The 71,291-nt window shown below is 44.8% G+C and overlaps 2 protein-coding genes and 1 long non-coding RNA gene across 3 annotated transcripts in view; all 3 read right to left on the bottom strand.

Moving 5' to 3' along the window:
* Positions 1 to 241, bottom strand: part of SEC63 (SEC63 homolog, protein translocation regulator) — a 61,553-nt gene extending 61,312 nt beyond the window's left edge. The window contains exon 1 of the mRNA XM_027693820.1: positions 70 to 241. Within this exon, the coding sequence (XP_027549621.1) occupies positions 70 to 193 (124 nt within the window). The 5' untranslated portion in view covers positions 194 to 241. The remainder of the gene's footprint in view (positions 1 to 69) is intronic.
* Positions 242 to 27,795: 27,554 nt separating this feature from the next.
* Positions 27,796 to 37,851, bottom strand: OSTM1 (osteoclastogenesis associated transmembrane protein 1). Its single transcript, XM_027693806.1, has 6 exons — positions 37,499 to 37,851; positions 34,525 to 34,639; positions 32,941 to 33,038; positions 31,763 to 31,927; positions 30,781 to 30,946; positions 27,796 to 30,472 (listed from the first exon to the last, which is right to left on the bottom strand). Exons 1-6 carry the CDS (start codon positions 37,829 to 37,831, stop codon positions 30,417 to 30,419), a joined length of 933 nt encoding a protein of 310 aa, XP_027549607.1. The 5' UTR covers positions 37,832 to 37,851; the 3' UTR covers positions 27,796 to 30,416.
* Positions 37,852 to 62,015: 24,164 nt separating this feature from the next.
* On the bottom strand, positions 62,016 to 65,401 carry LOC113967583. Its single transcript, XR_003534226.1, has 2 exons — positions 65,279 to 65,401; positions 62,016 to 62,326 (listed from the first exon to the last, which is right to left on the bottom strand). It is a non-coding gene; the product is annotated as an uncharacterized LOC113967583 (long non-coding RNA).
* Positions 65,402 to 71,291: the final 5,890 nt, after the last annotated feature.

Below are 71,291 nucleotides of genomic sequence, written 5' to 3'. Positions count from 1 at the left end.
ACGGCGGGCGGGCGGGCGGGCGGAGCGGGCGAGGAGGAGCCCGGCCGTGCCCGGGGCCCGGCCGCTCACCGGCGTGCTGGTCCCGTGGCCACAGGTAGTAGGTGGCGGGGATGACGATGAGCCCCACGAAGCTGGTGAGGAAGTAGAAGAACGTGTTGCCGCTGTCGTCGTACTGGAACTGCTGCCCCGCCATGGCCGCGCCGGCCGCCCGTCCCCGCCGCCGCTGCTGCCGCCGGCGGCCCCCCGGTGTCGCCGCCCCGGGGCCGATCCAGCCGCTCCGGGATCCCGCGAGATCCCACGCTCCCGCTCCCCCGCCCCTTCCCGGGCCAGAAGGAGACGTGTCACTGCTCAGCCACCATAGCTGAGACTGTGGCGTCACGGGCCCGCCCGCCCAAAGCCCCCCCGGCCGCTGGTTGGCTCGTCGAAAAGCCCCTCCCGTCAGGATCGGGGAATCCATCGCGGAATCCCACGGTGGGGAAGATTGTGAGGGAGGGCAGTGGGGCACCTGGTCCGGCCGCCCTGCTCAAACAGGGCCGACCTGGAGCACATGTCACAGAATCACAGAATCGTTCGGGTTGGAAGGGACCTCTGGAGATCATTCAGTCCAACCCCCTGCCAAGGCAGGGTCGCCTAGAACAGGTGACACAGGAACTCATCCAGGTGGGTTTGGAATGTCTCCAGAGAGGGAGACTCCACGACCTCCCTGAGCAGCCTGTTCCAGTGCTCTGCCACTTTCAGTGTAGAGAAGTTCTTTCTTATTTTGAGGTGAAACTTCCTGTTTATGGCTGTTCCTCCTTGTCCTGTCGCTGAGCATCATCCTCTTGGCACCCGCCTTTGAGATATTTACATGCATTAATGAGATCCCTTCTCAGTCTTCTCTAGACTAAACAGGCCCAGCTCCTTCAATCTCTCCTCACAAGAAAGATGCTCCACACCACTCATCGTCTTTGTGGCCCTCTGCTGGACCCTCTCCAGTAGCTCCTTGTCTTTTTTTCTACTGAGGAGCCCAGAACTGGACACAGCACTCCAGATATGACCTCACCAGGGCTCAGTAGAGGGGGAGGATCACCTCCCCCTTCCCAATGCACCCCAGGACACCATTGGCGCTCCTGGTTGGAAGGGCACTCTGCTGGCTCATGGTGAACTTGTCATCCACTAAGACTCCCAGGTCCTTCTCCACAAAGCTACTCTCTAGTAGGTCAGCCTCCAACCTGTACTGGTATTTGAGGTTGTTCCTGCCCAGGTGCAGTACCTTACACTTGCCCTTGTTGAACCTCATTAGGTTTCTCTCTACCCAGTTCTCCAGCCTATCAAGGTCCCACTGAATCTATTCAGCGGTACAGGATTGCATCCAGATGGTTCTTGAATATCTCCAGTGAGGGAGACTCCACAGCCTTTCTGAGCAGTCTGTTCCAGTGTACAATCACTCACACAGTAAATAAGTTCTTCCTCGTGTTCAAGTGGAACTTCCTGTGCATCAGTTTCTTCCTGTTGACTCTTGTCCTATTGCTTGGCACAACTGAGTAGAGCCTGGGGTAAAGAAAGTATTTCAAACATGATAAAGTTCTCAGGATTTGGAGGGTGGATCCTCAGCAGCCATGTGAGAGCAAACATTTAAAATGTGTCTAATTCTGAATTCAGTTGCAGGAATGATCATACTTTACAAGGGGCTGTGACCTTAAAGGTGTGAAATCAAAAGGCAGGTACTGTGACTCATCACACCGTTAATGGCAAGTCACCTCTTTGAGGTAGACAAGGTTGATAATCAGGCCAAGTCTCCAAACCTTACCACCCATTCATGAGAATATGCCCATGATCTCATACAGATCTCACAGCTTTAGTACTTGTAAGTTCAGGATATGGGAAAATGTGACACAGAAGTCATGGCATCATGTGCAAGGGGAGCATTAGGCATTCCTTAGAAAGAAGTTCTGTCCCAACATTAACAAAGACTGCTGTGGGAAGTGGAGATAAAGGTAACACAATGCCACAACCAGTGAGTGGCACCAAATGTCCTGATGCCATGCTATGGTAATCCGTGAATGGAAGAAATCCCTAATTGTTTTCTGGGAAAGGATTTTGTGTTAATTAAAATGTTTTAAAATAAAAGATCCAATTTTTTTTCATTGATACTCTTTGTAATTGCTTCCAGTTAGATCCTTTTAAGGTTCACAGGCAAAATTTAAGATATTTCCTTCTATGATCTTTGCTACATCCACTGAATATTGCACACACTCTGCAGTGATGGCAACTCTTGCAGTAGTTGTTTTGGAAGATACCTGAGTGCATGAAACTCACCTCCATCTGGGTTTCTAGTCCTTAATGTTTTACAGTGAGGCAGTGAAAAGCTTCTGTACAGTAAATAAGAAGACAGGTAAAAACCTACACATATAGTCAGCCCAATTTTGTAAGCAGAGGAGATGTTCTTTCTCCAGCTGTGCTCATCTGCTGAGTTTGCTACTTCAGTCAGATAAAGGGACAAAGCTCTCAAAGATGATTACATTCCTACAGGTTTTGTGAAAGCAGCCTGTTAGATGAGGAAGGCTTGTGAGTGCACCAGCCTGAAGGACCAGCAGTAAGGACCAGCTAAGATCTTACTAGACACGGTAAAATCCACATGGGAGCAGTCTGAGTAAGTACCCTATAGAAAATCCCTGGTCCATGCGTTCAGCCGATCACAGGAGCCCAAGCAGGAGGAAAGCAGGCATCACTCATGTTGCAGATAATCAGATGGTTTCTTAATGCCATTGTTTCAGAACCCAGCTACAGATTTTCTAACCATTGTTGGCAACATCACTCCTTTGTCCCATTGTCGTGTGAGGGGGTTGGTTGCCTGTGGCATTAACTAACCTAGAAGGGGAATCCTAAGGGTCTGCTTTCAGACTCATCCTGTCTCTGCTTTCTCCCTGCCAGCCTGTTCTAGCCATTAGGCAGGAGCCACGGGAAAGAAGGGCCTGAAGAAATAATTCCTACTGTCAGGTCCAGTATGCAGGTTTCCCCAGCCAAAAGAGGGGATGCCCCATGATTGAATAGTAGTGAAGAGAGACCATTCTAGCCTAAACCCCAACAGTTTATTTGAGTGCTGTTCATTATGTACTCGTTTCCCTATAAAAAGTGATGGTGATCTCTTGCGTCCCAGAAAAAAGAAGCGATGTTGCTTTTTCCACTCATGGCCTGTCTGGAAGGTCACCCAGGTAAAATAAACCCCGGTTGCCTGGACTTGAGGAGCAACTTGGTTTAATGAGAAGATGCAAAAAAGGAGCTCCAGAGTCAAAGACACTTCCTGATGGAGGTATAGTCAGTGCTCCAATTTTCCAGAGTCAAAGACACATCCTCATAGAGGTAAAGTCAATGCTCCGTTTATTGCAAAAATCACACACAGTATATAGGGTCCTACAGGGTTCACACGCTCTATCCTAACTCTCTATTGATTACATCCGTTTTCACACACTATAGCTATAACTTTATTGGTTCACCTATTCAAGGCACACACTCTGACATTTCCAGGCCCTCCCATCCTCTGGTTTCTAACACCCTGGATAACATTCTTTCTTCTTGTTTACCTCTAGCAGCTTTCTCATATCTGCTGCTCAAGGACACACATCTGCTCAAGGCACACGGTTCTCATCATCCTGCATCAGGCATGGATTGTGCAGGCAGGTCTGAAGCAATATGTTATGTCCTGTATTGTCTAAAATATTCTCAACAACTTGGTCCACTGGAGGTGAAAATAGCATTATGGCATGTCCTAAGTAGATAATAATTTCTAACCTGGAGGAATTTGATTTTCCCCAAATGCTCTGAAAATTCTTTAAGGACCTGTTTTGTCAACTCACAGAAGTGCCCTTTTTTGCAACACAGCTCTGCCATGCTATTAGCTGTCGTAGTGGGCTTTTCTACTTGGGCAGGGTCTGCAGGGATGGGTTCTGCAGCTGTGTGAGCTGCCCTCAGCATCTCATGGCACACTTGGCCATCCACCTGGCTTCCCTTCAGCACCCTGCACCAGGTTCAAACTACTCGTTGTTACACACATGGTCATTTGCTCAGTGGTTTCACAGTTACCAGTGCCTCTCCTGCACATCCACTGGTGACTTTTCTGATCTCATGAGAGGTTGTTGGTCGCTGACCACCTCTGCTGAGTGTGCACCTTCAGGCTTTTATCAGGCTTAGTTACGAAAATGCAGCTGACTGAGTTCAATCCCACCTTAATTCCTAACCACGGTAGGGTGATCCATCTGTGAATAAAACAAGATTTGAGTTCTGTCTGCAAGATCTGCTTGTGCCTTACTAATAGTCTGGATTAGCATGTCACATTGCTGATGCTTTTCCCCTTCTCCAGGTATTGGTAGTAGTGTTGCCAGGTTCAATGTGTTGCACCTGTTTAGAGTCACATTATCTGCATTTAGAATAGTTCACATTTATGTGCTCATTGGGGAGACAAGGCTTGTGTTGCACAGTGTTTGTGAAGTAATTCAACTTCATTGGCACATAGAACATAATTGGGTGAAGTGGCCTAATAGTAAAGATTGACTTTTTTTCTACTATTCCAGATGCCACTGCCACTGATCTAGTGCATGTTGGAGCTTCAGATGCCACTGGATCCAGTTGGACAGAACACTACTCCACAGATCTTTGATGGGGTCCTAATTTCTGCATTAAAACGCCACTAGCTTCTTTTTTTCTCATATGTATATACAGATCAAAACGCTTTGTGTAGTCTGGAAGTCCTAAAGCTGGAGCCAAAGCCAAAGCTTCCATGTAATGGGTTCTATTTCTTAATTTTTTTGTTGCTTCTGTCAGAGATTACGTTAGTTCCCCTAATCCTGGTGTCCATGGTCAGCAAAACCCAGCTGCACCTCAAAACCCTCATAGCTATGGAGTTTTCTGTAACTGGCAGAGGAATTTCATTCATAGCTTTTATTCTTTCTGTATCTGTTACCTGCTGTCCTTCCTTTGAAATGAATCCCAAATATTATACTTCCATTTGACCCAGCTAGAGCTTGGATGGAGGTACACCCTTGGTTGCTAAAGCGGTGCCTAAATGTATAGTGTCTTTTAAACAGTCATAACAATTTCTACTACCTATTAGTAAATAAATCATCTACATATTGCACTAAAACTAATCCACCAGGTAACTCAATATCCTTGAAATCTTTTAATATCTGAGAAAATATGGTGGGAAACCAAATAAACTCCTAGAGAAGACAAGTTTATGTCAACTGTTGTCTCTTCCAAGTGAATGCAAACAAGGGATGGCTTTCTCCATCTGTGGGAATACTGAAGAACACTGCAGTCAAATCAGTCACAGTAAAACACGTATCCCAGTGCAGGATTTGCAAGAGTACAGGAGTGGGATCTGGCACTGCAGGGTGTGAGACGATATACTGGTTAGTTGCTCTCAAATTTGGAACAAATCAAAAGTCAGGATCTTCTCCTTTTTCCAGTCTGTTTTCTCTTGCTGGTAACACTGGGGTTTTATATGGGAATTCAGACACTTCCAAGATTCCTCGGGCAGGGTACTGAGCTACTTGTTTTTGAATACTTTTCCCTGCTTCCCGGGGATCGGCTGCTGTTCCACAGCAGAGGGCGCGCCTCCCTTTGTTTTCAGGCGTTTCAGCAGTTCCACTTCGTTTCCCGATAGACTGCAATTCCGTGGGCAACAGCTTCCTGGGATTTAGGTATCTCCAGGTCGGGATCCTGAGCTTCAGATATTACGAATATGCCTGCGATTGTCAAATTGGTAACCCTGGGTGATAGATGTAAATATACATGCAGAGTTTGGAGGAGTTCTCTTTCTAATAGACAAGATGGGAACACTTCTGGTATTACACATCTTCCCTGCACCCCTTTATTTCCTATGTGGATAGTAATGGTTTACTTAAAACATGTTCTGCTTTTCCTGTTACCCCTTGAATTAACACCTTGTCCTGTGATAGAGTTCCCTTTGGTAAAAAATTTAAGTTGGTTCTTGTGTCAACTAAAAATTCAACTTCCTCTGTTTTCCTAATTATATGCCCCTCTTGATTCAGCTGAGCTTTCTACATGCCATAGACTTCAACTTCTACTGTCTTCTGAGTTCCCTGCCTTCAGTCATTGCATATTACTTCATGATTCCTGTCTTACATCTTCCACATCCAGTTCCCTTTGAAGTCCCCTTGGATGAAGCGGGCATTTTCTTTGCCAGTTACCAAGTTTCCCACAGTAATGATCCTTTTCCTTCCATGTAATTCCATGTCTTCTCATTCCTCTTTCAAATCTCTGATCTGACCTGCCTCTGCCCTGTTTTGTTCTCTCCAAGGGGGAAATCCCCTCACTCACTTGTTTAGTTGTAAACTCTGTGACAGTGCTGCCACTAAAAGACTAGCTTCTTGCTTTTCCTGTTTCTTTTCCTTTGCAAGTTCAGCTCTATGTGTTTCCTCCCGTACATCAAACAAAAACACCACATAAACATAAGCATAAAACTTAGGGTCTTTTGTAATGTCTCCCCTTGCCACCCAGCCATATGTTCTTCAAAATATTTCTGTATATCTGGAGCAACTTGATCAACAAATACTCTTGCCACTAGCTCATTGTTAAAGTTCTGTGTGCTCATTCCTTCATGTTTTAGTAAAGCCCACCATAATTCTCCCCAGTAGTCACTATGGTGTTCCTCTAGCATCTGCCTACATTCCTGTACTTTCATCCAGTTCACTCTTGATTCTCCGCAAGCTCTAACAGCTTCCACTAAGTTCCACATTGCTGTCTGACAGTTGCCTCTGTCTCCTGTATTATGATAATGCCAATCATTTGTTGCCCAAGGGTTCCTATTTCCCCCAGCTTGTTGCATCAATTTTGCATCCTTTTCAATTATTTTATCTTTTTCATCAGATCAAAATAGCTTCTTCAATAATATTTGAGTATCCCCCCATAGTGCATTATATTCACTACAAATGTTTGAAAATAACTGGGGACACCAATTCACATATTCCTTCAGTCTAGGTATTTTACTCCCCCACACAACTGTGAAAAGATTTCAAAAGTTTCCAACTCTGGAGAAGAGAAGACATAGGATAGGGGGACCTCATCACAGTAATTCCAGTATTTATAGGGCTGCCACAAAGAGGGCAGAGGCTCTGCCTGCACATGGAGAAGGCAAGGGGCAATGGGTACAATAGCACTGGGAGAGGTTTCATCATGATGTAAGAAAGACATTTTTTACAGTGAGAACAATCACCTACTGGAACAACCTCTCCAGGGACATGTAGAGTCCCCATCGCTGGAGGTTTGCAAGATGTGACTGGGCAGGGTTCTAGCTAATTTCTTCTAGGCTCTCTTTCCCATGAAATGCTGCACCAGATGAACTTTCAAGGCCCCTTCCAGCCTGGACTGTTCTATGATTCTGTGATCTCCAGGATTCCAGGACTGATTAGTGCGTACATGCAATACTAGAGGAGGAGTGTTAGTTTTCCCCGCTACAGACTGCTTGGCAGCTGGATTTGGAAGAATATTAGCATAAGCATTAGATGGAGGAGTGGCAGAAGCAGTAATAAAACATGGGTTAGAAAAAGCAGAGAGGGGAGTGCAGAGGTGGAGCAGATTCCACAAGCATATCTGTTGGAGCACTTACGCCTGCTGCAGCTAGATTCGTAACCCAGGTTCTCTGTGGGCTTTTGCAACCACCTCCTTTATGGCAGTCATAGGCCCAGTTGTCCCATACATGCCAAAAATCCATTTGATAGGGTTTTGAATATGTCATAGTAAAGTTAATTTCTTTTGGTCAAAGAATCCTTCATAGGGCCACACCAACACACACACACTCTTGCTTCCTGTCATTGTCAGCTATTCATCCTGGCCCAATGCTGCTGCTCAGGTTTTTGATAGACTTGCAGTGCCATCTATTTTCCTCCAATTTTCTAGTACCTCAATTAAGGGCATCCCCTTCTCTACTCTGGGTCTGTTCCCCATACCTATATGCCAAATTTGTGTGCCTTACTCTGATCAGGCCATGCACACCTCTCCTAGCATGCTTCTGAACTGGAACTTGAACCCACTAGAAGCCAGAATATCCAGAATTTAGTAGCGGAATTTTGGCAACAATCAGTCAGTGCCTCCTGTCTCCAAAGTTCCCAGGTGAACTCACCTGATGCCAGCAGCTGGACATTTGGAGATGAGAGCATCCAACATCCAGTGGTGGTTGCCTAGAGTCCCATCTGGGCTGGCAAACTGCTTTCGAAATTACAGATACCAGCCACCATAACAGAGTTTGACTTGGCTTCCACTGAATCAATAAACTAAAATTCTTCTATAAGGTCCTTTTTATTAATAGCACTGCAGCTAGAGCTGGGCAATTCCAAAGAGGGACCCTGAACAAAGAGATCTGTGGGCAATTATTCCCTTACAATCTAAGCTCCCCACGCCTCATGCAACAGTTCAGGCCAATGGTAATATTGGGGTCTGAGGTCTTCTTGCTTTGTATTGGCTTGATTTTCTTGCTGTTTTGTTTTTAAGTGGTTGTCTTGTACAGTACACAGTGGTTCTATATCCTATTTTACATCCTCTTGGGTAATTTTATCCAATTCTGTAGTTAGTTACTTGGCATGTTGTAATATGATTGTTATAATTCATATACCAAATTCTATAGGCTTTGTGTACTCTAGCTGTTAATATTTAAGCTGCTAGTGCTAGATTTCTACTAAGTCTTTCTGCAACAACGGCAATCCAACACAGTGCTGGGATGTTCTCCAGCTCACCCTGTTGCCAAAAAATTCTGATAAGAAGGTGATAGATTTCCAGTGATTTGCCACTTTTATAGGTTGTCATGGTTTGAAAAGGCTCAAAATCCAATTCTGATTCCTAGCCCCCCTCCCACATCTCAACCCCATGTGAGATGGGTTTTCCAGACAAAAACACGAGACTCAATATGGGGGAAGGAATATATTACAAAAGACTATACACATAAATAAATACTATAATACATTGCATACAATCTTAACTCTATATCTATCTCTACCATGACAATAATATTTACAATGGGCCAAATCTCTTCTCTCTCCAAATAAAAGTCCAGGAGAGAAGAAGAAGAAAAGACCCCTTCCAGTTTCTGAGCAGCAGGTCTCTCTCTAGGTAGCAGGCTTTCTTCTTCTCTTCCAGGCAGCAGTAGTAGTTGCTGGCTCTCTGCCAGCACACACGAGGGGGTCTCCAAGCCCCTCGGCCCTCCGTCTTCAAAACGGGGGTCTTTCCATGGGCTGCGTAACCCCAGACACGGCCGCTACACCATGGTCATATCACGAAGCACCGGGGTCTTCGTGACGGTCTGGTATCCTCAGGGGAAATCAAGCCCCTTCTCAGAGCTCCCATGCTCTGACTCAAAGATGGCTGCCAGCTTCTCTGAAGCTGGAGCCGGGGGGAAAGCCCAAGGTCACCCCCTCCACACACATTCCTTTTGCCGTCCTGCCTTATCTCTCAGGAGGCCGGAGCTTCTTCGCTCCTCTCAGCAGTGCATACTGCACTTTAGGACTCCTCTCAGTCCACCACCCCCTCCTCTTTCTCGGAGGGGTCTCTAGCGAGTTTGGGGGTTTTGGTTTGTCCAGTTTTTACCCCGCGAAACTCTGTTCCTGCTGCTGGCTCAGTCCTCTTTCAGGTGCTACCTTTCTGCTTTCCTTTCTCCTCAGACATCTCTGTGTCTTCCATGCAGCATACTGGCTTATGTTCCTCCTTCTGGTCCTTATCAGTTGGCTCTTTGCCACTGCTCTTCAGACGCTGCTGTCCCTGCTGCTCCGTCACCCACTCGCAGTGGAGAAAACTCCTTCGGCATCTCAGACACAGGCACTTAGTTCAGTTCTGAGTCCCTGCAACCCCCCCAACCGGGGGCTGGGGGGGGCAGAGCCCCCTAAGGGGCCGGAGCCCCAGCTCCTCGTGGCTCACCACAACATGACCACCTCTTTTTCCAACAACAAGTACCACTGCTTCTCTTCCGGTGGGGAGATATGTTTATATTTTGCAGGAGCACTGATTGGGTCAGACCCCAAGGGTCACCACCCCCTGGGGGTTACCACTTTTCTAGTTTCAGGGGGAAAACCTGGTTCAAACCACTACATAGGTGTATTAGTTCCTAATAAAATGATGTCTGGCATTACCTAAGCCGAGTATATCTGGGTCATAAAAGCAACAAAAGAAGAAGGCTCTTAGTGTGTGTAGGTGAGAAAGAGAGAAGATAACAGGTTTGCATGGCATATTTCGTTGAAATGGGCATTGCTAACAAAATAGCTCTTTGTAAGAGCTTCAAAAGAACCTGTCACCGTGGAAAAGCTACAGACATGAGAAAGGCAGCAGGATCTGCACTGTGTGTGTGGCTGGGATCCACCTCAGGCTGCCAGGCCCTGTTGGGTGGCCACGCAGATCCCTACTTTTGTTCTGCTCCTGGTCCACTCTGCAAGCAGTATCACACTGGAGCCTTTGTGCTTGGCCCAGCTATTTTAGAAATGTTCTTTCTCTGTATCTGTCCTGTGACACAAGATGGTCAATTCTTCCAATTACTTCCAGTCAACAAAAGTTTAGCGTGGCCAACCTGAAGAGCCATGAACCACAATTAAACTTTGATGAAGGGAAATACGCTATGGGAGGGAAGAAGCCTGCAGCTAGTTCCACAAAGGCGAGTGCCTGCACCCACTTCCATGCAAACACCGCTTCCCTTCTCACTGGGACTTTTTATTCCTGCTATTTTTTTATTTCCCATGGAGTAGTCAGATTAAAACTGATGGCCCAGTGATCCACCTCAGGACCCCAGCGGACCTGTCCTCTTTGGATTTGCCCTTTGGTTTTGATGGAGATAAAACTAGCTGTTTCTGCTGAGAGGTGACAAATTCAGGAGAAAGGTCCTAGAGCAAGTTGCTGACAGCTTGTATCTCAAGACTGTAGAGGTTAGTGGCAGTCCAAAAACCCCACAGTGCTCCTGAATGAAGTCCTGCCAAAAGAGCCAGGAAAGTGGGAAAATAAGAGCTTACGTACCTCATAAGTTCATCGTGAAGTTTGGGCTGTGATTGCCTGGACTCTTACCCTTAGCAGAAATCCAATGGTTGAGTTACATCAGGAATCAAACTGGTTGGCACTTTGGACTACTTTGTTCTTTCCTGTTGCATGCTAGGGAGTAACTGTGGGGATGCAATACTGAAGCTGAGCAGTGCTTTAAAGATTGAGGGTTTCCACTGACCTAGGTCCAAAATGCTGCCCTTTCTCCTCTTTCTTCACACAGGGAGTGGACATGAGGGTTTTGCCCTTGAGGAGGTGCAGGCTTTGCTGCAGGGCTTCACAGGGCGCTAATGCCAGGAATATTAGCAATGAAAGCCAGAGCACAGCTGCTGCTTCTCTGGAAATTGGTGTTACGGTTAAATCCAGCAACTGGGACTCAGGGGTATTATAAGGATAGGCACAACAAAGATGCAGTAAGTGGATTATCTGAAAAGTCCTCCCCCAGCTTTTTCCCTCTGAATTTCCCATTTTTTGTTTAAATTAACTATTTATGCCTTATTGTTAAACATGGCTCCAAAATGATGCAATAGCACTGCCTCTAGAAATGGAAAATCATTTGTAAATTATGCTTAACAATTGTCATTCAGAGCTCTCCAAACACTATCTGTTTTGATGGTTGACCTTGCAAACTGGGGAAGACAGAAGTAAGTCACAAAGATTCCTGCAAGTTAAACTATTTTCCAAGCTGATTATGAAGCTTAGAGCTCAAAAGGTCTTTGTGCAGAAACTCACAAAATACCTTTTCTTTTTCAAGGGTTATCACCACCTAATTCATTTTACCTCTGATTTCGCATTAGGGGTATTGTTTACTCCTCTACTGTTCTGAAAATGCTCAGGAAGTGTGATATTATGGTCCTTCCCACAAGCCTTTTCCAATACACAGCAGCTATCTGTTCACCATGTCTAGGCTTTGTTAATGAATGTTGTTTGAATGTTTAAGAGGGGCTTTCCTTGACATTTTATTTATTCCTTAATAATCTCAATCATGCTGCCAATGATCAGGCAAAATTCACATCGATACCATTGCCTGGCTGCTACCAGTGCAAGATTTGTTGAAGAAATGGTTAAAAAACCATCAATGCAATGAATCATAGAATACAACCATAGAATACCCTGAGTTGGAGGGGACCCGTAAGGATCATAGCGTCCAACTCCTGGCCCTGTACAAGACAGTCACGAGAGTCACACCATGTGCCTGAGAGCATTGTCCAAACACTTCTTGAACTCTGTCAGGCTTGGTGCTGTGACCACTTCCCTGGGGACCCTGTTCCAGAGCCCGATCACCCTTTGAGTGAAAAACCTTTTCCTGATATTTAACCTAAACCTCCCCTGACACAGCTTTTTGTCATTCCCTCAGGTCTAGTTACTCTTAACCAATGTTATGCACAGAGGCTTTTGCTGGCTTCCAGAGAGTTTCTATCAGCTTTCATTAACCATTTATAATTAATTACAGTTCCCTGATTTACTTTGTTTATTTTTAAGGGGCAAGAGTGTCTGGGTTTAGATGAACATGTCAGAATGCAAAGGATAAAAAACATTTTTCATTAAGATTAAAAAGCAGTTAATCCCTAATGGAAGTCATGGCAAGAATAAAAGGTTCTTTGAAATTTGTACCTTCTGGCTAAACTGATCTACACCTACCATTGGTGGCTAGAGCGAACACCTGTTGATATATACTCTGGACAGAAAGCAGAACTAGAGGAGTCACAGTGTTATGGGGAAGCACAACTGAAATGATCAAGGAGATCATCTGAAGATCATTTTACAGGGAGCAAGGAAGCAGGCTGAGACTCTGCACAGGGCATGGCTTAGAAAGGACATGTTGTCAGCAAGTTGATAAAGGAATTAGATGGACAATAGATCCATGGATGGATACTAAAAGGACTAGGCCGGGACATAGCCCTGAATATCCCTTGCACAGGACCACCAGATGCAGCAGAGAAAGGGGGCAATGGACTATAGAAGATGGCAAAGCTCGTGTGCTTTCTCCCGTTAGTCTCTGCCCAGTGAAAACAAACATGTGCTTGTATCCATGTGTACCCACTGACTTCAGCCCACTTCTGGTAGAGAGGTTTCTTTGCTTCAAAAAATTACCTTTTTTTTTCCTGAACAACCTTCTTGTCTGCTGTGTAATCAATAATCTCTTGTAAACACTTTGACTTCTCTGTTTCTGCACCAGGAATGCCCAGCCCAAATCCATCTTATTCAGCTACCGTGATTTTCACTTGGTCCCAAACATTCCAGATGAGCTCTTTCATGCAACAGGAATTGGCTGTGAGATCAGTCTGGTTATACAGTTCTGTGATGTGTATTTCTGTGATGCCCCTGGTAAAAGATGGGAAGTCTGTAATAAATGAAGAAGGGGGTGGAGCCTCTTTTCTAAGCAGTGGCCCCAGGGAGTGCTCTAAAACTGTCCTGGTGCACCAGAGCAGCAGAGCAGACTGTGACTCTCCCAGTATGGGGCAGCTGCAGCAGTAATTTACCGGTGACGAGGTGGGACAACACGTGATAGAACAGAACATGAGCAGCTTATAGCTGCTCACCTCTGGGCACACAGAGTGCCTGCCTGACTCACATACCCAGGGAGTCAGGAGTAAGATGGCCTCCCGTGCCAGACTCTGGTCTTCTGCTTGCTGAGCTAAAATAATGGTCATGGGCATTTTAGGCTCAGAGGGTGGGGAGTCCAGGTAAATATTTTAATCAGAGGGATTTTGCCCAGCCTAGCAAGGATGGGGTAGTGCATATCTTTGCTATGAATAGTACCAGGCCACCAATCCAGGCAATCCTGACCACACAGGGATTCACACCAGGCCAATAAATACACAGTAGCTCCAGCCCAGCCAAACATAACTCTCGCAGCTGCAATGGGGAAGGCAGGCCCAGACAGTGGGCAGCCTTGCTGCGTAATGGGGGTGCATTTTAAAGCTTTTTGGTTTTTTTACCATGATGTCTATCAATGTATATGAAGTAAAGATCTGCTTTCATATTTATTTTTCCTTCTCTGATTTTAATTTTTTTCCTTTTTTTTTCAGCTGTAGCTATCAATCTGAGAAATCCAGAGCTGTTTTCTACTCTCCTTCTTATATGTCAGGAACCAGATGATAAAGATCTGTAAACCAAATGCAGAGGCTGTGCAACCATAATGAAAGGAGTAATGCGATTCTGTAGATCTTTTATTATCATTCCTCATGAAAGCACTGGACTTCGTGACAAAAATCTGCTACCTCAACCTTTTCAGACTGGGGCTACTATAGAGTTATTACTTTGGTGAGGTGAGGATGTAAGATACCGTGATGACATTAATTCCATTACCGCTATTTATTTTCTAAGCTTTTCCTTTTACAGGTCATTTACCTTTTTAAACTACCATAGGAAATGGAAGGGCCGTGTTCAGCGCCACAACCACAGCTGTACTTGGGCTCCCCCTCTCACTGGCATGACACACACCCCCTGCCCAAACTGCACCAAGTGTTTCACATTATTCTTTCAGATGTGTAATGCTCTGCATTTTGCTGCAAGATAATTCTCTGATGCAGTGAGGAAAAAGGATAATATACTAACATATGTTTTTTATGCCCCTAAAACTACTTTAAATTGATTGAGCAGATTTTTAAAGGTCAATGCAAGGGCCTTTAGTGCTCTTCTCCAACACTGACAAAGGATTAACAGAGACCAACACCAGGCTGAGACTTGTGTGTTGTTATGTTGACTTTTTTTTCACAGCTGAGCTATATATCTCCAAACACCAGGGTTTCTAATGCAAATGCTACAGCCCTTCACTGTAGCAACTTAGAGGAGCAATGCTATGATTTTAATAAAGCTGTCAGATTAAGTGACTGCATGGTTACACCATGATATTAATACGTGTTCTTAACTGTCAATTAGTTAACTGGCTAATAAAAAGAGCCTAGCTTATAGGATTTTACTAATGAATATAATGCTTTGTTTCTGGGCAAAACATATGCTTTGGATATATAATTAGGAAAAGGCTCCCCTCTCTCTCCCCCATCGAGAGAGCATGTGCAGCTGAATAAAGGAGCTCATTATACCTGTGAGGGGTCAAAGTCTGTGGATCTGTAGCTTATGGTATTATGACAGATTACAAAATCACTCTATTATGTTAGTCAATCTGTTTCCAAGCACAAGCTAGCAGGGAGCAGGGCACTAGAACCTCCCAAGCGGGGCACCCGTTGGCTGTTCCCGGCGGTCTTATGATGGGTCAGCTGGCAGTGACACCACCTCTGACAGCTCACATGTCAGACCTTCCCTGCCTGACTTCTGCCTTTGTTATCACAGAGCCTCTTCACAGACAATCAATCCCTGCTTCAGGTTGCAAAGAGCTCCCAGTAAGAGCTGAAACAAATTTGAAATCCATGTGTAGCCATCACTTCTGCTAATTAAAGGGAAAAGCAGAGCACTTGCGCTCCAGCTAACCTCTCTCAGGCTCTCACCTTAAAAAAATGAACTAAAAATTTTCTAAGTGGAGAGGGGAGTAGCTAAACAGCAACAGCTGGGAGGGAAAACATTGGGTTCAGCTTTGGTGCGTGCATCAGTTTAAAAGGAAAAAAGTACTTCATATGCGGGATAAAGAGATTTCAGACGTGATAGAGATCTTAAGAAATATTTGACTTTCCTATTCTTTAAGGGAAATTATTCTGCTGAAAAGTCTTATTCAGTCAACTCAGCATAGAACTCCTTGGTACCAAGGGGAAAGAAAATCCTCTTGTATTTGAGAAACACAGTAGTAGTCAGCACTGTGGGCACATACACTTCTGACAGACTGCAACTTCCTGAGATCCTACCAAAGACAGGTGGTTCCACCACTACCTTGGGCTGGTTATTTTGCCCTCTCACCAGTCTGGCAGCTGCACCAAAGCCAGGAGGGTCCCAGGGCTGCCAGCGTGGCACAGAAAGACTTGGGGGTAAACCAGAACAGGTAAGCTGGCTTAGGTAGCCCTGAAGGACTGAAACTAACAAAACCACATTTCTGCCCTGTGGTCAATTGATTGTGGTGCCCAGGAAGATGCAAAATCTGACTGTAGCTTTTCCTGCAGCTGGGGCTTTTACAGGCTCCATCATGTGGGATTTTGTCATAGCTAACCAATGGAGAGGTCAGGCTGCTGCCTTTCTGTGGGGTAATTTCTTTCCTCAGCAGCCCTTATCATCAAACTTGTGAGAATTCCTATGGCATGTTCTCCCTTGAGTCCAGTTTGATTAAGATTCGCCAAGAGATTCAAAATGTAGGAGATCATAATCTTCGTTCAAATCCCATAAGACACAAGCTTGCTTTCCTCAGGAAGCCAAGCTCAGAATGTGCTTGCCCTGCCATTCATTGAGAGCTTTTTTTTCCTTGAAATACCATGTAAAGAGCACAATTTTAACCATCCCATGTTTACAATAGGCACTGTGTTGCTCAGCAGCAATAGCAGCAGCAGCTTTTCTCTCATGGTGAGGAAGGGACCCGAGTCAGGGTTGGCCCCAAAATGAAGGAATGCCGTCATGCAGGTGCCCTCATGCTCACCCGGGAGTCGGGTTAACAAGCATTTAAGGAGCTGTTTGGCCATCCCAGGAGCAGACACAGGGCTGCTGGCTCTTGCACAGTGGACTGCCCAGACATCCAGAGATCAGAGCAGGAGCTTCAACACCAAACCCACACAGTGTCCTTCCTGGAGACACCTATGTTTGGAGCCAAGTGCCACCAGAAATACAGTGCAGCCACAGCATCAGGAGAAGCCACAGTTCCTGGAGGACACAGGGTGGCTCAGAAGAGATTTTTGTAGGATTATGTTGGACACCATACTACCCCAGCAAGGAGCTGGGCGTGGGGTCTGACCTCCAGCAGTTCTTTCTCAGCACCTTCCTGGAGCCACTGACCTCACTTTCAGAGGTGCCCCTGTAAAAGCAGGTAACTAAGAAGGTCAGCATAGACTTACCTTGGGGCAACGATCTCTGCATGACCCAGCTTGAGCGGGGGGGTTGGACCAGGTGACCTGCAGAGGTCCCTTCCATCATCAAGGATTCTGTGATTCTGTGAGGAGGACCAGTGTATATTTGATGTGTATAACAATAGTGAGCTGTGGATTTATTTCATAGCCTGCATGAAGTAAGGACTGTGATTCCAGAATCAAACCACCATATGAGTGATGATGGATGAATCTTCAAAGCCACCCTGGGTGCTCACAAATGAAGGGCTGCTCACAGACTTGGCTGAAATGCTGCAAGGAAGCACTAGGGGGAAGAACCAAGGACTTATTTGAAAAGCAAGCAGAGGAAGCTGCTTATAGGACACAGTGAAGAGTTTTTCCCACCCTACAGACTCCAGGAGCTATGCCGGCTGTCCTGCCCTAAGTGGAACACTGCTGGGACACCCAATCCTGAGTGACCTGTGCACCTCTCAGAGCTTCTGCTTCCCCTCTGTGTGCCTGCCCATTTCTGCAGTGATTTCCTTGGCATTACAGCTCGCTGGGCTCCCCATTGGTTGCTGGTCAGAGACCCTGGGTTGGCAGCACGTGACCATGGTGACTGTGGTTGTTCTGGGACCTTTAAAACCATCAATGTTAATCTCTCCCACCAACTTCTTCTGGCTGCACTCCGGAGATTCCTTGGATTGCTTGATGTTTACCAAGTGATTATGCCATTACCTGCTCGTGGTAATAAACTTCATTGTAGTTGCAAAGCACCCCCATAATTTTAACTTTGTCCTTTGCAGTAACCCTCCAAATTAGCTGGAAAAGCACTGAAGTAAAATACAGGGTGAAAAATTAAAGTAGGAAATCTTTTCCTTTCTGTTTGAAACATCAGCCTAGGCAAAGAGAAGGAGAATTTCCCATAAATTTGTTTTACTGTTATTATAAGAAGACTGGAAGGGAACTTCTCCTTTACTGGGTAGCAGCCTTTCCTGGCAAACACCATGACATGAAAATTGTAGAATTTGGAACAAAGCCTGGTTTTTCAATAAAAACTCTCAGTGTTTTTTTTTTTAAAAAGTGTGGTTTCTTTTCTTATTAATCACCTCAAAGATAGTCTGTCAATCTATGTCTCTTGGAGATAATATCTGTTGTACTTCAGGAGCTAGCTTGTCTTCTCAAATACATTCACAGGTTTTCATACATATTTATCCCATTTCATTGCAGAACATACAGCACCGTCGGTCATACAAACACCTTGTTAATCCCCAGAGGCTGAATCTGGGCATGGCAAGAGTCAGTTCATGTCCTTGGAGATCAACAGAGCAACATTAGTTTACACCAGGCAATGTTCTGATGCATTGGCTAGCAGCCAAGGAGTTCATGACTTTTATATGTTTCAACAAAAGGCGTATAAAAGAGCTTTTGATATGGTTATTTGGTGAAAGAGATCAAACGCTTCCCCTTTGCATTAATCCTTTTCATGTTTTCAGTATATAAACTAATTTTTAAAAATCTCATCTTGCAGGTGTTCAAGCACATGGTTTGAGAAACAGTTATTTGGGGCATATGTGCTACTGAAAAGAAATGGCAAAGGTTTAGAAAATCCCAGCCAGCATAGAGAGCAAGAACAAAAAATGATAAGTCCTACCCCATCGTACCAGGATTGGCAAGCACAGTGGAGACAGCCTCCTGGACTAGAGATGATCCACTACAGCAGCTCTTACGTTCTTCAGTGGGCATTGTCCTTATGCCATTATCACCCCAAAGCCCATCGCTGGAAGTTACAGATGGCCGGGGCATGTTTCAATGACACAAGAAACATATCACAGAGGTCCCACTGTGCTTACACACGGTATGAGCAGTGCTGGGCTGCTCCAGCAGCCATGATCCTGCCTGGCTGCTCCCGGGCTCATGCCAGGTACATGCCAGTGCGATTTTGCCACTGTGGGCAAGGAGCCAACAGCTTTCTCCTCCCTGAGTGGGGCAAGGGCAGAAAGGCTCCTGCTTCCATGGGGGGTGAATCTTGTGTGGGTCCCTCTCTCAAAGTGGTAGGTGCTGTAAGGTTTGCCTGAGGGTCGGTAGAGGCTGAATTCATTTACCAATGACTCAGCACTTGTTTTCTGACCTCTGCAGCCCCTTTGTGAGCCCCGGACCACACTTGTTTGTATGAGCTTGGCTATTGTACATGTGCTGGGCTTAACTGCTGTTCCTGAAAGCTGCCCACAAAATGAGATTTACTTCTAAGAATTAACAAAACCCAGGCAGGCAGTCATACTCTCTTCATCCTTCCTGGATTTTTGATTTCTCTTTAAATGACCTCTAAACTATTTTCCCATTAAAGCAAGGTCTATTTTTAGGCTATCGATGTCATTTAATTAGTCATTTTGCACAAGAAGCACATCTGACTGGAATTTATGTTCTTTTTATCCTCTTTTAACAGCATACGCATTTTTTTCTACCAGTGAGTAAGATGGGGTCTCTTAGTCTTAGGTCTAACAGTCTCTGCTTTTTTTTCCCCTTTTACCTCATCTTCCCTCTCAGATGCTGGAAGCAAGTACAGTAGACAGTCTGTGCACCCCCATTTCACAGACTGACTCATGGCATAGGAGCTATGAAGCAATGTGCTCTGAAATCAAGAAGGTGCACTTAACAGGAAAAAGAAATAGATTCTAAATATTTATATATGTATTTTAGACATTTTCATCTGTTACTTCAATACTTGTCCAGGTTGTCTTATGCTTACTGTCCCCTTGGAATGAGTTTCCAGGGTCAAAATATGAGAGTTTCATAATGTCAGACCATAAAGATAACTTACAACTTGATTTCTGCCCCAACCACATAAAGGATAGTGCTATTCCCTTACTGAGCTCTCACAGCTGGGTAAATATAAATTTTCAGGGGAAAAAAAGAAGCGCAGATCTTGAATCAAAACGTTCAGAAATAGAAACCATAGTTTTGCCCAGCTTAAGTGCCTTCAAGATCTTATAGCTGATTGAGAAGAGTTAGTTCAAGCACAGAGCACATGGGTCACATCTGGCATCCTTGTGCTCAACAGCCATGTATCCAAATCCCTGTGGTGTGGCCATTTTGCTTACAGACCTCTAGACATAGCAGCAGCAAAAACCTTGAGAAGGTGAGAGATCAGATAGAGCACAACTGTATATGCTTTGCTTTTTTCTTGAGGTTACCTACCTGTATGGAAGACTGCTGACTGCTGTACAGCAAGATGTGCACTGCAGGGCAGTTATCCCACCTGGGAATAAACCCCCAAGCCTGAGGGAGAAGCCTGCTCCCTGTCCTAGAGCTGTAGTCCCTCTGCATCATTGTCAGAAAGTGCAGAACATGTGGTTTTACTTCCAACCTCTTATTACAGAGGGTTGCTTTCACTTGAACTAAAGTAAGTAGACATCTGTATGCATAAGCAGCAGAAATCTGCCCCTGCTACCAGTCACTGGGGATCAGCTTTTGCACACAATCTGCCAAGGAAAGCGAGAGAGAAGCCGTATAAAGAAACTAGGCATGGGAAGCCCCTTCACCTCGTCCACTTTTGGAGTGGTTCCTTGCTAGCCAGCTGTTTTGTGAGACAGCCACACACTCCCCAACCAGGCTGACACACAGGGGGTGCTGGGTCAAAGCAGCCTCTGCTGTATGGCTCTTAGAGGATGAAGATAAACACACACAGTGATGGCACAGCTTCTCAGGACTCTCTAAGCCTCTACTCAAATGTAAAGCCAACAATTACCATTACCATTAGTGACCTGGACATCTGCTTACATATCAGAATCTCATGATACGTTCTGCACAGTGCACAATGAACCTCTGGTGCCTGTGACCCTCCTTCATGTATGGGCAGTGGGATCATTGCTAGAGCCCTGGCAGCAGCCATACAGGGAAAGGAACCTTCAGCTGAGCAAACTGCAAAGAGAGGCCAGGTGCTTCTGCAGAGAAAATGAAATCTGTCAGTACTGCTTCTGGCTCTGAACCAATAACAGGCAGGAGAGGAGAGCCTCCCTACTCTCCGCTCAGGAAGAGCCATGTTGAAGTTTGCTTACTAGCTTTGTGGGCAGCTTTTCTTTCAGCCCTGTGCCCTGTGGGTGCATGGGAACAGCCTCTGCTCACTAAGGGCTCCAGCACTCTGCAGCCCACTGCAAAGCTTGAGGATTTGTAGCATTCAGCAGCTGTGAACTTGTGCTACTGGGAAGAAAATCTCCATGTTCAGGTGTAAAGCTCTTTTTGAAGTATTTTAATACCAGACAGAGATAAACAACACTTCTTAATAAAACACCATCTGCTTGTGCTGCAAAACATCAAGTGTTAAAGGGATTCTGCTCTAAGATGGTCTTTTGGAGACAGTCTGTGTAAAGTTGCTTTCATCTCCAATAGTCTTTCTTGTCCTTTAAGGTCATGGACTTCTCTTTTCTTTCCAACACTAGTGACCGTGAATCTCTGCTGTCCCTCACAGTCAGCTGGATAACATCCACAGGGAATGCTGCCATAGTTATTTGCAGTATTGTGAGAACCCAGCTCCCATCTGGTGAAACTGCAGTAAGCTGCACCCACCCTGCTTGAATCAGGATTGCAGATATTAAAGATAGAGCAGCAATCACAGGGTGCAGAAACCCTTTCTGAGATGGCAGAGGGTACTCCATCACAGTGCAGTAGTATAAAGGCCACTAGACATCATGGATTTCAGAGCTAGGAGATGTGACACCAAGTTCTGGGAGAACAGAATACCTGAAAGGTGTTGATTGTAGATTTTACAGTCAGAAGAAACAGTCAGAGAAGGATGGTCTGGTACGGAGCACCAGTCAGGGATGGCACGATGCTTCCCCTTGCATTGACCCTAACAGCCTGTGATTGATTTAGAGCTGTGGTTTTCAGCCTCAGCAGTGCCACACATTGCACTGAAGGTCTCCAGGGAGGTGACCAGGAAAAGCAAGTTCACATACCTGTACAGCATACTTTGAATAAAGCAAGGTCAAAGCCCCACTAATGAAAAAACAGGAGACTATCAATTGAAATAAAGTTGACAAACAGGAACTAAAGACCATTTGAATGCTGAACTTGACCCAGCATTTTCAAAAATACCTTACAGCTGAAAAAGAAGGAATATTATTCAGAAATAATAAGTCTCACAGGAGCCCAAGTCCTGCTTTCAAAGTGGCTTGACTGTTGGGATGCTACACTGTTCTGTGGGTCAGTGGGTTTGACCACATTTCTGAAGGCTAGGTGTGGACTTCAAGTCACTAATGGAGAAAATGGTTGTCATTTGTTCCCTCAGATATCCTAGCTGTTGCCTCATGGATGCAATAGATGGGGGGACAGCTGTCACAGGGAAAGTTGCTGGGCTTTGGCATGGCCCATCAGTGTGTTGGACTCCAGCAGCTTCCCAGTACACAAAGATGCAGCAGCACTGCTGACACCAGGCTGAAGCCAGAGGCTCCGGTCCCTCATGTTACCATGAATAAAAATCCAAAAGGCAGAAAACCCTATGCCTCCTGGAGAAATTAAGCTCTGGCAACTCCTGTAGCCTTTCAAGAAACAAGAAACCCATTTTATTTAGGGAGTTTACAGTTGCTTTGCTAAACTGGAGGGTGCTGTTATATTTACTACATTTTTCTTTCCTTCCCCAACAATGCTGTTACCAGCAGAGAACAGACAGCATTTCTGGTGGGTAGTGAACCTGCTGCCAGTGACCTTCCCTGATGAGATGCTGCTGTGGAACTCCAGGGGGCAAGCTGTGTGCATGCCTTTTGCAGAAAGCAGCCAGCTAAATATCACAGAAATAAACAGGCAAGGTTGCTTTGGCCATGCCAGCCAACAGGCAAGCTAAAAGCCAATGAAATTGTTCCAGGAAAAAATAAGAGAAAAGCTTAATCTTAGTAAAAATATAGTCCCTGAGCACTGGCAGGGTCAGGGTCAGATTGGGTTACGTGTTGTATAAGCCCCCATTATACAAGCCAAGGCAAGGCAGAGGCTTTCCCAGGACTATTCAATCCTCCTTTCTCTTGCTTGGTTTCACTGTTGCTCCCTCATTCCTTCCTTCTCACTGTCCCTTCTCCTGATGCTTGCTTGGACATCAAACAGGTGAGTCCAAATGCTTCCATCACTGTGAGTTAGAGCACACAAATTACTTGGTCTTTGAATGAAGTATGACTGTGGGACCTTATGAGTGGGCCTAAAGTTGCTCATGTGAGCTGTTGAGGACATTATTTTCCCCTTGAAGCATGCGTGTTCCTTTTAGGGCACTCCATCACATTCACCTTGAGATTCTGCTTTTCCATGAAGAAGTGTCATATCAGTGGCAAATTTCTGTGCATCTCAGCACTCACCCTTCAAGCAAATGTTCTGAAAGCATCTTTAGGTTATTTTTTCTTACAGAGAAATGCAAAGTGATGCTGCTCCTCCTAACAGACTTCCAGAGTGCATTTGCTTCTTCAGAAATAGCCTCCTTCAATGCCTCAACTCTCCCTTTGCCAAATTACTTTCAATTCTCTGTTCTGATTAAACGGAGAAAAGCAGCATTCACTAGAAATAACATGCACCTTCCAGAGTGAGAACCACCACCTGCATTTGAAAACCAACTCCAGCACACTGCAAATGCACTACTTTTCACAATCTTTCTCATTTCTATATGTTTAAGTAATTGCTGTCAACTCAGCACACATCTGCAATACTTTGAAACCCATTTCTCTGGTTTTGATATTCTAAGTTTGACTCCAAGACCCTAAAAAGCTGCTGAAATACATATTGGCAACTCATCATAATCTTCCAAAGAAAAAGAAACATAACACTGTATTGCAAACAGAAAATTCATTGCAATTTTTAGAACTATGGAGAATATACTGATGCCCTAACAAATACAACTTGCTTCTTAATCAACAATAAGGGAAGCTAATTATCTAAAGCATGTCTTTTCATGACAGAGGGAAAGAACAAAACAGTAACCAAAACCCACTGACTTTACAGACTCCCAGTTGAAGTCTGCCCCTGTAGCAGGAAGAGAACACCACACAGTTTTACCTGGAAACTGGAGAGCTTAAGCTTTTCAGATCTGGCCAGTATTATACAATAGAACAGATTTTCTATTATACAATACAGGACAGGTATAAAATACCTGTATCACCCTTATTTCCCTGTCCCCTGCTATAGGCTCCTTTGAAAACCTTAAGTCTTTACCACATCTCTCTTAGGACTCTTCTTTGCAAAGCCAAGACACCTGCTCCTTGCAGTCTGTTTTCTTCTGCAGCACAGTAAATTGCTACCCTTTGAAATGCTTGAAAAAAAATTTTGAATGAAGTCCAAAGGAATAGCCAGTGGCTGTTCTCTCTGTCTTAACCTAGATCAGTTTGACATAAGCCATTTATTTCATGGTTAACCCCGGAAAAATCCTGCAGGGAATATAAATTTGTGCATTAATCCTGCTCACTGGTTTGGATCCACTTAGGTTTGGATGAAGGAGGTGCCACGCTGCAACTCCCCAACTCAAATTTACTGTTTCAAATGCTTTATGAAAATATCATTCCAGAGATCATTCCATGATCTTCACACAAACTCATTATTGTGGAGGAGAGAAAGAGACACCACTGTAAGCACTGAGCATTAAAATGAAATATAAAGCAGCATTAAAGTTGCTCCGTGCTTAATGCTGCAGTTTAAGCAGCTAATCTTGTTTCGGTTGAATGGCATGTTCATTACAGCAAATAAATCAGTAACATGTAGGATTATTGAAGAGGAAAGACATATTAAACCAGTTTAGGGCATCATATTGATTTTTCAATAATTTTTTTCAGTGTCCGATTTAGCTTGGCGTTTTTCAACAGTCAGTTCTAATAAACGCTTGTACAGCAGAGATTAAGCAGGTGGGAACACTGCCCAGAAAGAGTATTATGAATAACTTAATGCACTGGTTTAATTGCAGCAATCCATGATACTTACTGTGCTGGCACCAGAGGGGAATTTTCAGTATTAGAAGTTAAAACTTCAACCAAGCTACTAGTGAGTATCTCCCTTTTATTAAATATTTGAAAGAGCTTTCCAATATTTTCACTTCAGATGGGAGCAGGGAAGATTTCAGAGTTCATGTAACTATTTAACTTATTTCTACCACAACTAATTAAGTTATTTTTAAAAAATAGTTATCATTTACTTGGCACAACTTTGCCTCTCTGACACTGCAAAACATTGCAGCCATGTCCCTGCTGTCCCTGTGCCCAGTCAGCCCTATCCTGCCCAATCCCCTTTGCAAACAACGCACAGAAGCAAAAAAGCCCAAACCTATCTCACACTTCAAGCAACAGGCTCCTTTCAAAGCTATACTGTAGAGTATTCCCATATTGCTTTCCCACATTGCACCAGCTCTCTGGCACTATCCTTGCCACAGTTCAGAGAAATGAGTGCTTTTGGAGTCTATCCATTTGGCGATGGCCATACTTGAGCAGCAACATAGTGACCTTAAGGGGTCTCAAAGTAGGGCTGGCAGGAGAAGAAACACAGTTAAAGCTTAGGTAAAAGAGCAAAGGGCTCCCCATTGCCAGATGGCCTCCCCTCAACCTCAGCAATTTGTCCACATAGAGTGGAGACCTCTGGTAGAACACCAATGACATTTGCAGTAATCAAGCTCCTGTCCCACACACCATACACCAAAACACCAAAGCAAGGATTCAGTGAAAAGTTGTTTTATCTGTGGAGAAAAAAAATACAACATTTTCTTCTCTGTAAAAGGCTGAAAGAAACAATATCTGTCCACAGAACAAAAACCTTCCTTTTCCTTCACCTCCAACCTATGCAAGGTATGAAGGTCCATCTTAGCCCACTGCACCTCTGGAGAAGTGTGCCTGCTCATGGATGCTCCCATACACTCACCTTAGCCAGCACAAATCAGAAATGCCCCAAGCACCACCTCTGGCCTGAAGCAGATGCTGGGGGAAACCAGCTTGGAGCAGCACCAACTTTCTAGCAGAGCAAAGCACTGAAGCTGTGTGCCATAGCAGAACACACTGGTCTGACAGCTCCCTAAGCCCACACACAGTCTTGGGTACAGACCATGCTAGGAACTCTGACAATGGCCAACAGAGATGCTTGGAAAAGGTTATCACACAACCGATTGTGGTCACTGATCACTATACCTCCTGTTTTCTTCCTTCCCATGTTATTTTTGCCTTAGATTAGACCAGGGCCTCCAAGACAGCAAGCACTTTTCAACTCTCGGCACAACACAAGGCCACATTAATGCACTAATTGCACATAAATCATCCTGGTTGACTCCAACAAGTAGCAACAGACACCTATCACAGTGCTGGGAGAAGCAATGCTCCAGAGTAGTTGCAGAATTTACTGGATCAGCTCTTCTGATGTGTAACTTTTTACACTGGCAAAGATACAGAATGTGCATCCTGCACAAACTTGAAGATCAGGCTAAAAAAGCTTATAACAGTCTCAGAAGGAAAATTCACAATGAAATATGAACAAAAATTGGTAAGTTACTCATACATTCTGATTAGGAGTGCAGTGATTTTGCTAATCACACAGTATCATTCCAGAGAAACTCTATATTCAGGGCACGAAAACTAAGGTATAAATTAGCAGAAACACAAAAAGATTTGACAGTACTTGATTAACTGGACAGGATGCACTAGAAACAAAACATTAGGAAACTGAAGCCATTTTGTGACTGCAGCAGGTATTTAATAAAGATGGAAAAAACAGCCATTACACAAAAAATATATATTTCTGGTTTGTTTTGAAGAAGTCCCTTGTTTAGTGCTAAACAAGAGTCCTCACTCAGCTCAAAATAGAACAGGAGCTTTGTAAAGAACCTTTGAACCAGGATTATTTTGACACCACCACACAATTCAGGTGTCCTACCAGAAGAAAGCAGTTGCTTTTAAGTAACTCAGAAGAAAGTCCCTGTTGTCATCCTACTACTTCCTCCCATTCCTGACCTATGCAGGCAGCCCCCCTGCATGTCCCATCACAGACCAGTGAGGGATCCGGGGCTCAGCTGCACTGTTTCCCTACCCAGGCCCACCTCCACCAAGAAGCCAGAGCATCCCCCTTCCAGCTCAGCTGCAATCAGGGTCCCATTCATACCCTCTTTTCTCAGAATATTTCAACCACCCGTGCACTTGAGCAGCCTCTCCATCCAAAGCACTTAGTTCCATGTGTGTTTACAGACCCCCATTTCCAGCCTCAATTACTCTCAGAGCCTCTGCTCCACTCATTAGGTAAATCCTCTGCTCTTCCCACTTGCCTTTCCCCTGTGCTGATTCCCTTTCAAGCTTCTCCCCTAGTTTTCCAGCTGAAGTCATACCTCATGGACCGGCATTACAATTTCCCCAGCCTTCCTGGAAGTCCCTTGCAAGGGATACACTGAGATTTAAATTTGCCTTTGAGAAATCCACATCCCACCACTAGTGCACAAGGCTCCTGCCCTCAGGCGAGACACCGGGCTCTCTCCATGGTGACACACTGCACTGCCGTTTTTAAAAAAATCTTGCAGCCCAACAGCAATCCAACACCAACTCCATGCCTGCTGACACTGAAAGCGGCCAGTGCAGGTAACTAGAAGACACAAAGATAGTAAGTTATCCCCACCAGCCTTACTCAGGCACACCCATCCAAGAAACTCCATTGCAACTAACAGGACCCTTTCCATAGACTTCAGGAGGCTCTGACCCAGCTTAAACTCCACCCTTTCTCAGCAGTTGCCATTCATTTGTTCTGTAATTCAGCACAGCACTGCTTTGAAAACATCTTTCTGATGCTGTTTTCCTGCAAATGGAATAATGGGGAATAATAAGCAGGTGCTTCTGAACTCAAACCCAGAACAGAATGAGTATAAAACTACTATAGATGAAGCAAGTAAGTAACCACACTGTTCATTGTTTATCAACAATCTTTATTACGGCTGACTTTCCATGTTTAGAGGTTTCCTAGTAAGTATAAATATGAATCAAAGTGCTATCCCACAGTAAGAAATCTTTATTTGCACAAAAAGAGATACAAACAATCAGTATTTCAGAGTTTATGCTACGTAATATATATAATACTAAAAAGGCAAAAAATAAACCAAGACGAAAGACTAGCAGCAAAAAGAATTCTATTTCTCTTTCAACACAATCTGTGTGCTTCCACATTTCTCTAGCAAATAGAGTATAAAGATAATTCAATCAATTTATATATGAAATATCCTACCAAAAATATAACATTGTGTAAAGAAAGTTAGTAGTACAAAGTTTGGGGCAGGGGAAAAAAAAGAAAAAAGGAGAAAATAGATGTATTTTTAAAAATCTCAAGTGTAAACTTCGCTGCTGCTTTAAAATCAAAAACAAAAGTCACATGAGTATTTCCGTTTGGCTTGGGAGCGAGGAAAATAAGAAAAGCTGATTTTTTTTTTAAAGTGCTTAAGCACCATATCCAAAAGTAATGACTTTCAGACCTACTTAACATGAATGTGCTCAAAAAGCCACTGCTTACAGTATAAAAGCTGTCATTCTGAAATGCTGCACATTCAAACTGGCTTTATCTGCACGAATGAAAGATTCCTTTGAACAGCTCTCAATCATATGATGTCCCAAATCAATGTAATGCTATTAGAGCAGGCAGCTGAATTAAGTCCCAGAAAGTTGAAGTTTAAGAATAATAGATATAAAAAATAATCTTTTTTTAATTTAAAGGCAGCACTCCTGTCCCAGCCACATGAAGGTAACTTTATGTAATAAGCAAGAAAAACAGTTTTATGTTATTGTTGTAAGCTACCTAAAACAAAATGACTGTTGATCTCGTAATTCACATGTTAAGCAGCAGGAGATAGATAAAACACAAAAAGGCAATTGTGGGTGGGACCAATTGCTAACACAGTATTTTACTTATTATTAAACATACTGTCAACTTGACTTCAAAATAAAACAGTATGTCCCAACAGAAAAAAAAAATAAAAACAAGAAAACCAATTATTTGAAGAGCTTTAGGACTGTTTTGTTACACTGTTATATATTTATTTGAGCCTTAGAATAAAGGAAAAAATTAACATTATAGGCTCCAAAGCAAATCAAATACATAAGACAATTTCATGCGGGGTTTTGACAGACATCACACACAGATTGCAAGAGAAATTTAAATTTTTTTTAGCCATTTAGTAATGGCCATTATTTTTTAATCTCAAGGTTAGAAACACATTTAAAAACTGGAGCAAAGACTCTGGCATTCATTAACCCCAGGTACTGCTATAAATCATTTCAATCCCACTACTCTCCCAAATCAGAAATACAATAAACAAACCGAACTGCCAGTATTGCTGCAGCCACTGAATTGTGCCCACAGAGTGACAGGAGCACTACCCATTCCTGCAGTTATTGCACGAATTTCTCCATCAGCTTTGGAATTCTGCAAGCTCAAATTTGTTTACATCCATCTATTTCACAGGAATAATATTTTTACACTATTTCTTGAAACTCACCAATGTCCAACACATTACATTCGTTGTCCTTCAGAACAGTTTTTAAGTTAAGAGAACCCAAAGACAACTTCTCCCCTACAAAGTTCCTGTAAACACCTCTGTATTAAGCCATAGCAAGTTCTAGAACAGGAAATTCAGCATCTCCAGTGAATTGACTTTACCTCACTTCTCCCCTACAAAAACATTTAAAAAAACCCAGAACACTTAATAATTAAAAAGGAAAGGAAATGGCACAATAAAGACAGTGAAACATTGTAACCCAAGCAGACATGTAAAATAAACCTCTGAAAATACAGCATTTGAAAAGCAATTATTTTAGTGGTTAAAGTGTGCAAAAGACTAAATATGCCACCTCTTCCAGAGATAACTGAATACTGTAGCCATCAATGATTACTATTCAAGTCCAGCACTGGCAGTTGTGCTGCTTTTGTTGCTGTTTTGGACACTACATATTACCACTTTCTCTTCATTTGTCATGCCTTTTTTTTTTTTTTAACAGATCCCAGCAGCATGACTTTACAGTGGTACAGGAAAGATATAGGAACTTTTTCTTTTTTAAAGGTTTCCTGTCCATCCTAAGTCTGAATATTATGTGAAATTAAAAACAATGTTTTAAGCAGGAACATCAAACATTATTTCAAGTTTTGTCTATCTATCAAAATCACCTCAAAAAGATCCAAAATCTCATGTTTTTGTGAAACAAATATGATGAATACAGGAAAATATCATGCAAGGAAAGTGTAGCTATTCTATTGATGTGAAGTACAAAAGCTTAGAAACAGAAAAACACCTGCTTCAGCCCGAGACTGAAAAAAAAAATTACAGATTTTTCAAAACCAGAGTCCATACAGTGTCACACAGCCCTGCCTTGTCATGTTTGTTAATACCCTCGCTTAGAAGTCAGACAGCATTTTGTTTAACTTGTGTTGCTCTGTATCATTACACTAAACCATAATTAACTCCTCTTTTGTGCCGGCCTCATTCCAACACAATTGTACCCACTGTATACCAGCAGCAGTTCTCAGGTTTTGTTTTGCAGCTCAGCTGTATTTTTCTTGGATGTTCACAAGACTGGCATTTGACTGGATGCGCTTGGCTAGAAAAGGAAAAATTATATGAAAATTAAACACTAAGAATTCCATAAAACTAGTCTCTCCACTCCCTCTATTTATCCGACAAACAGGCTTGCAAACAGCTTTCTGTTCACGTCCAGAAACTTTAATGAAAAGATACGGCTGAAGCTCTTTCCTACCCTTCTTCAGGGGACAGCAGCAGACTAATAGTTGCTATTAGCGCCGTCAGCACAGCTGCAGGCAGATCTGGCTGGGCTCCTCTCCCACACGAGCCAAGCAAATCCCTGGCACCACCCAACTCTTACAGTGAAATGCCAACACCACCACTTACGCAAAATGAGTATCCGTTTCTTCTGCTTTGAGTGAAGGAAGCTACTAAGATAAAAAACAATAGGTAGGAAGAGAATAAAGGATGAAACTGCAATCACTGGGACTGTATCACTGCAGGGAAGAGAACAGTTGAAAGTCCTGCTCCAAAGCTTCCGAGTGATGTTCATCTAAAAGCAAAACATAAGCAAACCATGAAAGCAAGCACATGCATTTTTTCTGTGCAGCATGGCATGGTAAACACTCAGGCCTCAAGACATTCAAGTGTTCAAATATCACCTCAGAAAACAGCACTTTAACAGAACTCCCCCCAAAAACAAGCAAATCCCTGGAAATGTAGAAACAGACAATTTAGACAAGGCCAAGATTTCATATCAAAACTTTTACAAGCTTCAAAAACACAACTATACTCAGATACATGTAGACATTGGGAAACAGGCATGTGGCAAAGAGCTCACTGACAGCCTGTGGGGACAGGACTAATCCCACACTTTTGACAAGCACTGCTTTAGCCCAGCCACTTAAACTCCCACAATATACAGAAGCTTTTTCCAAACATATGTCATCAATGCTGAGGACCTCTAGAAACAGCTGCTACAATAAGGAATCAATTAATACACCAGCTAGAACAATAGCAGTAAAGCTTCATATTAAAAACCAGAAGATCAGGAGATTTTTTTTTTTTTTAAATCCACCCCTTTCACAGTAACAAGAAATGGAAGTGCAGCTACTCAAACTGGAATGCACTCAGGAGATCAGGAGCTTCAGCCATGCTCCTGCAGCCCCGACTGAGGACAGGACTCAGCAAGGCAGCCCCACTGAGCTAAATTCCTGCCATGGGACATCAGCCTGCCAAAGGCACTGCTGCCCATACTGCCCCACACCCAAAGGGAAAAGCCAATCCCTAGCAAGACAAGCACAAATAGCTGAGATTAATAAAGATCCCCATGACGAGGCCTCCGTCCCGAGTCTTAATAAACACTTACTGCATCTTCCACGTCGATACATAAGTGTGCGGAGTGCCCAGACTCACCACCTTGCCTGTTCATCCTCTGCAAGTTGTTATACAGGTCATTCAACTTTGTGTAGGTTTCATTGCAGTTTTTACACACTTCTGTGTAGTTATTTGGTGACAGATAAACGGTTTGTCCCTAGGGTTATAAAAATCTGTATGAATGCTGGTTTAAGGCATTACAAAAAAAATTGGTTTGATTTGTTAGGTTGCTACTGCTATATTGACAGCTATATTGACAGGGACAGACGGTGCCATACTGAGGCAACTCTTCTCATTTCTGGCCTTCAGCACCTCCTGAATGCAACACAATGCACTCAAAAACAAAACTACAATCTCTGAAGATATTTCAACACAGTCATGGCTGTATCAGCTACCCACTGACCATGGGGTTAAGTTCTAGTTTAGACACTTGAAGTGATCAGTAGATTGAAGAAGGCCTATAAAATGAACAAGGCCTACAAAGGCACATTTCCTAGAAAACATTAATAATAAAAAAGCAGTTCCCTCAGAGATTGTCCCATACCCATCATTTCCCATTTCTACTACTGAATGATCTCGTAACTTGGCCAGTTTCTGATTGAAATGGAATATGCACAGTTTCTTAGGCTATACAGGGTATTTTCTCTTAGGATGATTACCACATTTATTTCACTAAGGAAGATATATTTGGCCATATTTGCAATATGGCCAAATTTTAACTACTTGTAATTTTAAGAGTCAAAAGAAATGTTACAACAATGTAAGGTATCTGGCCTTTCTGAACTAGTCCACATTATCAAAAGGATATTTAAAGACTGAATTTCTATGCCAAAACACAACAATTCTACAAAGAGAAAGAAAAAGAGACAGCACGCAGACGTGATATTTCTTTACTGTATAATTATCAACTACATTGAATTCAGAAATTCTGATGCAAAGTAGCAATGCAATTACATACAAAATGAAATCAAGGTAAGTATCAGTTAGAATTAATTTTAGGCTCTTAATCTGTAAACTGCGTTTTACAGAACATTGCTTTATCTGCCTACAGTTCACAAACTCAGCAGCAGTTTATTTGTCTGGTCTGTATCTGCAGTTTATTCAACATCAATAAGATTTTGGTAGCAATTAGGGGATTTAGAGCTTCTCTTAAATACACAGCATAAATACCTGAAGGTTATGTTCAAAACATGTCAGAGATTTATTGAATAAATCCAGGAATTCTTCAGTAGAATTTGATAATCCCTCACTGTTATTCTTTAAACAATCTGTCAAAGAGAAAGAAAAACATCAAGATATTCTAATTCCTAACATTTCCACAGCTGGCAAGCCCCAGACACTCCATTCCTGTAAAAAGAGCTCTTGACTATAAAGGACAGGTCTAGTCAACACTGCGATTCCTTATCTGCCTGCCATTGATGTCTCAGACCTGCTGACCTAACTCTTCATCGAGAACACTTTTAAGAATTAATTGGCCTTGATTAAGTGAAAGATGAAGACTATCACCAAGAGCTTTCTGAAGAGGGGGACTGAATTATCTTTGGACTTTGAGATAAAACAAGACATTACTTTTATTTTCCAGCCCACAAATCTGGCTTTGCCCAGCAACAGTAGCAGCCATTTTGTGCACCGGCAGTGGAGATGAAACGGCAAGCACCCAGGAAACAGTTAGACCACAAACACAATAGTAGAAATCAGAGTGTAGATTATTATTCTTTAAGAAAAGAGCTGAGCTTTTCACCAGCTTTGAGGGGAGCTCTGGGGCTTTCCTCCCAGTCATAGGCTCAACCCTACCATGTTACTGCTTCCATCCATCCTACCCTGCTTTAGGTGCTCTAACCAGCTAGACCCTTGAAAACAAGAGTATTTGGGAATTTAGGTGTTCAGCAACAGCATCATGAGAGCAAGCCAACATCCTAGAAAATTCTTCTGAAGGAAGCAAGCATCAGCAGCAGTGAGGGTAAGCATTCAGCTGGGCACTGGGCAGGCAGCACACAGGTCACAGGCTAAGCATGGCAGGACAGCACAGTCCACAGAGCTGCTCCTGTTCTGCCTTTTCAGCCCTCACAAACGAAAACAAACTCTTCTGGGCTCTCAAGGGATTCTGCAGCAAATCCAGCATCTTTAACACTCAGCTCCATAGTGGTATTCCCACTCTTTCCTAGTGCACATCAGTGCAGGGTCCCACCAAGCACAGCAGGGGAATAGCAAACAGCCATAGTTTAGCTGTTAGCACGGCACAGCAGCATCAGCATCGGGCCGTGAGATGCAAGTATACATCCATCCATAAGTATACATACATCCATCCACATTGGACACCCTCCATCCATAAAATGAAATCAAAATCATGGCTGTGGAGGCAGATACTGTTCAACATGTAAGCATCCCAGAGTTAATAACTTTCCTAACAAACAAGGAAAAGATTCTTATGCAAGTATTTTTAAAAATGGAAAGACGGAAAAACCATTATGAAGCTAAAAAAATTCTCCAGCAAAGTAAATCACAAGGAAAACTAGCAAGACTACTTTCTGAAAGATTAATCTAAAAGAAATATTTATATAACAACTAAATTTTCCAACAGCTTACTGCCCTCAAATTTTGGTCCTTACAGAAGAAAACCCTCTTGGAGTGGCTATAGTTTAGGATTTGCATGTTATCTACTGATATTCAAACAAATAAGTACAGTTCTGACCTGTGCAAATTCTGGGGCTAAGCCATAACAGCAGCACAAAAGCTACAGAATGAGTCACATACTTGCACAGTTGGCTGCCTCCCAGGTTTCATTAAAGAACTCCGAAAGGGTCACAACTATCTGCAGCCTGTCTGAGGTCAAGATGCTTTTGGCACAATTGTGGCTCTCAGAAGAATTCTAGAAACAAAAGGAAATAACAAAAGAAGCAAACAACTGTTAAAAATACAAAGGGAAAATTTTGAAACATATTTTGCACAAGCACAGCTAAACAATCACACAACGCATCGCATCGATATTTCCAGAAAAGGCAGAGCAGAACTGATGGAACAAAAATCTTTTGATCCTCCAACTCATACTGTGAGCGACACAGCTTATTGCACATGGTCTCTGGAGACCTACTAGGAAATGCACACAAGTCAGTCAAAAATACACGACAATATAAAAAGAAAAAACAAGCACAAGACAGGGCCTTCTCTTCCAGGTGGCTCATATTCATCCACTCCTGGGCTGCTACCACAGGAGCCAGCTCAAGGCATGTGCAGCCAGAGAAAAGGACAGGGTTGTTCTGATTAGACAGAAGGAACAGTTGAAGGAGCTGAAGCAATGGAGTTGGGCTCAAACGAACCAAACCCAAACAACAGAAACAGCCTCCAAAACCACTGTACCAATGTACTCTACCAACAGCAAACTTCCCCCCAGTGCAGCAATACCAGGAACAGTCCTCTGCAAAGCAGCGCCTGTGCTCACTCCCCCAGGCCTATGGCCAGGCTGGGCTCTCATCCTCCCCACACACAGGCACCAAGCTCATCTCCCTCAGCGAGCCACCCAACACCTCACAGCAGGCTCTGGCACAACTCATATAGCAACTTATTCTCTGGACCAAGCTCGTAAAAAACTGGAGATCAACTACAAAAGCAGTTACAGAATAAACAGGAAGTCTGCCGATCAGAATTCAGATACGGAACCATGACCTCCAGTCAGCTGACTGCCATGTTCTAGCTCCTGGTTTCTGGCTGCTAAATTGACTTAAGCACTTCTCAAAATTGCCAAAGCTGCCAAAAGCCTCTTTGATAAGTGACGTGGAACATAGAAAAAAATAATCTGTTTAATGAGAAATTTGTTCCTTATGGAGCTTTACAAGAGATCCACTTTCTGCCTCTCTTTGTTAAAATGGGGTGGGGGCTGGGTTAAACAGGACCTTTCCTTTGGAGGCTCAACTGCAGAAGTCAAATATTTCCACATCTGGTAACTCCCACATTCACTGACTTTCATTTCTACTGAGTTAGAGAAGACAAGAATGTTCCTTATCTGGGAAACTCTGGTTGCTTCACAAAGGCTCTAACTGTGAAATTTCCTCACCATCTGGGCTCATGAGTAGGAAAAAACACTTTACCAAAACTGAATCAAGTAAACCTAAATAATTCCTTACGTATGTTTGCCTAATTGATTCTTTAATTAGCCTAGGGAGGAGGATTTTACATTTCAGAGATGTCCAAAACTTAAGTTGGCTGCTCTTGTCACATTGCACTCTAACTATTGTTAAGATAAAAACATCAGATACCTGACTATTTGTAATCGTGGACTGAGGTTGCAAGAGGTCACCTTCTTTATTTACTTGGTTAGTTAATCCACACACAGAAGGAAAGCCAAATGCTCTCTCATACAGACTTGTCTTCCAGACCACAGAGTAGACCAGTCCTCCCAGGCTGCCAGTATTCAAGCACAGCAGCTACAATGTGTTCATACATATTCTAAGTACTGGAATATGTTTGGCAGCCTATTCCTAGCCAAAATATCATGCTAAAAGTACCCAAGAGAATTGCATACTAAATTTTTCCCTTTCAAACTACCTAGTCACTGGTATAAACAGCTTCCATAAGAGAAACAGATAAAACAGACCACATGTTTGCAAACTAAAACACGAGACCAGTGGCTATATATTTGCCCTGGAAAGGGCAATTACCAAGTGAACATCCATGCACTTTTCCAATACAAGCACTGGGGTGGTAAGGAGAACCAGGCAAACAACCCAACATCACCCAAAAGCAATACTTTTCCAACAACAGGTAATTAAGCTGTGAAAGGCTTTGCAGCTGGACACTGCAGCACCTGAAGTTTCCCTGGGTTTAAAAAGCAACAGATTTTTCTTGTCAATGGCAATTCTAAATTCTAAATCCCAAGACTGGAGGCACAGTCCAGGGTACACACTGCTATAAATGTGCTCTCTTACCAGGGCACCCACTTCATCACAGATCAAAGGTCCTTTGGTCTGATCCACTAATGTCATCCTCACATCGTCCCAGGAACTAACTTTTACAAATGGATAAACTGGGCGAGAACACACAAAACAAGCCATGAACCACATCCAACACTAAGAAATGAAAGAAAAAAAAAAACACCAAAAACCAAACCAAGCCAAAGTATGATCAAAGTCTGAAGACCCAGCTTCAGTCAAGGTTCTCCCACCAGGAGGGTGCATTGACTCCAGCCAACGCTCAAGACTTCTAGTTTGCTGCCACACACTCCCATCACCTTTGGAGTCAAGAAAACCATGACATGGCTCCTCACAGATGACGTGCATCACTCACCACAGTTTCAGAGACCATCCATTTTCCAGGAAGTGTCAAGCAACTAAGCTGTGGCAGTGTTCCCCATTAGTGCTATACGACATGTAAGCCAGAGCACTGCTTCAGCCACTGCTATAGCAGCAAGAACAGCTCAAGTTTTTCCACTTGCACAGCTTTTTTCTGCAGGTGGAGCTACCTGCCCCTGGCCATGCCAGGAGCTAGCTACATGGACCGCGCCACCCCACGGAGCAAGAGGCGGCCGTCACTGGCAGCAGCGATTCCCACACATTCCCAGCCTCTGCCAAACTGCCCTGCGCAGCCCGGTGAGGCTTCTAGCCTGCCTTCCCGATGATCCCACCTCCACCTGACGTGCTCCGGCACCGAACTCCCACGGCTGGAAGCCTCAAGAGAAGGGCCTAGGCCCTAAGCCCGCCCCGGTAGCCCCGCACCTCCCTCACCCCGGACGCACCCCGACGGCGCGGGCGATGCTGCCGTACAGCGCGAGCAGGCGGCGGTAGAGCCCGTGGCAGCCCTGGCACAGCCGCACCGGGCGGGCGCGCCGGCCCAGGCAGCCCGTCAGCGCCGCGCAGCCCTCCGCGAAGGCGGCCAGCAGGCTGCGGCACTCGGGCTCCAGCTCGGGCAGGTCGCCGGGCAGCCCCGCGCCCCACAGCTCTACCGCCAGCCCCTCCGCCGCCTCCAGTGCCGGGGCCCAGCGCGGCTCCTCGGCGGCGGCGGCGGGACCGAGCAGGGCGAGCGCCAGGACAAGCAGCAGCACCAGAGAAAAGCACCGCAGCGGCGCCATGGCTGCTGCGCCGAGGAACCGGAAGTGCCGCGCCGGGAAGGACCCGCCCCCGCCGCGGGGCGCCGCCGCTCATTGGCCCTGGGGGAGAAAGGGGCGGGGCCAAAGGGCGGGGCCGCAGCCGGCCGGCCCAGGGGCGCGTCCCGGGGCGGGGCGGGGAGCGGCGGGGGCTCGTCCCGGTGTCCCGTCCCGGGATCTCGTCCCGGGGCGCGGCGCTGGGGCGTCCCCAGGCCCGGAAGCGGTTAGGGGCTGTACCTGTGCCCACGGGATGTACCTGCCTCGGATGCGTCCTGCTCCGCGGAAACGTCCTGCCGTGCGTTTCATCTATTTAACGCTCTCTCCAATCGCGAAGGGAATCGAAGGGTATCTGCGGTATGGGAAGTGACTTTAAAATATGCTGAAATACAGCAACAATTTAAAAAAAAAAATCCCCAAAACAGAGAAAGAATTGATGATAAAGAAATAAACTGCAACTTTCTGCAGGCAACGTATTTCCCGCATCTTATCTGAAGCTGGACACCTTTGTTCAGGTACCACCTTTGTTGGTACCTAGCTCCAAACTTCCCCGTGGCTGATTCTGATTTAAACCGCAGCCACTCTTTTGCTCAGCTCAGGAGAAGAGAGTAGAGCAGTAGGTAACCCCTCGCTGAGGGTTGAAGTGCCAGGCTATCTGGCAGGACCTTGACCCCGTGCCAGTCCCGTCTGACTAAAACTCTTTTCAGCCATTTCCATGGGCCTCTGACTGAGTCTGGGGTTTATAGTGCTCTGGTCAGACACACCAGAGAGACAAGGCAGAGCCCTGCAGTTCCATAGCATGGTCCCTCCAGGAATATCAGAGCCAAGCAGGAATGGCCCCATGCATTTACTGCAGCCAATTCAGCACTGCACACATGGCACCGGTGACAGTAGACAGTGCTGGCGCTACAATAGTGGCAGCTGCTGGGAGTTCATGACTGTTTGAAGCTCCCCACACACCCAGTCATACCCAGCTCCACCAGCTCCACGTCACCTGGCCCACCCAGTGCTGACTTGTGCCAGTCGTATAGTAAATGTCACAGCACGTAAATATCCAGGATAGATTTGTGAAAACACAACAACAAAGGCAATAAGGATGCCATCAGGCAGTCGAAGAGCGCCCAACAGAAAGAATCTGACTTCTCTGAGTGGGCTGAATGCCTCAGCTCTGAAGAACTGGCTTCCAAAGCAATGAATGAAAACAAATTAAAACCACATCATGAGTTTGACACAGAGAAATGTGAGAGTTGATCAAAAAAGTACCACATTGCCTGTACTTGCAAATGATCAGGGCGAGGGCTCTGGGTTGGGTCCTGGACCTTCCCAAGCAGGTCCCACCGAGGCTTTGTCCGAAGCCAGACATTACCCTCCTGCACGGGGACTGCTGTTTTGGGGACCATGTCTAGCAAGGCTACTACGTATGGAAGCCTGAAGCTGCTTAGCAGGATGCATGTGGGCGGGTGGCCACGGGGCCAGAAGATGGTCACCTTTCCTTAGCTCACTAGCAGAGGTGCAGCCTCAGCACCGAGAAAGCCTGGGGCGGCGGTAACGCCTGTAGCAAGCCGACGCCCGCCGCCCGGAGACGGGGAAAGGGACCGGTTGCCGCCCCTAAACTACCCTCCGCCCAGCCGGCGACCAAAAAGCCCCGTTGTCCTGCCACAGGGAGCGGGGTGTCCCCGCAGTGCGGACCCCGGACACGGCCGGGCTGCCCGCATCCCCCCGGGAGAGGGCAGCAGCACTCCCGCGCATCGCCCACCGAGGGGCGGCGGGGGGCTAGAAAGGGCCCTCGGAGTGTCCCACGCAGCCTCGACAGCAGCTGCATCCCGAGGGAGCAATGGAAAAACGCCCCGGATCGGTCGCTTACAATGCTCACCGGAGGTATCCGTCACGTGGGTCTGCACGGGCACCGGGAAGGACCGGCTGGAGAGGGTAAAGCTGCGCCTTCATCTTCGCGGGTCAAGGAGGATGCGTTTTCCCACGCCTTGAGAAACTTAAATATTCTCCTGCGAGAGAATGCGTTCTTCCTCCAAGTGGAAACTGGTCTCGGGGGGTGGGGAGAGGGAAAAAAAGAAAGCGAAAAAGGAGAAAGAAAAAACAGAAAAAAAAGAAAAAGGGGAGGGAGAAGAATTTAAAAAACCCCAACAACCAAGCTCAAGACTTTCAGATGAAATCTCCAAGGCATAACTGGAGTATAAACATTTCTGGCATTAATAAATGCATTACTGCAGACCTGTAAGATGTCTGGTCATTAAATGCTTCTCCTTTTTATCAGTAATAAACATGATATTACAAAGTAAAAATAGCAAGTCACTAACTTTTTCAGCTGTGGTTCAGAACCAGGGCTTAAAGAAGGCATGGAACCCTTCTCTGACAATAGATGAATTTTGTTACCAGGCAGAAGTGGTGACATTACCTTTCTGCTCAACCCTGTCAAAGGGGTTGTACTCACAATTAAAGCAAGTAGAATTTGGCCTTGGCCTGCAGATCTCAGAAATATCTAAGAATATAAGAAACCTTCTGAGGTTATATAGTCCCAATTATTCTTGAAAACACATCCAAGTGTTTCAATACCTGCCCTGACTATAAGAAAGTGTCATTCAGCAGGAGGAAGAGTCTTACCTTAACAGTGCAGAAATTGAACATAGCAAGTGAGTATTGATTTCATATGTCATCTTGGTGGATCTGTGGAGACAGCAGTGTGAATCAGAGAAAACTAACAGTTTAAAGCTGTGAACCTGGTTCTCCCTTCTGATTGTCTCCCTGTTACCTTCAATATTCTTTCTCCTGGTTTATACCACTGTGAGCTGAGAACTAAACTCTTTTTTCAAGTTTTCTTTTTATCTTTGAAGGATCATGGCTTGGATAAAGCATTTTCACCAAAGGGCTGGAAAAAGAGGATCAGACCATAAATGTCAAGGTAGTGACAGAAAATTAAGTGATGACTAAGAGAGAAAGGAGTCAGGCATGACTGGGAGGCTGGGTGCTTGGGGAGTGGTATTGCCTCAGAAAGGGAGACTGGGGCAGGCAGCAGCTCAGAGGGCAGGATGAAAGGGGAGAAAAGGCTCTGCCTCCAAAGTCGAAACTGCAGCACAGAAAACAGACTACTCTTCATCCGAAATAGGGGCTGGCAAGAACAGGGAGGTGTGAGGGTTGTCCACAGAGAGCTGTTTCTGGCATTGTGGAAATGGAAATCTCTTGACCAATTTCATTGCAAAGATGACAAAGCTTAACATGAACAAAGGATCAGTGTATTATATCTTCTTTGCACAATTATTCCCTGCAATGGAAAGCTTTTCTTCCCCATCTCCCTTACAGTTCTGCATGTACCTATTAATTCACAGGGCCAGTGCTGGCTGCCTCGTGTGCTGGTTGTGACTGATGTCAAAGCCTAACAGCAAGTAACCCAATTAAAATGACTTTTTTTCAGATTCCACAGAGCATCAGAAAGTGGCCCAGAAAACAGTACCACATATGTAATTAATAAAGGGCACACACACATCTTCATCACACCCATGACAATGAACTTGAGAGGAAGTAAATATGTTAAATAAACTCGTCATGTTGAGATGTTTTTGGTTAGTTGCAAGTCAAACTCATCCTGGCAATACTGTACAATGGTCTGAGCCAACTCTTATTTTCAAAGATTGTATAACCTTAGTTTAAAAGCAGTTGACAAACACTTGTCTAGCTGCACCATTTCTGACCAGCTTGAGCTACTGTGCCTGCTAGCACTGTCCCATTGGAGCATTATTCTTCTATGTGCATAGCAAAGAATATGAAAGCCTTGTCACTCAGGGCAAGAAGACAGAGTCACATCTGCACTAATCTCTGAAGAATGAGCAAAAGAACTCAAAAGTCAGGAAAAAAAACATTTGATTTACAATAATTTCAGTCTTTAATTCAGAAAACCCCAAAGTTTATCAGTGGTTTTGCAAATCAGATGCCAAATCCCAGCTTGAGCACTCAAAAGCAATAATGTTGCATTGGCTGCTACGGAATTAGGGAAGGCCAGACACTTGAAATCACAGAATCACAGAATAATTTAGGTTGGAAAAGACCTCTGAGATCAACGAGTCCAACCTATGACCATCATCACCATGCCAACTAGACCGAGTGCCACATCCAGTCCTTCCTCAAACATGTCCAGGGACAGTGACTCCACCACTTTTCCTGGCAGTCCATTCCAAATGGGAAGACACACTCAGGAACCTCATTCTCTGGTTGAGTACAAGAAATTGCTATCCCCAACTAAAACTTCAGCAATGTTAGACTTACGGAAAATGTGTGTCAGTGACTCGTACAGAATGCTTTTTTAAGAATGTTCTGCAAAAATCATTTTATTCCCAGAGTTGTCAAATGAAACAAGGAAAGACTAATAACATCACAGTTTTCTAAAGAGATGTGACTACACCTACTGTGCCTGGCTGTCCAACTCAACCAGGATCTGCAATGTGTTTGTCTTGGGTAATTATATGGCAAATTGTGAAGCAGACTATTTGCTCACCTAAGCCAAATCAACACATTCTCATTTTGGACAATCGTGAACCTCCACCCAATATCCTCTAGAGACTGTCCACAGAGCCATTTTCCATATCCACCTACTTCTGAAGCCTATGTTTTTTGTAGCCTCTCGTGAATACTCAGATCACGTTCAGCTGGGACAAGCTCAGCGAAGGAGTCCTGGATGCTGTCCTGACCCTGTGGCTAAGGTATCAGAAGGCATTGAAGTGACCTGTGATGGTGAGCCAGAAAACCATCAATAATTTCCCCATTTCCAAGGAGATAGAGAGAGAACACCAAGACAGACATCAGCTGACCCTCTTCCTATTTAACACTAGCACACTTCTGAAGAGAGAAAACAACCCCACATCTTGATATGAAGGCTCTTATTTTCTGTAAGTGTATAACAGCATGATAGCTTCAGAAATCATATATCGTGCCGTATGATCTTCGCTTAGACCTTAAATTACCCTGCGTATTATCCTCTCTATGAATCCGTTGCACAGAGAAATATCATTTCCATGCACCTGTCAGAGGTTTTTGCTGTGGAAAGGAAAAAAAAAAGGACATTATATTTTTAGAATCATGACTAGAAAAACAATAATTGACAGCAGAAAATCATGCCAGTCTGTAAAGATATAGTTAGAAATAAGTTGATGGGATTTTTTTCTTTGGCTTTTTTTTTTCAGGATGCTGCGCTTGAGCAATTGAATGATATCACATTTAAGGTCCTGGGTGGCACTGCCATTTCCTTACTCATATTAAGTCTAATTAAGTCTTAATTGTGCTGTTTGTTATGAAATGAAAGAAGAGCTGTTAGACTGCACATTTTTCATGACAGTAAAACAGGATGATACTGATGAAATAACCAATGTATAGGGAAAAGAAATATGAAGGAAGGAAAAAAGACATTTAAAGATAATGTTTAAAACACAGCAGAAACATTAGAAGCATCATAATAGTGAAATTAACACAAATAACTTCTTGATTGATGCAAATAATATAAAAGGTAGATTCTTTTCATAGTGTGGATGACTATCCATGTTCAAAAATACCCAGTAAGCCAAATTCTGCTTTTAGTTACCCTGGAGTCAGTGAGTTATCATCCCAGTTTCTCTTCAGTAAGAAGCAATCCAAAGTTGTTCTTCCCTTTTGCATAGATTGTTTCTTGCTGGAATTTTACCAAGTTCCCAAAGCACAGGCCTAAAACATGGCTCATGAGGGAAGAGAATGGCTGGGCTTCAGCAGACATTGGATCTGCTTGTGCATCCATCAAGTTTCACTCCTTGTGGTACAGCCCCCCTGGGATGAGCCAGTGGAGGACACGCTCCAAAAGCAGGGGTCCTTTCCTCCTGCATATACATGGCCAGGACTGAAGCAATGGTGAAGGAGCCAACATGAACATCTGAACTAATCAGCTAAGGGAAAAAGAATATTTTGACAGGTGTCTCCAAGTCTGTCCTGGTGAGTTCTTTGCTTTACATCTCCTCTTTGCATTGTACCTAGGTACTTCCTTTCACCCATAATAGTAGAAAATTACCTGTTTATTAATATAATTTCCTAAAAAAATTTTTTCTTTCTTGTCTGGATAAAAGACCACAGCAGGACGAGCCCTAACAGAAGACAGCATAAACATGACAGCTTATTTCAGTAAAGGTATTGACATTTAAGCATTGCTTATCCTAATCTATGTTGATTCTGGGAAAATTTAAAAAAAATTAGAAATATTCAGCACAATTTTAGGTTATTGTAGCAACAAGGTGCCTGCTGATGAAGGGTTGGCAGAGACAGCTCTGCAGGAGAAGTCTAGTGTCCCACCAGGCCTCTGTCAGCTGTAGCCTCTGCACTGTTGTGAGCTGTGAGGAACCTGGGAAGAGCCAAGTGTTGTTCCTGCCTGGGGTATGTCACCAGCATTGGTCCATTGTGGTTTCCACAAAGGACCAAACTTTCTCATCTGTGAATTTGCAAATCTGCTCAACTGAGTTCACCGAGGTTGTGTGCATGCAAGAGAGGGAGTGCGCTCTGGTCAAGAGGTTATAAACATAATGCTGAGTACCAGATGGCTAGCAGGAATGAACAGGCACTTCCAAAAGACTACAGACAGTCGAAGACTGGATGAAATTTTGTAAACAGTTGCCTTCACACCTCACAGTGTTCATTGCCATGTTTCAGTCTCAGCCTGTTGCTGTGACCTGAAAGTCACTTACCCTGATCCAAGAGTTCACATGGAATTTATATTAAAAAAACAAACAGCAGATACTGTCTCAGTTGTAAACATCACATGTAGTGAACGTAACTTACAGTGCTAGGATGATAATTATGGATGTTTTATTTGTAATAGTTTCTTTTTAAGTTTATTTTTTTCCAGTTAGAGTGTTTTTATTTAAAAAAAATTAGTTCCACCCCGTCTCAAAAAAAAAGCCCAAACCAACTGACTTAACAGCAACTGATATAAAAACCACAGTTCATTTCCAGTCTTAAAACTGATCTAATACTGCATACTCAATCTTTCTTTGCTGGGCAGAACTGTACAAATCTACCTACAGGGCCAGTGGAGGCAACCTGGCCATCCTGCCCACACCACGCCCCTGAAATCTCTGGCTGGCAGGATTTAGCTCCAATCCACATTTAAGGGGAGAGTTGCACTGGCTCCTTCCAGAGTCAAAGGACCCAAAGTAAATTTTCAAGAAAGGAGGTTCCAGAGATAGAGGTCAGGCTGTGAGGCTTTATAAAAGAATAAAATTTGATTTTCCTACTCTTTCTACATTGAAGTGTTTGAAAGAGAGGAGTTACTTATTCAACAATTGTCAATTGTTGACAATTCTTCATCAGGTTGGGCAAGCCTTTGTCAGCAGCACAGGTTTTTGAATGTCTGAGATTGTCTTACATGCACTGATGTCTCACTGTCTTCCAGCTATTCAGAGCCTGGATACCTTTGTCGACAAATAATTTAAAAAAGTAAGGAACGGTTGATCCCGGAAATTTCCCACGGGATTTTCAACATCTTCGCTTGTGGTGAAAGCGAGGAAACACACACACACACACACACACACACACACACACACACACACACTGGCCAGTCCCAGCACCGAGTGGGGCCAGCTTCTGTGAGCTCCGTCCAACAGCTGGACACCCGCCGCAGGAATTCTCCTTCCATGGTTCCTTGTTGCAAGGTGCGTGGCCCCGGTGACGAACGTGGAGCCCCCCGCCCGTGGGAGCACAGGCGCTCTCCCCCCGCAGCTCGTACCTCGGGGGGCGTCGAGCAGTGGGGCAGGCGGTGGTGGTGAGGATAGATGAGTGTCCAGACGGATGGACAGATGGATGGACAGACTTCAGGTGAGCCCTTCCCCTCCTCACAGCTATCTCGACGAGGACAGTGCTGGGGCTGCCTCCCGGGGCTCACTCCCACGCAGACCTCTGGAGAACTGCTGTGACTTTTTTCCCTCGGAGCGCGGATATCCGGAGCCCAGATTTAGGGGTTTGGGGTGTTTTTCCAAGTCAGGTATTCCCTTCCTCACAACAACCCCTGAATTTGTCACAGGGGAGGCTTAAACAACTCATCAAAGGAAAGGACAGGAGTCGATGAAACCCGGCACATACACAGGGGTACACGGGTCCCCCCCGCAGCCTAATGCACAGGGGCGCCGGGCACGCTGCCCCTGTCACAGGTGAGGTGGGCTCCGAGGGCTATGGGGCTGAGCGGTAGCAGCCACCTGTTGACACCGGCGACAGCATACGCAGCCTTCCCGGGGCTGGGGTCGGCTTCCCATTCCCCCCTGAGCCCTCCACCCCTTTCTCCTTGGCAGGGTAGGGCCGCGGGAGGAGCTGGGGAGAGCTCGCTCGGTGCCGCGTCGGGAATCTGGGATATGCCCAGGCTGTCCTGCGCCCCTTGAGGTCGGGGCTTGGGGAGGCGGGAGTCCAAGAGCCCGATACTAGCCGGGCCTTTTTGGCAAGAGGCGGGGGTTGTTTTGAGGAGCTGCCGTGGCAGCAGCTCCGGCGGTGGCTTTGGGAGCAATGCCTGCCTCCGGCCCCGCTCCCCCGGCTCCCCCCTGTCCCGCCGCCCCCAGACCCCCGGCCCGCCCGCCGCCGCCGCCGCCACCGCCGGGGTCGCCCCTCCTGCCCGGGGCCGCTCTGGGACTCGGCTTTTTGTTATTTTCACGGAGCAGATATTAATTAAAAGAAATACATGATTAAAAAGTAATGAGTTGAATAAAAATTATCTCCGCTCATTTTCTGATTATGTTAATTGTTAAAAACCCTTCAATCACGCTGTTGCAGTCAATGGGTTTTAATGTGAAATTAGTGGGCTCTTGATAACTTACAGTCCAGAATAATCCTGGAGGTTTAGTCATCATTTCTAATAACGAGATGTTACTGAGAACGGAGATTTTACATGATTTTGCCACATTCAGCCCTTCCCCCATGGAAGGGTCTGCCTTTGTGGCACACAACTTCAATTTTCATGCATACGACTACTTCGTTAGTCTTCCCCTGTGTACTGCTCCTTTATATGCCAATTACATATTTTATGTGCCTGTGTGTTGTCTGAACATTTAGAAAAAAAACACCGTGTGTCCGATATAAGGAAAGAAAAAAAATTTTGTCCCTCACGGATTTCTAATTTTATTTTATCGTCCAACTCATCTTGGATATTGCGACTCTTCCTTTGCTCTGATTAATTCTCTCCCTAAGAGATAAAAACAGGTTTATACTGAACATATTAAAGTAATTAAAATCTTAAGAGGAAAAAAAAAGCTGCAGGCTCTGGTATTCTACAGGCTTAAGGACTAAGGGTGGAAATAAATGTGTAGAGTCTCTCCGATGGGTGATCGCGAAGAGCCGGGGATTTGATAACTTCGGCCCCGCGTTCGGAAATGCCGTGAAATTCGCCTGTCAGAGAGGAACGAAATGACGGCCCTCAGACGGCTGTTATTACAGTCAACGTGTTTCTGCCCTAGAAATTCGTTTAAGAGAGGTTTCCTTTTCATGCAGATAACTAAATGTATCCTTTTCTGTTCGATAGACTTAAAAATTTTCGCCTAAATCCGCTCCTCGTATCCACCTAACAATTTAACTGAAATCTCGAGCACTGACAGCAAACTGACTCCTCGCTGGAAGGAAGGAAAGGAGCGGGGCGGAACAGAGGAGCGGCTGCGGAGCACCGATCCATGCTGCCAGGCCGGGATGTGCCCGAATTCCTTCGCAGGGGCTGTCCCCGCCACGGGCGAGGAGCCGCCCGGGCCACCGGGGAGCGGGCGCTGAGAGCCCTTGGGACCCACGGACAGCCACCAGACCCGCTCAGTGCCACTCCTTGAGGCTAAAAAAAGGAGGGGAAAAGAAAAAAAATGGGAGGGGGGGAAAGGCGGCAGCAAAATTGGCGGTCTCTGTATGTGTGCGAGCATATCCACGTATTCCTTTCCCCCGAGACAAAGTGCTGGTGCCGTGCATCCTTCTGTCACCATAAGGATGTCTAATTACTGCTGACAGATAAGAAAAGATGTTTTCGGGCGGACCGAGGGGGCTGGCGAGGGGGCGGCGGAGTGCGGGGAGCGTTCCCAGCCGGCCCTGCACCGATCAGTCTGGGGACTGATCGCCACGGTGACTTGGGCTGCTGCTGGTTTAATATTGATCCCCTATTACCGCCAGCGAGGAGCGGGTGTTGGCTGCCCTTGCGGGAAGCAGCGGGGTCGGGTCGGGTCCTGCAGTACTGCCTCTGGCTCCTTTGGGGTGGAGGGAGGTCGGCCAGGATCGGGCCCTTCGTGTGCTGCCCCCACGGGAAGAGGCCGGCCAGTGGCAGCATCCCCGTTTCCCACCCATGCCTGCCCCCCCCGCCCCCTCCCCGGGGCAGCTCCTGTGGGCATCAGGCCTTAGGGAGGAGGGGGAACTTTGTGTCCTAATTTGTTATGAAGGGGAGCTCTTGGGGGGCTGTGGTTTGGTTTGTTGTTGTTTTGGTTTGGAGGTTTTTGTAGGTTTTTTTTTTTTACTCGCGCTTCTGGTAAAAAAAAAGCCATTTGTTTACAAAGCCCCTCTGCTCCCATCTGAGCCCACCCGACGGGGCTCCCTAAAGGAGAGGGAGGGGGATCCCTCCGTGCCAGGCCCCCTCGCCGGTTCATTTCTCTATTTGCATCCGCAGTTAGCTGAAGATCATTTTAATAAATAACAATGAAAGGGGACCGCATCTAGAGGGCTTGTCGGCAACATTCAAAAGCCAATAGAGTTTATAATTTTACTCTATCATTTCTTATTGATTAGAGTAATCAAGATAAAAAGCTAGCCGGGCTCCGAGAAGTTCAGCGGCATATCATTAAAGATAAGAGTCAGTTAATTCTGGCGCAGTAGTAATGGTGACGGCGATGAAGAGTTCATTTGCATGAGATGCTGAGCCCCGTAACAAGAGGACAAAAATCACTAATTAGGACTGCAGAGTGTCTCGAGTTCTTCAAGCACCCTTTCGAGATGAGGGATGATGCAAAGAGACCGCACTTTTATGTAAATCCAGGCCAGGACACCGCGACCGGGGTGCTGCTCCCCGGCAGGCATTGCCGAGCGGGAACGGGCCGGGTCCCCGGGGCCTTTCTGGGCTCCGGTGTGTACGGTCGCCTCCGCATCGAGCTTGCGGGACGCCGGTTGCCCAGAGCAGCCCGGGCACCGCGGGGGAAAACACGGCTGCAGCCGGTGCCGGGATTGCCCTGAAATCTGCGAGGTGGGGGAATAGGACAAGAAGAAAAAAAAAAGAAAAAAAAAGGGGGGGGGAAATTAAAACAAAAATAAAACCCGTAGTTTTGCTTAAAAGTTTATTCGTCGGTTCTATTAAAAAAAAAAAATGAAAACAAATCAGCCTCACAACAATGACAAATAAAAGTCTGCACTACGGTACCCGTGAGCGTGCGGATTGCTGAAAACTACGGAGAGTGCTTCGCGGCAACTTGCGAGCAGAGTCCGCAACTATGCGGAGAATGGGGAGTGCCCCCAGGTCCCCACCGTCCCGGGTGTCGCGCCGAGGTGAGACAAGCCGGGGATCCGCCAGTCCCTCCCTCTACCTGCAGGCTCCCGGGCACCTCCTTCCCCACGGAGCACGAGTGGGACCATCGCCCCCTCCTTTCATCGTGGTTACTGTCTTCCCCCTTTTCCCCGTCTTGTCTCGCCCTCTCTCTGCTCGCACAGACAGACCCAAAGCCGAGCAAAACCTCTCAGCTTCAGTCAGCCCTCCGGGAAGGAAGGACACCCGTGGGGCTTTGGGGAAGCTCCCCTCAAAAGCCGGGGGGCCAGCAGTGGGCTGATGGCTATCGACTTGTTTACTTGCTCGAAAGGTATCAGCCGCGGGAGGCTTGGCAGCTGGCTGTCAGCGCTAACTTTGCCCCTCGCTTGGCCGGGGAGTAAAGGATTCACGGCCTTCTTTGGGCTAATTGTAGGTGTCAGCGTGGAAAGCGGCAATGTTTGCCGCCTCTCAAAAGTCTCACTGTCTCTCTCGCCCCCCAGCAGCTCCCCGGCCAGCCCCGCTGCCCCGCCGCACACAGCCCTATACGCACACGCAGGACCAGGTGCCCCGGCTACACCCACCCCTCACAGCCTCCTCTCCCTTTCACCCGTGTTCACACCTTTCTCTCTCCACACTCGTCCCTCCTCACCCGCCCCCCGCGGCGCACGCATCTTCCGCTCATGCACAGGATCCACGCCCGCGTATCCACCCGCGGAGGTCCCTTTCCCCCTCCGTTCCTTGCACACTCGCGAGCAAGTGTGCACACCCACGCTTCGTCGTCTCGGGTGCACGGATTCCTCACGTTCCTAAAGCCCCTTCCCGCCCAAGTGCACCTCCTGGCACCCCCTTGCACGCCCCAGCACTCTCACATGGACATACGCGCCACTTTCCCTGCAAGCTCACCTGCTCACACGACCTCAGACAGACAGACAGACAATCACCCCGCTTCACAAACCTCCTCCCGCCCCCGACACCCCCCCCCCATACCCTCGCACACCCCCTGAGCCGGGGCCCGGGGCCGGTGCGGAGGAGGGTGGCCGCTATCCTCCCGCCTCGCCTCCCCGGTCCCCGGCTCTTTGGACTTTTGTCTGGCTATGTGGCTGAAGGCTCCTTTCCCCTTGTTCTTCCCATAGAGAATAAAGTCAGTCTGTATTTAATGGTTATGGCGGATGTGAGGAGGATTTGGCAAATGAAGAGGCCTTTTGCTCTAAAATATTGTTCCTTACGTCGTGTGAGTCTACCAACCCACCACGACCCCATATTCTTCTCCGGGTGTCTGACTCGAATGACAAACGAGCTGATTTTTTCAGTACATCGCTGGGAAATGTAGTGAGTGATAATAGAGATTTCTCTTTCATTTTTTACGCTTGACTTGGTTATTGTTGCTTTTCTTTTCCCGTGATTCCTTCTGAGGATTAGCTCTGACTTCCCCACTATTGGCGGTCAAAGTGGCCCAAACTCTGGATGACAATTGATGGGGATCAGGGGATTGCCCATTCTGTGCCTGTAAGAACTGATTTGTGCCAGAGAAACTCATCAAGTATAGGCGAAGAATAAAAAGCATTTGGGGGTAAATGTATTCATTGAGAAGGGTTCTTCCAAATTGCTTCTAAGTTTTCTTAATGAAAAGTAACGCTTGCAGCAATCAACGGCTTTTTGACGGATTACAAACCTGGGTAGGACTATGGGACTGCATTTAAAAGTGCCCCAGCCTTAGCATGGGGGCAACTTGCTCACAAAAGTGTAGGAACGAGGGTCAGGCCGCAAAATACAAAGCTGAGGTTTGATGCATGTAGGAGTAATGAAAGGTGCATTAATTTATTAACATGGTGCGCGCAGGAGAAGTGAAAGAACAGCCCGGTGTAAGAAGAATCATTAACTCTCTACCCCAGGGACCCACCCAAGGCTCGCCATTTACATCAAAATAGTTATTGTATCTTTAGCGAGATTAAAAAAATCCCGCGGCAGCAACGGTCCGTGTAAGAGGTGGAGGAGAGGAGAGGAGAAAAGAAAAAGAAAAGGAAAGGAGAAGGAGTCAGCAGAGATACGGGGCCAGAGAGAAGGTGCAGGGGGCGGCGGCCCTGCCCCGGCCCCATCCCGGCCCCCGCAGAGCCCTTTTGCCCCTTCTGGTCTCCCCGGGGCGGCGGGCGCGAGGCCGCTCCCGCCGCGGGGCGTCGGGAAGCAGCGGTGGGGCCCCGGGGTCCGGCACCTTGAACCTCCCTCCCCCTGAAGTGTGGCTTCGGGCGTTTAAACATCGATTTTGTTAATTAGTCTAATCATTAGGGGCCCGGGAGAGCGGCCCTGGGAGGGAACCGGGCGGGAGGCGGCATTCTGCGGGGAGAGCGGGCTTTGTCCCGGGCTGGGTCAGCGCTCCGCCGGCCCGGCCCGGCCTGGGCTGCATTTCGCGTCTCGTGGGGCTCTTTTCTTTCTTTTTTTCTCTCGTATTTTTCTTAAGCAGTCGAAGGATACAATGAGAACGGCCCCGAAGTGAAAAGGGTTAGGCCGGGAAGGAGAGCCGGGAGGAATCTCCAGTCCTTCCCTGCATTCCCTTCAAACCCGAAAGGCCAGAATATTAACTTTTTTCCCCCTGCATCTTGTCAATGCTATCATGGCTTTGATGGGAGGGTCTTCAAGGTGGCACATTTCTGAACTTAACCCCTTTTCAAACTAACTCTCTACCTCCCTTGTTAGTGCCCAGCTCTGAACTTCTGAAGAGTATTTTTGTGTGAGTCAGGGTTCATTCACTCGGGGGCTTTTGTAGGACTTTCTTCCTTTCAGCCCTCAGTGTGTTACACCAATTAAAGGACGACGTGCTGTAAATGTAATGGGCCGAGCAGTGATTGTTTTTGACAAGCAACAAAACACATAGATCCACCCCTTAGATTAGGCCGTTGAAGGGAGGTTCATGCCGGTCAGTTTACTGAATAGTTCATGAACTGTAATTCTGAGGCCTTGTGTGAAAGAAAATGTCTCTCTCCCTTTCTTTCTTTTTTTTTTCTTTCTTTTCCCCTCTAAGAGAAGAAACACCAAGCATCTAGGGGCAAGGGGATGGCTTGGGAGGGTGAGGGGAGTTGGAGGAGAGCAGAGGTGGCTTTGTCTTGTCATTTAGAAAGGAAAAAAAAAAGAAGCTAACAGTCAAGGCACTTTATGTCACTAAACATGTCAGCTGCCTTTGCAGAGATGCTCCTCTCCATACATCTCTATAGGCAGCCTCGACCTAATAACCTGCTACCTGCTCCCATCCACACAGTATTTTTATGTGGTTCAGATCTTCCTTGTAGCTGGACCAGAAGACTTGATAATTCTGACTTCATTTCACAAGAGGAAGAAAATGTGGATTAGAGTTGAACCTTTAAGGACCATAAAACACAAGAGAAATCGTATCATATCATGAACCTGATCCTGTTCCTCTTCAGCTCAATTGGGGGTAAAAAAGAAGGGAAAATTCCTCTGTAATCTGAACAGGACCTGAGTCAAAATGGTTTGGGAAATGGAAAATGATCCTTTACCAAATGTCCAAGGGCCAAGGGGGTGCTCAACTTGTTGTTTATTTAAGTCAAAAAACCTGGATATTCCCAGGGAAGGAGTAGACACAGTCACAGGCTGTGGAAAGAGTGGGAATAAAGATATGAATGTTCCTTCTTTAAAATAAGTGAGTTTCTTCAACCTTTCCTATGAAAGATTACCCTGGGCACATCACATTCCCTTTAATCCCAGAGGCATCTGCGGTCCTGCAGCTGCATGAGTAGCACGTGTAGGTTTCTGAAGGGAACCACGACAGTGTACTCTGTGGAGATGGGTTGGGAGCAGATACAGCACAGAAATGCCTTCAGAGCCCTTTGGGAGAGGGATATGCCTCTGCATGTGGCTCAAAAAGTCAGCCTCTGGGGCAACCTCTGAAAAGTAAACCACCCTGAAACTCCTACTGAAGAAACCTAACATGATCTGCTCTCCACTTTTGCCTGGACATCATTTCACCCCTGAATTGATAAATTAAATGAATAATCTGTCTTGTATTCAGATGTGTTGTTTCTCTAGACATTTTTTAGCAACTCCCACACTTTGCTAAATCCCTATTAATTCCTGCAGGGCCTTCGCAAACCCCAAAGACACTTGTGGAAACCATTGGGCCAGCTGTCACTCCAAGATACAGAACTACTGCCATGCAATAACCAGATCACAGCCGTTTTGGGCTAGGTAGCAGTACACAGCATATTTTTCTAACCCTTCTTCCTTTCACTTTGATACAATGGGACCTAATTCCTGCAACTCTTTTTTTGGATGCAGCAAGTTGTTTACACTGGTAATAAGCACACTGTATGTGCTGTAAAATTCGTACTTGTTACTGCAGGAGATTAATGAATATGTGAATCACAGCTGAGGAGTTTAACTCTCATTGACTTCATTATGCAGAAGGTATCAGGAAACAAAAAGACACGTGTGCTAACTCATAAACAGAAGTACATTTCTAATTCCAGTCTGCAGGCCCCATGAGAGCAGACTTTACATCTGCTCTCCCAAAGGAACAGTGCGTTGCTCATGCTGGCACACAGATCACAGCCATTTGAGGCCACAAATGCCGTAGGAGATGAGGATGCTGCGTGGATGATGGGTACATATGGGGAGATTCCTGACTTGGGGTTGTGAGATCTGCTCCAAGGGAAGTGGATCAGAATAGGGCGGAGGTCAGTGAGTGCCCCAGCAAAGGATAAGGTCATCTGATCTGTGTGTTTGATTAATGATAGTGCAAAATGTTGGAAAATATTATGGTATACACAGAAATACGTGAAAAGGGCCCCTCCCATATTTTCCACCCTTCTCATTAGTGGAGGCAGAAAGCTCCACCTGATAAAATGAAGTGGAGGTATTTCTGCAGACAGAGGGTTCCTGAAGAATTTATTCCTCTTTTTCCTTTTCAATTAGGTTGAAAAAGACTTTCAAAAAACTTAGCTCAGGAAAGCCAAGGACATTTTCTTTTTCAGATTGGGAGAGAATATTCAAAGCAGCCAAGTAAAACAAGTTATAAATTTGTAAACATTTCTGTCATACAAATGGCCTGTTCTGGTTGCAGTAGGGCGATTCTCGTTTGCTAGAGAAATCATAACCTGCACGGGGGTTGCCAGTTGTATGTAATGTAGCTGTCCTAAGCCTGTGCCAAACAACCTTTCTGCTATGCCAAACCATCCCAGATTTTGTGTAAATTTATTACACCAAGCACACAGCAGCTGTTTAATTGCAGAGAATTTAGGACAGGAAGTGAAGAATAAATCTGCATCCAATTGAATCCACAGCATGTAATTATCTGGAGCACAAATGGGTAAATAACTAAAACTAATGTGTCTAGGAAAATAAAAGCACACATATAGACACATATTTGTGTGGAGAATGAAAGTGTGTTTCATTCAAGTAAAATGACTCACTTGCAGCATTCCCTTAATCTGGCTCCAAGTGTTCGCAGTGTGCCCTGCGATTCTCTCCTGAAGAGTGCTACATGACTTCAAAGCACAGTAACTTTTTTCCAGGTGTTACAGAGTACTTTACAGCAGCAGATCTCATGATCTGATGGCTCAGAATAGTAGGCAGGAGGAAATTAGCCTGTAAATTCATCACAGAAATTAACAGAGATTTGTGCTGTATGAGGCTGACTGTACTCTCTTCCAAGGAATGAAGAGGAATGAGAAAAAGCACCTACTTCCACTAGTGAAGAAAATGACTGTGTTTGTGCCTTCCACAGAACTGGAGAAAATGAGAACTGGATTCATTTTTATTTATTTCCTTTCAGATAGAAGTACAGTATTTTTCACTCCTTCCACAACTCTGAACTTTTCCCAAGAAGAACAAAGAAGGAGGAGTGTGTTTTTTTCAAGATCAGGTTTTAATTTCTGCTGATTGCTGTGAAAATTCATGTTTGAAAATGAACCAGTAGAAAAGTATACATTCAATGAAGATGGACAGGCTGCAGTAAGCTGCCCTGAAAAAAATGTGGGTAAAGTTTCTGGCTTGTAGATAGATGATTGACAAGTAATGTAATCTCCTGGGGAGATGGTTTTCAGATCTCGTCCTCGAATAGATGTCGAAAGCACTGTCCTGCTTATCCAAGGATATTATGATGTGAATACAGTACTGGCTAGCTGCACACAGCAGAAAGGCTGTAGTCTGAAAAATCTATAACCCACGTATACTCGTAAATGTGGTATCCAGAAAGAGTGCTTACTAGTTAGCTCCCTGCATTTTCCCTCTTCTCCTCTACATAATTTTCCATGGTTTGCATAACCATTTAGACACTCATGTTAACACTGTATACGCTTTCCCAAAGCTATGAACCACTTTTGCAATCTTCTTAGCTCTCAGGTTTTCTCAAACAACCCACTGCAGGGGGAAAAAAATCCACTGAACTAATCATACACATTCCTTTGGGTGGAAGAGTTTATTGAAGATTTTTAATTTTTTTTTAATGGAGATATTTTTGGGAGAGACAGCAAACAGAGAGGATCAAAGAAATTTTTCATTACTGGGTGGCTGAATGATGGTTAGTGAGACTAGAGGAGATTGACTGTTTTGTAGAGAGATTAGCAGAATTCACATTGCCACTGAATGAAAGGTGGAGGAGGCAGAAACCCTAAACAAGTGAATTCAATTACTTCTGAAAGGAATAGGGTAAATGAAGATTCTCTCTTTGGGTTTGCTCCAGGAAATATTTCTGAAAAGTTTGTTGAAGAATACCAGTCATCCAAACCTCAATTTTGTTATTATGTAAAAACTCGTCACTCCATGGCAGCTTGTGATTTGGAAACACTTCCCTTGTTTTGTGTACGCAGTTGGCACGTCACCCCTTCATTTAATTTCACTCTCAGATTACACCACCCAGTGCAATTTGTTTGCACATGTGGCAAGGGTTTCAAAAGAAATATAAACCTGATCCCAAGCCCACTGGAGTTAAAGAACAGATCCTCCTCAGCTTCTCTGGATAACAGCCCCGGCGGAGGGATCAGTGAGCCACCTTCTCGGGCTGTGGGTATGATTGCTGGTTCTGGGAGGTTTGCTGTGCTCTGAGCTTTAGCATGTCCTGGCACAGCCTGCAACAGCCTAGAGTTCACGACCTGGGAAGTTTGGAATTTCAGTTTATTTGATGTGTGGCAATATTGTAAGCAATATGGCATGGTAGGAAGTAGCATTTGTTCTGCAGGCTGTTAGAGCAAGGTCTGTTGATTGAGAAGCATGTTCTCAATGCAAGCCTGTATCTCTCTGGGGTCTCCTTGGAGCAGGACAGCCCTCCCAGGCATGCAATACTCTCCCCTCTTCCCACTCCATTTAAGGATACCAAGCACAGAGGTCCTCCCCTCTGCACTAGGACCTCCAGGAACTGCCAGAGCAAGGACTAGGAGCTGAGGCAGCAAATCCTGAGGGGAGTAAGGAGGTTTCCCAGCAGCACTCCTCCCCTCACCCTGAAGTACCGGAAGACATTGCTGAACAGACTCAGAGTGGAGAGACATTGACTTGCAGATGTTCCTTCCAAGCAGAGATTTCTCCTTTCCACACCGGCTGGGCCCCTGCCATCCCCAGAACTGTCTCTTAGTGCTGCAAAACTGACATACCCTCACTCTCTTCCTATCTGCCATCCTGCCTCAATCTATACCTGCCAACTTCTGTTCCTTCCTTGTGGGTGCCTCTGCCCCTTTCAGATCCCCCCAGCTCAAGGGACACGGTTCCATATCTTGAGTCCTACCAAAACTCCCTCCACAGTTTTGGATGCCTTAGAAAAGCTTCACACTCTCTTGGCAGTCAGAGTTATTGGGTGAGGTGCTGTATAGGATGCAGGAGACAAACTGGTCTCTGCCCTTCACTGTCTTCTATCATGTTCTCAGTTTATCCTATCCCCTCCCAGTCTTCCCTCTCATCCATTCCCATGGCAGCAGGTGGGGTTACATTTTATTCACTCTATTTATAACTTTATTTTGGCTGTGTGCTCTGGAGGGATAGATAGGGACTTAGATTGATCAGAATAAGGTAACTTTTGAGAATCCATCTCAATTTTTTTTCACTCTCTAAAAAAGTAAACAAAATTTTCTTCTTCCCGAGACTGAGATTAAGGTCTTAAACACACTACAGAGCTGGCAGGAGTCAGGAAGGCAGCTCCCTCTCTGCAGCAGAATGTAAGAGAACTACCCCAACCAAGCATGCTGTGTTGACCTCAGGTGCAGGAGAAGGTGGCAAAGGGTGACTGTGTAAGGAGTTATCTTCCTATTTTCAAAGTCTGCTCTTGTAGGATGCATCTTGCTCTCCTCCCAATGCCCACAGCAAAAAGCAATACCCAAAAAACCTGCTCACTTATTGGAGCAGAAGAGCACAGAAGTATCAAATCTGCAGCTGACGGGAGCGGGTGCTGTTTCACTAAAGAAAATGAAGCTGTGCTGCTCTCTCCCAGCTGATGATGTGACCTTAGCTGTATAATACATGCCATGTACAGCCATGTGACAGACTCTCTCGCTCATCGGAGATGTTCCTGTTCGCAGGGGGAGTCCAGTAGACTGAAAGAAATTCTTGAACTCCCTTTCTAAATCCCTTCTCTAATAAACTCTTAGCCAGCTTCTTCCTTACTCCATATGTCTATTCTATTCCAACAGCCTAATTATTGCAAAGAGCTCATTTACTGCCAAATTTCTTATGTTTTTTACTGGCATTTTACTCAGGGCAAATCCTCCAGCAGTTTGTCTAAGATTTTTTGCATTGTCCAAATATCTGGCAGTTTCAAAACTCATGTATGACTCAGGACTGAGTTATGAGGTATTTAGGATCATCAGTTTGTACCAGAACCATTTCTAAATAAGTTTTCCCACCTTTTACATAATTTTCCCTTTAATATCTCCCACAATGACAGTTCTTCGGTACTCAGGGATGAGAACATTTGCCAATAGATTTTCTAGTTACTCAAGGTGTTACATCCGAGGCAGAGACTTGGGGAAGTATCTACATTTCTCCAGCATATCTGATCCTGTAGTAGTTTTCAGGACACGCATCAGAAAATTTTGAACCTGAGTGTGTTATGGAAGTGGAGGGACTATCTTTTTTTCTAGAGCGCTTCTCTTGAGCAATCTTCCTCAGGGCAACATTTGAAAGTGATTTCCACTAGGCAGCTGGGACAAGTGGTCTGTAGCATTTTTCTTATTCCAGGGCATGAGTGTGACTATATATTCCACTACTTCTCCCATTTGTAGGCAACCTGCCTCTCTGAACTCCTCTGGATTACTTAGATCATTGTCGATATCACATCTTCAACTTTATAAATTAAATATTAAATCTTCACATTTACATAGCTTATGTATTCTTGTTTCAGAGCAGCCTCACATTTGCAGGGACCTGCATCTGAGCCCACAGGGGCTACAAACTCCATAAGGGGTTTTCAAATTGGATCTGCCAAGACATAAGAAAAACCCTAATTCTGAAGTGGTTAAATCTCACATGGCACTGCAGTTGGTGTTTCTTTCTTACCCAGTTTAGGTAGTAAGTCTGCAATTTTGGCAAATCCACAAACAAGGCCTTCATAGTAAATGCAGAGCCCCACAAAACTCTGTGCATCTGTGACTGCCTGGGAAATTGCCCAGTCCTGTGCACAGCCATATTTTTCTTTTTGTTAGAGAAACTCTCTCTTGCTGAGTTGTGTGTCCATGAGAAGTAGTCCCTTTTCAGAGCAACTCTCATTTCAGGAAGCTCAAGTTCAGTGGTAGCCTTGATCTAATCCCAGGCTAGTTGTAAATGCAGTCTTTCTTACCAGCAGTCTCTGAGTGTGCCCTGAGCCATCTCAGCAGAGCAGACAGGCTGAGAGGGACCTATTTTGCAGTGACCATTTCCAAGATCACTCAGTGTCAGCCAGAAGCCGGCACTTTCAAGTACTGCTTACTGACGCAGTAGAAATGCTGTCTCCTGCCCTTCACCCCTGCTCTTTGCTTCCACTGCCACTTGCCAATTCTTCTTAAAACTGAGTATGGAAACCAGACCGCAATATCCAAGGTGTTATCCTCTCATGACAGTGGCTGCACCTGCAACGGTGTTATTTCTTCAGTATGTTCTACTTTGTACTGCGGCATTGCACTATTGCCTCCCTTCACCAGACCTGTGGACGACATCCAAGCTACTGCTGAAGGCACCTTTAGGTCTTCAGTGGTCTGTACAATGCCTTCTCCCCAGACAGTGTGGGGCAGTTTAATGGGTCAATGACTCTAAAGATGAGCCTTGAGTCTTCATTATGAAGTAGAACAAGTGACTTCAGGACTCAGGAACTATCCTTGATCCCTTACCAGAGGCACAGTTTCATAGTCTTTTTCACTAACTAGAGTCATTAAAAGACATCCTGACCCAGCACTGACCCTCTCTCTGTTTGCTGCCCATAATTCACAAATGCACAGTTACCATATGTTCTAGCTACGTTGGTGTCAGCAAGAATTTGGCTCAACAGAGAACTGAAACAATTATTGGCTTCCAAATCTACACTGCCTGCAACTTGGGGAGGGTGGTGGTGGGGTTTTAGTATAACATTTAATCAGCTTCTCTGGACCAAACACCCCACCACACAAGTGGTACTGCCCAAGTAGTGTTCTCTGACAGGAGACAAGCTCGTACACACTAGGGCAGCTCTGTCACTGAGCCAGCCTGCAGCAAACGAGGGTCATCATGGGATTAGCTTTGAACCTGCACTGCTGCCCCAAAGCAACCTGCTTATGCAGGTGCCACCCCTGATGCACAGCAGCATTCACTGCCAAGATTTCCCAGATCTCAAGGCACATCTTGGATCCTCCTCAGCTTTCTTTTACTAGCAGAGTGCAGACTGTGTTGTGACACCTTCTTCTCCTATTAAGCAAGGTCATTCATGGCCTACAGATCTGATCTTTTAGCTCATCTACTTCATCCACGCAGTCTAGACCCCACTGTTGAGACACTGGCCTCTCACAACAAGCTGTGGAGTGGGCTGCATGGTGCCAACTGTGGTCTCTCCTCACTTCAGCCCATACCCACCCAATGACCTGTATGCTCAGCTGGTACCCACTGTCCTCAGAACTGATGAGCCCTCACACATTTGGCCACAGCCAACACACCTGCCTGAGATGGCTAGGTCAACAGCTCTGACCCTTGTACTTCTTCGTACTTTCAGTCCATAAATTGCACCTTTTCCTCTTCAAAGGTGGGCGAGGGCTTTCACTGAGTGCCACCAGTTACTCCATTTTGGCCACATGCCAGGCTATGGTTATTGTGGTATTTCTCTACCTGCCTCCCCTTAAGTGAACAGTTAACAGGGCTTAGTAACCATTTTCCCAGTCACACAAACCAACTGTACCATTCCTTCTAATCAATCAGAAGTGCCATCAGGAGGATTCCTATCCCGTGTGTCCGACTCCTGCCCATACTCACCGTGTCTGCAGCACTGAGCATCTCTCTCTCTCCCACAGCAATGTCCCCTTTCAGTGTACAGCTGCAGCTGAGCCCCGTGACAAATTCCAGCACCTCTCAGAACTGCTCTGGCCTCCTTTCACTGGTCTTTGCAGGCCACGCCAAGTCCAGCTGAGTCCCTCTAAGCTGGTCCATTGCCAAAGCATCTTGGCAGTCTTTGCTGGAGGTGTGCCAGGAGAGAAGGCTCCTCAGGTTCTCCTCAGCTTAGGTAGATTCTCCCCTTCTCTTTTCCAAGACCCCCACTGAGCCCCAGTCTACGTGGATGGTTTATGGTTGTTTTTTTGTTGGGTTTTTTTTGCAGGTAATGTTTTCAGACCTGTTTCGTTCCTGGGAAACAAACACTGTTCCTGTCCATCTTCTCTGGCATAAAGGTTCTGGTCATGCCTTCGCAGATCATTCACTGCAACTTTTTAGCCAGTTTCTTGTGTATTTGTACAGCTTGTTCAATGTCTCTTCCAGTTTCTGCAGTTGTAACAGTGTTATAAGGCTGGGCAGCAGAAGTCCTCCAGCAGCCTTAATTACACATCAGGTTTCTGACTTTTGCAACTTTCTGATTTCCTTGTGCTGTTGGTATTTTTAGCTTTTTTAATCCTCACTGCTGTCCTGCTCAGTTAGTAACCTCCAAGCTTGCCAAAGATTCTTTGGCCTTCCCTGTCCCCGGAAAAGCTGCTGGTTCTCAGCCATCTGGTTACTGGTTCCTTATTCATTTATTTTGAACTTGTTCCAGCTCCTGCTGCCCCTAAAAAATTTTACCTCCAGTCTCAGGCCATCTCCCAAGCCTTTCAGCAAAGCCTTCAGATGTTGCTTTAATCCCTTCTGCAAGGTCTCATGCTCTTTTCTTGGGTCTTTAGACCTCATTTTAGTCACTTGTGATAGCCTCCATTTCTGCAGGTTTTGTTCACAGAATTCCACAGGAAGTCTCAGTGCATGGCAGAGCACAGCATTCCTGTTTTCCTTTCTCTACTGGAAACAGCTCATTTGATATAACTTAGAATTGCATTTGCCCACTTGGCAACCCTGTAACATAACATCTCATGGTCAGAGTGCGGTAAGTAACAGAAGGAGGTACTTTTTTTCTCCCTTTTGCATTTCTATGTGATGAACTTCTGGCTTCAAGCAGGAATCCTTCCAATTCATCTTTAAGGACATTTTGCATGATTACAAACTATCTTCATTCTCTTTGTAAAGGCCAACATCTCTTCCTGCTGAATATTCTCATCCTTCTCTTTATAGCTGATGTTGCCATGTTTAGCACTCAGTTATTTATTAAAAATATAAAACTTCTTGAGAAATTCTGGGACTGAAATTCCATTTCAGCATAGCCAACTCTCTCCTCTTCTCTAGACAGCTCCTTTTCCACCTCATAGCTCTCCAGTGACCCTTCAGTCTCCCACAAGATGCTATGTGCTGGAGTCCCTTCATCTGCATCTGCTTCTGGTTAAGCTACAGCACTCAATTTCAAGTTCGAGCCTGACTCAAATGAAGCTGTTTTCCAGATCTGCTTTATAATTCAAGGAGTAGGCATGTTCAGGGCGCAGTTCGTCTTGTCTTGACATGGAAGTCTGAAACAGGTCAAAAGAGTAAGATCTGCAAGTGTTCCTCTGCCTCTCTTGAATAGAAAAAGACACTCAGAACACTAAAACAGGAGCAGGTGACTAAAGCTAAGTGGAACTGTGTACCTTCTAGAAACTCGTACTTCCCCTGAAATACCTTCCATGATGTTTTTAGAGAAGATGGCAGGGGAGAAACTGCACAAGCAGCTAAAACCAGCCTCCCGGACATCCAGAGAACTTTCTACACTTTTGACTTATTTTGTACTTTTTTTGATGTATCTCCTGTACTGATTCCTCCCTGTGCCATTTTAAGAAATTTGAGTGAATTAAAAAAACTCAGTCACTTTTTCCTTTCTCAGTCACTTAGAAGTGCTGCTATATTGAATATAGTTAAAAAGTAATACTAGTGCGCACCTTTTACCAGCCTTCTCAAAGCTGTATTAACTGTGAAATTACTGTAAAATTGTGTTTGCAGTTATTTGTGTTTGCTTTTCTCCCAGCCTCAGCTGCCGAAGGGAAAAAGAAATCACATGAAAAATCCAGTAAAGTTCCATACCAAGGATACAAATTTGGACTGCAACTCTAGAAGCATCAGGTGAGAAAAAAACATCTGTAAGTCATCATTTTTCGTGCTTGGTATGCTTCTCATGCTCGATACGCTTGGTAGCATTACAGCTATGGCTACAAGAATTTTTTCCCACACTTGAGATCTGATCCTGCCCATACTCCCAGCAACACCTCCATTAGTAATACACTGACTACCAGGGGCTTTGTACAAATGTTGTTCAATATTGCCAGAAAACTCGTTGGAGGAGTGCTGAAGTTAACACTAACACCAGCTCTCTTACCTTAAAGGCATTTTTAATATGGAGGGTACAGTGATACAAAAATATGTCTAAGCAACATAATCGCCCTATCCACAATGATTTCTAAAGCCTCACAGAGAAGCCACCTTAAATTTAGGAACCTGCCTCTAGTTGGGAGTCCAAAGCTCTCAAAGCCACAGGACTGCTACTAGAAGACAAAAGGCAGTAGGAAAACATATAAAAATCCAACGTAACTCCTGAACAACCTCTGCTGCTCTATAATAAGAGAATAATAGAGTGTGGCCCTCTTATAGTACTCTATCTGGGGATCTCAGAGACTACACAATGGATGAGTTAGTTTGTCTCTTAGCCTAAAAGAGAAAAATGTCCAAAACAGAGCTGTGGGAACACAGTACCTCTCCAGTTCAAATCACAAGTCTCTGGGAGCTCTTCAAATCATGGAGAAAGCCTTACTCATGGAGTATACCTTGTTCATGGTTTAACTCCTGCTGGCAACTAGTACCATGTAGCCACTCACTCACACACCCTGCTGTGGATGTGGAGGAGAGTAGGAAAAAAAGGCAAAACCTATGGGTTGAGATGAGAACAATTTATTAATGGATATAAAATAATAATACTAATAGTAATAATTATAACAATAATAGTAATGAAAAGAGAGACAACAAAAAAGAGAGATATAAACCCCAAGAGAGGCACATTATTCTCTACACAATTGCCCTCCGCTCACTGACCAATGCCCAGCCTGTCCCCAAACCATGATCAGACCCAGACAACTCCCTCCAATTTGTATACTGAGCATGATGGTCTATGGTATGGAATATTCTTTTGGCTAGTTTGGCTAGCTTACAGCTCTCCTGGCTACACTCCCTCCTGGCTTCTTGTGTGCCTTCTCATTGACAGAGCATGAGAAACTGAAAAGTCCTTGACTTCGGGTAAGCACTACTTAGCAACAACTAAAACATCAGCGTGATATCAACATTGCTCTCATACTGAATCCAAACCACAGCACTGTACCAGCTACCAGAAATAAAACTAACTCTATCCCAGCCGAAACCTGGGCACTTTCTTTTGGCACCACAAGGATATAGAAAAACTGAGAGTTGCATGGAGCGTATCAGAAGCAGCTTGGCATTTTTTTGCTACTCTTTCTGTGCTGATACTTGCTTTCAATGCTTGCAATTTTGCATACTAAAATACTAAGTAAACTTTAATTATTTTATAAGAGAGGTTGAATGATAGGCTATATATAAAGTACTATCTATGCATTGAACAGAAAGATAAAGGCAATAAAGCGTATGTGTGCCCTCTGTATATTAAGACTTGCTTTTTCTTGGCATTTCACACTCAAATTCTGTCTGACAGAGAAATTCATGCTAACATGAAGAAGCTTTTCACCAGAATTTGAGATGCAAGAATAAGTACAAGATTTTTTTAGTAGATCATTGATTTTAATGGCCTGGAATAGTGCAACACCAGTCAATTAAAATATTACTCATCCAATAGTTTTATTTTTAAAATCTTTCTAAGACATTTTCTGCCACATGCTGCATAGGATATAGTCCTCTAGACATCCAAACACCTCTTGATTGCACATTTTTAAAACACTCAAACCAATGGCTCCAAGTTCCAGGACATTAGAGCTAGGACATTGTTTAAATGTAAACATCCTAGATTGCAGTAGCCCTTGTCTTTGCCTTCCTCCCCTGGAAGGTGATGGCTTCCCATGTTCAAACAAAACACTTCTGCAATGCTAGGTCACTTTCTTGGTAACAACACGGAGCAGGCTGGACTATCTTTGACACAGCTTTTTCAATGTATAGGGAAAAATGTCAAAACTAAATCAGCAAAGACCTCCAGCCAGCCAGTTCTCCCAGTAGGTTAAAAAATATACATGTTAAAATGCCAGGACTGTCTAACATTTCACTTGAAATCCTCAATAGCAACACCACTTTGGTACTGTAGTGAGAAAAAAAGAGTATAAAAAAATCTAAGATCTACAAAAAGGCCCTTCAACTTTAAAGTGAATGTATTCTTGGAGAAGTGAAGGGTCTGTTGTGCAGATGGCTGTTTGCTCTCAATGCTCGAAGCAGACACTCTTCAGTGAGGAGGAAAGGGGAGTCAGATAGCGTATTACCATGCAAAAGCAGCAAGCTCTGCCTATGATGACTGCAATATTAACTCCCAGGGCTTCCTGCGGCTGAGAGGCAGCAGCGGCAGCAGCAGTGAGTTTCACTTGCCCCCTGCCCCCCACCCCCAAGCTTCCAGGTTCAATAAAGATTACATCATGGAATAAGTATGCCATGTAAGCCTGAGAATCAAAGCCGTCACAATTGGCGGCTGTTTAACTGTAATGTCGCTGAAACACATACTCCCCCTATGTGCACATACACTTTCCCCCTCACTCCTCCCAGCCCATCCTGAACCCTCCGTGGCTCCTACGATTAAGGGTAGTATTACTGGGGAGAGGAAAATCTGATCAAAACTGTCGACTGCAAACTGCCGATTTTCTATGGATTCAATAAAGACCACCTTAACGATTTCCCTAATTAATGGATGACATCTTTGGCTGGAGGAGAGGCGCTGTATTCTACTCTGCCTTAGTCTTTGTTAACCTTCTAATTAACTTTCGTAGGTCACCCAGGTCTCCCAAACCTAAAAGTGAAGAGAGCCATTGTGCTAGAAGCAGTAAACTTACTTTTTCTGCCTGGGTACTTAAAAGGGAGAACGATTATAGGCAGGGAAAAATAACTCCATTTAAACTCTTTGTGACTGCGGAGAATGCATAGGTCCCTGCCTTAGAAAATAATTGAAACACCTTTTATACCAATATTTGCATGCATAATACACCAAATTAGCAAATATATATCTAAATTCAGCTGCAGTTGCAAATTGATTAGGCATTTGGAGGGGTTTTTGGTCTCCCTTTTTTTTTTTTGGGGGGGGGAATGTCAACTTCAGTGGGTCAACAAAAGGAATTGGATTTCTTGAGCAAATTGCAACTGCAACAGCTATCAGCTTTTACATGGCATGATCTCCAGCAAAGAGTCTGGGCTAATAGTACACACACATGCATTCTTACACTATAATATTAGGCCAGATTAATCCCTGTGGTAAAACCACTGAAGTCAATGGAATTGTATCAGAGATGAATTTGGTTCACTGCCTTTTGTGGAATCTAATATGAATTGACCATTGAGCTGGAGGCATCAAAGATGATAAATACAGCCCTCTTTCAGGCAGTCTGATGCAACCCAAAAAAGGGCAGGCAGAAGGCATTTAGGATGGGTGGCCCTTTCTTCTGTCTACAGCTTTCTCAGGGAAATTCTGCCCTCATTCACGCCCATTGACTGAAGTCAATTAAATTATTTTAATAAATTGTAATTAAAATTCACAGTGTACAATGAAAGATTGAAACTTCATAGCACAACTTGACTAATAAACCTGAAGTTAATTGCTTCTTGAAAGTAAAGATTGAGAGTGCTTCTTTGGCTTACGGAAGAGACATGAAATTAATTGTTCCTAGTTTTCTCTGCTCAGCAGAGAACAACAGAGCAGACTAGAAGAGAGTAATAATTGTTCCCCAATATAAACATACAGATGTACATTCCTGCACAAATATCTGACTATGCAACCTGTATTCTTGGACAGAATGAACTGAGCTTAAAATTTATGTTGAAAAAAATAGAGCAGTGTGGTTTGGTGAAATTTTTGGATTAGCTGAGAAGGAAGCATGATATAGTGATTAAAAGAGACCTGAAAATCAGGCTATCTCCAGTCTTCTCCCTTACTGCCATTGGTCCACAGTGGAAAATGGTGGCTTTGACCTTGATTTAGTTTCTCCATCTTTAGAGAAGTTATGTGTCACTGAAGTAGCATTAAAAAAAAGAGGCCTTGACTGATCAGGTATGAATGGTGTAGTCATGAAAAATGCAACGTGCCAAACCAAAAGTGTGAGACTTTTAAATTATTTTTTTGATGGTTTGTTTCTGCCACCATGTCCATATTTTCTAGTGGAATAATTGGCATGTAAGATGACATCTACTGCTTCTTTACTCTCTGATCAAGTGGTGCGAAGTATATTAATCATCCTTCCAAGTGTCTCTTGATTGTCCTAGAAACATCTTGGCTCTGGATACATAACTCTGAGGATATTTGAATCATGTCACCTTTCAAAAACATCTTCAGTTATACACAGTTTTACATTTCTGCCTGCGAGGTCTTGAAAGAAGTTTGGCATCATGTGGTACTGATGGATGAGGAAAGACAATCAAACTACATGTATGAGACCAAGATACAGAAAAGAAGCAGCTCGCCTTCCCTCCCTCTGGAAGCCTCTGCCACTGGACAGCTGGACAACTACTGGAGGCCCAGGGCTCTACTCTGCTCCTAATGAACACCACAACCAGGCAATGTTTTATGTGACCATTCAGAGGAGAGATTAGTGATCCCACATCAATTGTAATGTATTGCCCTTTATAGCTTGATGGAAACTTTCAGGGACCCCAGTGTCAGGCTCTGCCTCAGAAGGAGTATTTGTACTAAAGCAAGAGGTCTTCAAGGAAGAGGATCACTGTTTAGGTTTGCTGAAAACTGGATTCATTCTCAGACACCAAAACAAACCTTCCCCATGACATGGAGCAGGGGGAATTCATCTCACCTGACTTCTAATACCATGTGAAGTTATCTGCATCTGAACCTTGTGAGACTGGATACTTTAAGAGTCAATCGAAGGGAAGACATCATACAACTACTAAATAGGAGTGCCTATTTTGGATGTCTGGTACAGGAAAGATGAACTGTGCCCCAGAAGAGTTTTCTCACAATTGACTATGAAAAGTCCACATACCAAACTTGAACATTTGCAGTTAGTACTGCAAAAGCCTGTTTTTACGGTCAGATGAATCCCACCTTCAGTCCCTCTGCACTTCTGTTCCCCATTTGTGAGAATGGGGATTCACCTTGCAGGAAGTAGACAGCTACTTTTAGGTCATCTACTAAATTGGTACTTTTGCGATACAATTAATCTCATCCAAATTCAGAATCTAAAATAGATCTGAGAAATACATCACAACAAACATCTGTGGGGGTGTTTCAGCATAAGGGGAGATGAAGATAACCAATTCTGCAATTCAGATTTCTAAAGGCAAGTAAAATTAATCTCCTCTGTTTGTTTATACAATACCAAGCACAACAGAGGCCTCTGATAAAAATAGTTTAGATATCTTGTAATACTGTTTTAACTGCCTTTGCATCTTAAATAATTCAATGACTAATTAATTGGGAAAGTTGATTAACACTCAGTAGAATAAAACATAAGACATTTTTCTCATTGTCATGGTTTAACCACAGTTGGCAACTAAGTACCACACAGCCGCTTTCTAACATACACATACCTCCCATCAGTGGGATTAGGGGTAACAATCAGAAAGAAGGTAAAACCCATGGATTGCCATAAGAACAGTTTAATAATTGAAACAAAACATAATAATAACATTATGATAATAATAACTGTAATGGAAAGAGAGACAACAAAAAGAGAGAGAAAAATAAAATCCAAGAAAGAAAGTGATGCACAATACCCACTGACCAATGCCCAACCTGTCCCCAAATTACAACCAGCCCCTCACAGACAACTCCACCCAGTATATATACTGAGCATGACGTTCTAAAGCATGAAATATCCTTTTGGCTAGTTCAAGTGCCCTGTCCTGGCCACACTCCCTCCCAGCTTCTAGTGCACGTCCTCTTGGCAGAGAATGAGAAACTGAAAAGTTCTTGACTTAGAGTGAGCACTGCTTAACAATAACTAGAACACCAGTGTGTTATCAGCATTTTTCTCAAACTGAATCCAAACCACAGCTCTGTACCAGCTACTAGGAAGAAAACTACTTCTATCACAGCCAAAACCAGGACACTTAGTAATGAACATAACAGACAATTTAAAACTTGTTATTTCAAACTAAATAAATGATCTGTGATAATATTTCACAGCAACTGGGACATTCATTATCTGTCTTCTTGACACAACACACTGGGTTGTGTGTACCCAGAACTGGAATTGACTATCTGACTCTGACATTAAAGTCATATTTCACAGTCTGTGAAAGATGCCTCCCTCCAGCTCAGCCCATCATTTTCCAGAGAAAATTAATTATTTTTACCAGATAGCCTTGCTGTTAAATTAAATTATGCTCAGTTGTCATCTAGATAGCAACAATTTCATATTAATAATAATAAAAAGGATTTACAGACAGAGAGTATAAGCCAGGGCTCCTAAAATGCATTTAATTTGTCTTCTTGCAACACAAACACAATTCTTTTTAGGTTGAACTTGTAGTGAAGTCCTGGGCACATAGCTCATTGAATCCACTGCCTTGGCAAGACTGGAGTTGGACCTGAGGTGCAGCAAATGTTCCAACTCTGTTGGCTGGACTAGAAATTCCACCTTGCCACCTTCTCAGCCCTGAGGGGTGTGATGAGCTGCCTTCACAGACCAGGAGGCTCATATGCACTTTCTCCATCCTCTGAACTTTTCTGTGGGGGAGAAGCCTGTGGACTCAGCAGAAACAGAGATGTCAGTCCTTGTCCTTCCCAATTCTGGAGTGAGCTCAACTCTTAAAAGTGACCTTATACAAAGCAGAGCAAGGCTGCACATTTGCTACAGCTTGGCAGCTTTCACACCAAATATTTTTAATTTACACAAAAAAACCCCCAGTGTTTCTTTCCCTGCTTGGTGCTCTGGCAGAAGCAGAAGGCTTGATCATCTCTGACGACCTCAGTGCTCTGCAGCAGTTTTGTCTTCACACTCAGCTGTCCCCATAGAGATGTTACATGTTTGCCCAATGGGGCTGAGCAGATGACCCTGCTTGAGGTGAGCACAGCACAGCCCAATGCAACTGGCACCCTGGTATATAGCAAACTGAGACAGATGGGCTCGTTTAGCCTGCAGAAAAGGAGGCTCAGAGGAGCCTTTTATCACTCTCTACAATTACCTGAAAGAAGGTTGCAGTGAGGTGGGGATTGGTGTCTTCTCCCAAGTAACAAGCAATAAGATGAGTAGAAATCACCTCAAGTTGTGCCAGAGGAGGTTTAGATTGGATATTAGGAAAAAATTCTTCGCTGAAAGGGTTGTCAAGCATTGGAACAATTCCCAGGGAAGTTCAGGAGTCACCACCTCTGGAGGTACTTAAGACAGATAGATGTGGCATGTGGGGACATGGTTTAAGGGTGGACTTGGCAGTGTGGGGTTAATGGTTGAACTCAATGATCTTTAAGGTCTTTTCCAACCTAAACAATTCCATGATTCTATAGCATCTGCATGTCTCTTAGATACGAAAAATCAACTCTACCCTGTTGTCTAACTTGTGCCAGCAAACACAGTGCCCAGTGCATGGGTCACCTTAGTAAAGTTTCAGTGCAACAGGTCTGCTTCTCTTGGAAGCCAAGAGCTGTCTATACAGCTCTTGTGATAGAAAAAAAGCACAACTCTCATTCTTGTTTCTCCACAGGCTCCTGTACAGTGTCAAAACTTTTTGCATGACCTGGACTAGATTTACAAAGAAGTCTGAGACACAGTAAAGTTGACTGAGCTGCTCAGCATTGTCCAGTATTCATCATGGCTAGGCTTCGCGAAGGAAGATTTGGGAAGGGCTCTACCCACGTTTGTTACAAGCACGTTGGTGGCTAAAAAGGCCAATACAAGGTAGACACGTCCGCTTGCAAAAGGTACAGCAGAAAGACTCCTTAGGTGGTAAATTCTGCAAGGCACGATTCTTTCTGCGTTGTCTTTTCTCCTCAAGAGTGATCCTGCGTGCTTTCTCAAAAGCATCAGCAGCGTTATAGATGGTGTGTCTCCAGACCTCCCGATTGGAGGCCAGAGTAGACCAGTTATGTTGATCAATATGGCCAAGGCTGAGGTGTTGTTTCAGGGAGTCCTTGTATCTTCTCTTCCGGGCTCCTCTCTTGTGGCAGCCGATGGCAAGTTCACCATAAAGCAGGATCTTAGGGAGGCAGTGGTCCTTCATCCTTGAGACGTATCCTGCCCAGCGCAGCTGTGTTCTCAGCAACATGGCCTCAATACTTGTGACTGCTGCTTGTTCTAGAACAGATGTGTTAGTCACATAATCTGACCAGTGGATGTTTAGGAT

This window comes from Neopelma chrysocephalum, unplaced genomic scaffold (genome assembly GCF_003984885.1).
Source record: "Neopelma chrysocephalum unplaced genomic scaffold, ASM398488v2 Primary Assembly neopelma1_23, whole genome shotgun sequence".
Taxonomy (NCBI): domain Eukaryota; kingdom Metazoa; phylum Chordata; class Aves; order Passeriformes; family Pipridae; genus Neopelma; species Neopelma chrysocephalum.
The sequence above is the reverse complement of the archived record's forward strand: the minus strand, read 5'-3'. Positions and strand labels throughout refer to the sequence as shown.

Bases quoted from the DNA above. Each gene is read 5' to 3' on its own strand.
- OSTM1 (XM_027693806.1), bottom strand. From the start codon at position 37,831: ATGGCGCCGCTGCGGTGCTTTTCTCTGGTGCTGCTGCTTGTCCTGGCG. The intron at 34,640-37,498 runs GTGCGTCCGGGG...TTTTGTTTCTAG, and splicing joins GCATCGCCCGCGCCGTCGGG to AATTCTTCTGAGAGCCACAA. The intron at 33,039-34,524 runs GTATGTGACTCA...TCTCTTTGACAG, and splicing joins GGAGGCAGCCAACTGTGCAA to ATTGTTTAAAGAATAACAGT.